The sequence below is a fragment of the Anomaloglossus baeobatrachus genome, chromosome 1, assembly GCF_048569485.1.
Source record: "Anomaloglossus baeobatrachus isolate aAnoBae1 chromosome 1, aAnoBae1.hap1, whole genome shotgun sequence".
Lineage (NCBI taxonomy): Eukaryota > Metazoa > Chordata > Amphibia > Anura > Aromobatidae > Anomaloglossus > Anomaloglossus baeobatrachus.
In genome coordinates, this window is record NC_134353.1 from 311990499 (window position 1) to 312062587 (window position 72089).

The window sequence follows — 72089 nt, forward strand, 5'->3', positions numbered from 1 at the left end:
GTCTTGCCTTTTGGGTTACATGGCGCTCCGGCCACGTTCCAGAGGTTGATGGACTTAGTGCTGGAACCCCACCAGGCGTATGCATCAGCGTACCTGGATGACATCATTATTTACAGCTCCGATTGGCAGACCCACTTGGAACAGGTACAAGCGGTGGTGGACGCGCTTCGAACAGCCGGATTGACAGCCAATCCCAAGAAATGTGCATTGGGACTCACGGAAGCCCGCTACTTGGGCTACGTGATAGGCCAAGGAGTGATTAAGCCCCAAATTAACAAGGTTGAGGCGATCCAGAAGTGGCCTAGACCCCTGACCACGAAGCAGGTTAGGGCCTTCCTGGGTATCGTGGGGTACTACAGGAGGTTTGTAAAGGATTTTGCGGGACTATCAGCCCCCTTGACTGACCTTTTCAAAGGCAAGAAGTCCGTCATGGTGCGCTGGACTCCGCAGGCCGAGGACTCCTTCCGGGCCCTGAAGGGGGTCCTGTGCGGACAGCCCGTTCTTGTCAACCCTGATTTCCGGAAGGAGTTCATAGTACAGACTGACGCCTCGGAGGTCGGCCTGGGGGCAGTGCTGTCTCAGGTGGTTCAGGGGGAGGAACACCCCGTCACCTTCTTAAGTAGGAAGCTAACCCCTCCCGAGCGGAATTATAGCGTAGTGGAGAAGGAGTGCCTGGCGATCAAGTGGGCCTTGGAGTCCCTACGCTATTACCTGCTGGGACGGCAGTTTCGCTTGGTGACGGATCACTCTCCACTGGTCTGGATGAGGTCCGCCAAGGAACGGAATGCCCGGGTTACCCGGTGGTTCCTTTCTCTGCAGAACTTCCGGTTTACGGTTGAACACCGGGCCGGTAGGTTGCAGGGCAACGCCGATGCCTTGTCCCGCGGCCCGTGTTTGATGGCTGGAGTTCAACCCCACACGCTTGAACTGAGGGGGGGGGGTATGTGAGACTGTGACCGGGGTTATCTATGACGGCCGGTATGTCTCGCCCAGGTTGTGCTCACTCCATGATAGAAAGTGAATCCACTATAGGGTTAATGCTGTTTCCCTACAGACTGAAGGAAGGGTTAAATAGAATCAGGAACGAGGGCAGGTGTGCCGGGTGTGAGGGAGTGAACAGAACTCCCTGAGTTTTCTGCTGGAGAGGACATGTATTGTGTTATGGACTTTTGTTTGGACATTAAAACCGTGTGCTGTGAACCTTAATGCCTGGATCCCGTGTCTTCTGCTGCGCAGCCGACCGTGCTACCTCACAGTGGAGATACAGAAAAAGTTTTTTTGTGGGTCGCGGGGGGGTTGGTTCAAATTTGGGGACACACCAAAATAACAGTAATATGAACTAAAGTCTAATTATGGCTGTGTGTGCTGTGTGTGGCTGTTATAGTTCTCTAGTCATCCAAATGTAGCGAAAAGTCCTGTGCGATCCATGCCTGGTTCATTTTAAGGAAAGTCAATGTTCCCACATTGGCTGTGGACAGACATGTGCGCTTGTCTGTTATGACTCCCTGCCGTGCTGAACACACATTCGGATATAACACTTGCCGGAGGGCAGGCCAGCACCTCAAAGGCATAAAGGGCAAGCTCGGGCCAGGTGTCCAATTTCGAGACCCAAAAGTTAAAAGGGGCAGACCCATTAGATTGTACCTCAAGGTGCGTGGATATGTAGTCTTGCACCATGTTCTGAAAATGTTGCCCCCTGCTGGTTGGCGCTGTACTACATGTTGGTGCCCGATATTTTGGTGTGTTCATGAACTTTTGCCAAAACTCGGTCAGGCCAGCCCTGCCTGGAGACATGGTGCGAGTTCCCAAACTGCTTTGGTGCCTTGCTTCTTTTCCTCATTCTTCTGCTGACTCCTCAGTGTCAGGTGGAAATGCTGTACTTAGTGCCTGCACCAATGCAGCATTGTATTCCTGCATCTTGCTGTCCTGTTCCATGGATGGAATTAATGATGCTATGTTGTCCTTGTAGCGGGGACCCAGCAGGGTGGCCAACCAGTACTCATGATTGTTTACAATCCTGGCAACTCGGCTGTCGCCTTCAGGCACAGCAGCATGAATTGGCTCATGTGTGCTAGGCTGCCAATAGTCAACAAGCTGTCCTCAGTGGGAGGTGTAATGTAATGATGCCCGTGACTTGCTTAGCGTACCACCCTGCTGGGAACACGGTTCATCTTAGTTCTCCTCATCATAATCATCCTCATCCTCCAAAACTGTACCACCTTCAGGGCCTGATGTTGGAGTTAATGTTATATGTTCCTTCGTCTTCTCCCTCTCCTGCATCATGGACTCAATAGTTGCTTGCAGCAGGCATAAGGTTGGTATAGTGACGCTGATTGTGGCTTCATCTGCGCTGACCATGTTGGTGCTCGCACAGTCTCTCCTGCATATGCAAGGTAGAGTTCCACTTTGTTAGTACATCACATATCAGACGGTGAACAGTGTAGCTCCCAGGGAATGGGGTACTTGGTCACAGGCAGAATATACCGTTAGGGATGTCACTTTGGTGGCCGTTGCCCGGTTCCGTGCCCTGGGCCCCTTTTGTAAGGGGGGAATTATTTACAGGGGAGATAATAGTTAATGTCATGTGACCCCACCTGTGGGTTGTGGTTAAGGATGAAGAACCGCCTCTGCTAAATGTGGGTACTCCCAGAGCTGGTGGTGATTGCAGCAATGCTGTTAGGTCCTCCGCAGGTAGGGCCGTGCCTGGGAGATAATAAGGGGCAATAACGGAGACCACACCAGGTTGTCTTTAACAGTCTCTACTCACTCATGCCTTTGAATTACTGGTTCAGGTCCCTTGGAGTATCAGTGCTAATGTAGTGACCCAGGTTGCTCTGTCCCCAGCACTCTCTGTTGGTTGGGTCCCTGTAGCATGGAGCGTTTGGGGCCCTTCTCCGTACTGCAGGCAGTGCGGACCCTGTGGGGAGGTAAGTGTCCGAACCTCGATCCTAGTTTACTGCTGATGCCCCTAGATTATTTGGTTCGGTGAAGTCCGTGAAGGTGTCCTCACCGGGCAGATATTTATCAAGTCGTGTAGAACTGGCGCCTGATCTAGGGCCCTGTGCCACGTGCGAGTGTGGTGCCCCTGAGGCTCCCGTCGCCACAGGACATTGCACCCCATCCAGCGGTGTGATGCCCCATTCTGGGTAAGGAAAGGAGTGAACGCCGGTCCCCTGGTAAATCTACACTACACCCATTGTTAGGTACACACTGGGACCAGGGATAGTGGCAGCAACCCTCCCATGCTGCATGCTGGGAGGGGCCGTAAGACCCATCCCTGCTCCTATCGGGTACAGCTTAGCAACTGGGGAGGTGGGAGGAGCCACCAGAGTGCAGTCGGAGAAAGGAAGGTCAAGTTTGAGTAGTCTGAGAGAGAGGGAAGGAGGAGGAGGAGGTCTGCAGGAGGCAGACGAGAAGGGGAGAAGGAAAGACAGCTCTAGTCAGTCAGGAGCTAAGGAAGGAAAGAGACGCTTCCTGGTGAAGATTCTGGGACTCAGAGGGTCCAGGTGACACCAAGCAGAGAGAAGAAGGGATTCCAGGGCCACGGATAGCTGTTGAGCTGTGGTGGCCTGTTCCACAGGAACATCGGTGGAGGGATCAAGCTGCAACAGGGGACGGTCCCTAGAAAAATCATCTCCAAACAGTAAAAACCGAGGCCCAGGGAAAGTTGTAAACTCCCCGGGCCACAGCCCACCGCAGAACCTCTAGAAAGGGGATAATCATCCGACAGGTGACCCCCCAGCCTGGACGCTGTTGTGGAGGCCGAGCCAGGTTCATCCTACAAAGGCAAGGTTTAAGGAGACAGCTGCAGACAGAGACACTTGAGAGAAGGGTACCGGCTTTTACTCCAGAAATTACCCAGGATCGGCGGAGGTCCCTGACAGTGGGTCTCAGCAGTCCAGAGGCCCCAGTGTACACCTACCAGCGAAACCCCGCTCGGCCAAGCAAGATCCCGCCACAGCAGTGATGTTAATCCACACCGCAGGAGTGACGCTGAGCCAGGCCGCAGCCACGCCAGGCTCGGCCCGCCAAGCCCAGGCCGCAGCCACGCCAGGTGCGGCCCATCAAGAACCGGTCACAGCAGCGACTCCAACCCAGGCCGCCGCCATGCCAGGCGCAGCCCGCCAAGACAAGGAGGCAGCCCCAGAAGAACCGGAGTGGCGCCGCACTATGCCAGCGTGCAGTATCGCCCCCACCAGCAGCACTACCTCAGAGCAGGCCCAGGCCGCAGAACTTTGCAGCAGGCCTGCTACAGCCACTCAGGAGATGCAGACCAGGATCTCCATGGCCTACATGCTGCCTAGGGCCCTGCCAAAGCGGGACCCCAAGGACCCCAGCAATGAAGAGTGAAAGTGAAGAGAAGATGCTGAACTGTATATAGCCCCGTCTGCCCCTCATCCTTTGTGAAGATGTCCCTTTTGTTCTGCCCTAATGTTCTTTTTGAAGACGACACCCTTTCCTGCCTTATTGCCCCGTGTACATTTTGAAGATGTCACCCCCCATGTGTATGTGTTACCGGGCCACTGGACTGGAATGTGGTCCCCGGTGAATGTGAATGTAATGTGTCCTGTGTAACCAGGCCACTGGACTTAGTGGCTGGTTTGGTCTTTGCCCTTTTTAGCCTAAGAGGTTGAATGAACTGCCAGGCTACTGGACTTGTTGTAGCCAAGATGTAAATAGTTGCACCTGTTGTGCCCCCTACCAGAATTATGGGGGATGTGCCCAAACCGTGCAATGGACTGGAAGTGCACATTTAGAGTTTCTTTATAAGAAAGTTTGCAACGTTTAAGTACCTGTGCCTCCCATAAAGGGAAGAAAAGTTTTATTGTTTTATGTATGCATACCAAAAATGTTTTTGCAGTTTCTTTCCACATTTTCTGTTGTTTTTCAGCCCGAGGGCGTGCTGGGATTCACTGTGGGGGAGTGTGGCGCCCCTGAGGCTTCCGTCGCCACAGGACATTGCACTCCATCCAATGGTGTGATGCCCCATTCTGGGTGAGGAAAGGAGTCAACGCCGGTCCCCTGGTAAATCTACACTACACCCATTGTTAGGTACACACTGGGACCAGGGATAGTGGCAGCAACCCTCCCATGCTGCATGCTGGGAGGGGCCGTAAGACCCATCCCTGCTCCTATAGGGTACAGCTTAGCAACTGGGGAGGTGGGAGGAGCCACCAGAGTGCAGTCAGAGAAAGGAAGGTCAAGTTTGAGTAGTCTGAGAGAGAGGGAAGGAGGAGGAGGAGGTCTGCAGGAGGCAGATGAGAAGAGGAGAAGGAAAGACAGCTCTAGTCAGTCATTAGCTAAGGAAGGAAAGAGACGCTTCCTGATGAAGATCCTGGGACTCAGAGGGTCCAGGTGACACCAAGCAGAGAGAAGAAGGGATTCCAGGGCCACGGATAGCTGTTGAGCTATGGTGGCCTGTTCCACAGGAACATCGGTGGAGGGATCAAGCTGCAACAGGGGACGGTCCCTAGAAACCGGAGGAGTGCAAAATCATCTCCAAACAGTAAAAACCGAGGCCCAGGGAAAGTTGTAAACTCCCCGGGCCACAGCCCACCGCAGAACCTCTGGAAAGGGGATAATCATCCGACAGGTGACCCCCCAGCCTGGACGCTGTTGTGGAGGCCGAGCCAGGTTCATCCTACAAAGGCAAGGTTTAAGGAGACAGCTGCAGACAGAAACACTTGAGAGAAGGGTACCGGCTTTTACTCCAGAAATTACCCAGGATCGGCGGAGGTCCCTGACAGTGGGTCTCAGCAGTCCAGAGGCCCCAGTGTACACCTACCAGGAACTGTGAGTAAACAACTTGAACTGCACCCTTGGTTTGCCTCTGTTATTTCATCTGCACCTGTGGGGAGCCGTACCACCATTGCTGCCACTTCATCACCCCGGAGGCCTTACACAGCAGCGGCAGCTTAATAGCCGTAAACCACAGGTGGCGTCACGAACACAAACTTTATTCAAACCCTAATTCACCAGCCATATTTAACTGACACCCACCAGGGCCACGGAGTCGGGCCCCGCCACCACTGATGACCCCCGGACTAGTCCGGCCCGGCACCGGGTGTCCCATGGCCCTGGGGTGGGCGAGTCACGAGTCCCAGCGGTATCTCCGGTACCCGACCTAGCAACCTCTCTCCTGTGCCCCCGGGTTACGGCTACACGGACCCAGCTCAGGCACATCCACACACCTTTCCTGTGTGTCACACTTTCTAGACTCTCCCCTCACTGACTGCTGACCCCTCCCACCAGATTGGCTAATCCCAGGGACTTGTTCCTTTCCATGGTGACCATCCCCTTACATGGTTAACCCTCTATGCCTGGTGTGGTGTGGAGAACTGGGATTTTGGTTGTGCTTTGGTGGTATCGGCACCGGTACTCCAGGTCCCAGGGGGTAGGTTCTGCATCCCCAAGACGATGCAGTTTTTTGTAGTGCCCTGAGTGTCTTAGAGGCACTATACTCCCCCTTGGTTAAACACAGCACGTCCTCAGGCTGTAAGCAAAATAGAGTTTTATTGTAACCGGAATAGAAAAAGTTAAATAGTTTACATAACATTCTTCCCACGAAGGGGAGGCAATTCAATTAAAGGTTGCAAACTTTGAGCATCCCCCCATCAATCCACCACCCAAAAAGGTCCTGGTTTCCCAAAACCCTTTGAGGAGGCAGGTCACCGGTCCTTGTGGTGACCAGGTCTGGGCCTTCTTTATCCCAGACCTTTCCTCCAACCTTCCTACCTTACTCTGGGAGGCATACATACTGGGAGCCGTGGTCCATATTTAAACTAACTTTTCAAACAGGTTAATCAGGTTACTGTTCCAAGATTATTCAACATATTTCAAACATTTTTCAGATTATGCAGATTTTTCATTTAAAGGAAAATAGCAAATGCACACTTAAAACAACAACATTTTAACTGCTAAGATAGCCTGGTTCCGCTTCCACCATTCAATAAGGGGGCCATCTTGACCATCTGGCCTCATAAGATCAGCACACGAGGTCTGGGTGCACTGGGTACGCACACCCCCACTGCCTCCAGGTGGCAGCTGGGATGCAGGTGCTGACGCAGATGTGGGGGCTGGGAAGGGAACCACAGCAGGTTGGCACACAGGCTGCTCCGGCTTTGGTGCCCCGATGCTGGACACCGTATATTGCGTTAGGACAATGCGGACGAACTCACCCCCTGCATGCGGTACTCATTCTGATTTTGGAATCAGAACTGCAATTCCCTTTTCAGTGTCTGGGCACAGTACCTGCGGGTAGCCGTCAGCACTGGTGGCGGCCTCCTCTGCGGCTTCTGATGATGTTGGAGACTGGACTGCCATCACTGGAGCAGGGGCTGATGATTGTTCCTTCTCCAGTGGAAGGTGTAGCGACTGTCTCGAGAGACCAGGCAGAGTTCCAAGATGTAGGGGAGCACAGCTGCTGGGAGATCACAGGGAGCAATAATGTGGAATCTGATGTGTGTGTGTGTGTGTCTGTCTCAGTATGAGTGAGTGTGATGTGATCTATGCGAGTGTCAGCCAGACGCAGGGGAGGCATGTAGCACAACTGCTGGGAGATCACAGGGAGATCTAGGAGCCATACAGATGTCCGGGGCATGTAAGTATGACGATCCTGAGAAGGGGGATGTGCTTTTTGTACCCCCAACCATGTCTCCTCAAGAATAAGGCACCCCCTGAAAATAAGATCTAGTGCTTTATTCAGGGCACAAAAAAAAATATAAGACAGTGTCTTATTTTTGGGGAAACAGGGTAAAAGGGCCACTAGTTTGCATTTGTAGAGGGGAAGTTGTCCTTTTTCTCTGATAGATCTGTGAACATGTACCATGTGTTGCAGCTCACCATGTGGGTTTCTTGTGTATATGTTTGCTGTTCCATGACATATGGATATGAAGTAAACAAAAGAAACATGCAAATGTGGCTTCTTATGCAGTCCCTTTCTTAATTTTTTTAACGTGGTTGTACAAAAAGAGTAAATTTTAACATTTAAAAAAAATGTTCAAAAAGTAGTTGTTGTTCACCTTAGTTTTAGGACAAATTTGTAAAAATGATCAACTATTAACGCCAAATTAACAAAAAAGATGAGTTGAAAAAAGCAAGTGTTAAACACTAAAAATGTCAACTTCAAGTTGAAACTGAAAATTTAACCTTCGCAAGCGTAACAAACAATTGAACATATCATTTTCAGTGAGCAAAGCCGAGGTTATCTTGCAAGTAGTCTATATATTTTTCAGATTTTTCAATTACAACATGTGGTGATTGCTGTTATTTGCAAAAGTTCATCAGTATACTGTGTACTTATTTTGTCATACCTCTACCGCTGGATCTACTGCTGGAATTGCCTACCGCATCGATTGCTCTACTGCGGACCAAGCAGCTACTACTACCCCCGAGACCTGACATTTACCTATATGGGATAATTAACCTGTCTGGCACATAATCTCGCTGCAGCTCATTGGTCTGTGCTTCAGCAGTCAATGTGGTAAGCACAGAAAGTAGTTTTCTATTGCTCTGTAATTTGGCAGTTTTTTCATAAGTTTCAGCAACAAATGTGAGTGATTTACTATTAATCAAACCTTAAGCAATGTATTGCTGTGTATGTTTTTGGCTCCCTGTGACTCATTTTTGATTTAGTCAGTTGTTTTGTGAGTACATTTAGTTATTAGAGAAGGTATTGGCACAGTAAATCCCCTCTTTTTTATCTATTGTCTTATTTTATACTATTGACAGGAGTGCATCTGCTATTTTACTTGCTGCTATCACCTTTTCTTTAAAAATAGTTTAATTAGGGGTGCAGGTGCCAGTGTGTGTGTGTGTGTGTGTGTGTGTGTGTGTGTGTGTGTGTGTGTATGTGTGTATGTATGTATGTATGTATGTACATACATACACGCGTGATTGATAACATTTTAACGCTTCTAACTTCCTAATAAAATTATGATTCAAAAATCGTGCTGATGTAAAGAAGATATAGTCATTGCCTTTTATTAACTATTTTGTGTGACACAACTCTCAGAAATAAGGGCATCAAAATTCAAAATTTGAAGATTGCAAAATTTTCAACATTTTCTCCAAACTTCCAATATTTTTACAAAGTTACGCAAAACAATTGTTGTCTTAAATTTACCAATATCATGAACTACAATATGTTATGAAAAAACTGTCTCAGAATCACTTGAATATGTTGAAGCGTTCCAGAGTTCTAACATGATAAAGTGACACTGGTCAGAATTGCCTTGGTGAGGAAGGTGAAAACAGGCTGGAAGATGAAGGGGTTAAGGGCTTGTATTGGTGGGAAGTGGATTCCCATTGATTGGGATTTCATTGGCTTTTTCAGTCACATGACCACTTACTTTAGGATATTTAAGGACCAGTGTGATAGGAAGCTGAACATTTCCCCTGAGGAAACCAATAAATATTGGATGCAAAATGTGAGTTGTGAAAAAATATGACAAATATTATAATCATCAGTACTTATATTTATGTAAAAACAAAAACAGAAAAAGTAAAGATATTTGGTATCCTCATGTCTGGAATATCCTAACCTATAAAACTATCACACCATTTAGCCCATTCAGTGAATACCATAAAAAAATAAAACCAAAAAAATACAGCAAAAATTGTCTTTTCATCATACATCTAACAAAAAAAGAAGGAATAAATGAGATAAAAAAAGTAATATATAAATAAAAATAGTACCGCTATACACCTCTGTCAGCCACTTCACAGACAGAACCCAAGAGAAAAAAAAAGAATGAGCCTATAACCTGTCAGTAAATCACTAAATAGTAAATGTACATATAATTAACATAGATGTCACATGGTGTTTGGCTCTAAACTCTCTGAGCTGCTTCTGATGCTGTTCACATTGCAGGGTCTGATACTTCTCGCTATGCCTCCTTGGATGCTTCTGAGTTACACAGATAGGCTCGGGCATCGACCAGTGTGTTCTCATTAGTGATTGGGCATGCAGGAGTTAATTTCTGTTAGTCCTTTGGTTACTTCATAAATCACATGTTGTGGGAGACCTATCAAAGTCACTCCCTGCTTTTTTATGATGAAGGAGCCTGTGTTCCCATGCCGACTATAGCTTTAGCTACACCAGTCCGTATGCTGTTGTATCCCAGTCCTGCTGGTAATTATATTGCTTTGTGAGTGGTCTTGTTGTGGAGTTCTCTTGTCATTTTGTTATTTCCTTCTTGTTGTTATTGTCCTCGTTATCACTTGTTGTCTAATACCTCTGTTTGATCATGCTGTTTGATTAGATTTTGGTTTCCTGTGTTTGTCCTAATCTGTGGGTTTTACCACTCCTGTCCCAGCCCTCCCCTGGGGTGAGAAAGAGGGGGGAATTACATCAGGGCTGTTCAGGAGCAGGGTAAGGAAGGCGGCCTATACATTACCATTAGACGTATCTCTGGGATCAGGGTCAGCTAGGGTCCCCTAGTCTGAGGGCAAGTTTAGGAGCTCCGGCCCCGGTTATCCCATCACACACCATGATATCAGGGTACTATTTACTTATTTACTTACTACATTGTATATGCTCACTTTGTTGTGTTTTTTTTTTTTTCTTGAGTTTTGCCTGTGATATGGCCACAGTGCTCTTACACACTGCAAGTATACCAGCATGTGCTCCTGCTCCTTTCTTTGTTTTCACTTGGAATTTGTTTTTAACTTTCAGCAATATGGTTGATTTGCTTCTGCATGAAGAATGAAAAAATAAAATAAATGAAAACATGTAGCTGAAATGGAGCAGCAAATGCCATCTACACTATAATCACTGTGTCACTAGCTCTGAAGGCCCAGTCACACACAACGACTTACCAGCAATCCCGACAATGATACAACCTGATAAGGATCGCTGGTAAGTCGCTGGGAGGTCGCTGTTGAGATGTCACACAGTTAGACCTTACATACGCCGCAGTAACGATGAGCGACCTGTATAATGATCTCGACGGCGGTGGGACCCTGTTAGGAGGTTGTTGGTAGGTGTCAAACACAGCGATGCGTCTTGTCCAGCAGGACATCGCCTTTGAAGAAAATGGTCCGGACCATTCGGCAACAACTAGCGATCTGACAGCATGGGCCTGATCGCTGGTAGGTGTCACACATAACGAGATTGCTGGCGAGATCGTTGCTACGTTACAGAAACTGTGACTCAGCAACGATCTCGTTAGCGATCTCATTGTGTGTGATGGGGCCTTTACATTACTCTCTCTCCTATCAACTAAATTTCTGTATAGTTCTCCTTTCTTCACACATTATACACATCTACGTCACTGCTGTTTTACAATATCTGTAAATCAAATGTCACTTTTTATAGCTTTCTCTCCTTATCTCTATTAGTAAGCAGTGCACTGTGATGTTCTCTCACTATCCATATTCCCCTCAAATGCATTCTGCAAAATGATGATTGCCGTTTTTGGTGATTAATGTAAAGCAAATTGCAAATTCCTTGAATTCCCAAAAAATCTGCACATATCCTATTCACCTAGATTCGATCTGCTCGTCTGTATTGCCGGTATCTCATAGCGGCCTGTTTTGCCTTCATTTGGCTCATTAGTAAAAGATTAAAGTTTTAAATGAACTTACAGAATGTATAATTATACATTTGAAGCTAAGATCTGCTACAGCTCTATGACAGGGTAACCTCCTAATAGTGTAGATTAACACTGTAGAGGTCTTTGCTTTCATGAAAACAATTTACTCTTCATACAATACTTTGTATTATTTTTATGCTGCTTGAACATCAGGTGTTTCTACACCTACGATTAGAAGTCCGTTCCATTAGCGTGGGTAGCAAAGAACACCAATTACAAAGCATGTCCCACAGGAACTTATTGTGCTCAACTTTTTCACAAGTACTTCCTTGCAAATGGCATGACGTCTGATGACCAGAGGCTTACTGCTTTTAAATGTAATTCTCTTATAATCTGTATTGTTTATTCCCCACATATGAAGAAACCATTATTTACAGCTTTTTTTTCTAACAGCAAGTTTTACAGAGAATATGTTGTATAAAAAAACTAGATAATTTCTCTCTGTGGATAATACTGAGAAATAATATATGCAATAAGGTAAAAGGTTGATTGTAATTTGCGCTAGTCACGCATGGCATTTTAGTAATTGCTGTCACTTTGCCTGAGGAATCTAGACATGAAAATATGTTTGTCACATTGTTTATGTTCCTGTCCATTACTGTACTTTGCTGCACTTAAGGTTTACAGATACGAAAGGTAAAATGTAATTTTTGCTTTTATATCACATTATTATTCCATGTCTAAATTGTTTGGAAAACAGTTGCAATAGATCTAAAACACTAAAACTATAAAAAAGTATATTTTTTCAAAAAGTTTTGGAAAAGCTAAAGTAGTAACTGTAAGTATAATGTTCCCTGTTTTGGTTCCCTTACACATACAAGTGCATCTCAATAAATTAGAATATCATCAAAAAGTTAATTTATTTCAGTAATTTAATACAAAAAGTGAAACATATTTTATATAGTTTCATTACAAACAGAGTGATCTATTTCAAGTGTTTATTTCTGTTAATGTTGATGAATATGGCTTGCAGCCAATGAAAACCCAAAAGTCATTATCTCAGAAAATTAAAATAATTACCACAAAACACCTGCAAAGGCTTCCTAAGCATTTAAAATAGTCCCTTAGTTTGGTTCAATAGGCTGCACAATCATGGGGAAGACTGCTGACTTGACAGATGTCCAGAAGGCAGCCATTGACACACTCCACAAGGAGGGTAAGCCACAAAAGGTCATTGCTAAAAAAGCTGGTTGTTCACAGAGTGCTATAGCCAAACATATTAATGGAAAGTTGAGTGGAAGGAAAATGTGTGTCACGCTGTACAAAGGCTAGTAAGACGCAGTACAGCGTAATCCCCACTAGGTGGCCGCAGAGTAGTGAAGGAGAGATAAAGAAACACTGTAACGGAAAGGCAGCTGAAGTATAGCATAGTAACTTCAGCAATGTTAACAGCCGAATCACCAGGGAGCAAAAGAGTAGTCAAATAGTCAGGGTCTAGCCAGGAAAGTCAAGTCACTGCAAAGGGAGGATCAATATCAAAGTCAGAAAGCAGAACCGAGTCAGAAGCCTGGAGATCAGTATGCAGAGGGAAACACAAACAACAGACAGGAGAGGGAAGTCAGGGGCTGGGACAGGCAGACAAACAGGGAAGGGTCAAAGTCAGGACACAGTATCAGGGAGGTAGAACAGATCAGGAACACTCACCAGAGCCAGTATACAAGCTGCAAGGCAGAAATATCACTGGCACTGAGCCATAGGTAGAGATGCAATATATAGCATCCTGGGATCCAGAATGAGGCAAGGGAAGTTAACCCCTGACATGACCAGGTCAGAGCTGGATGTAATCAGCAGCAGGGAAAAGCCGGCCTGGATCATGACAGTGTGGTAGAAAAAGGAGGACAAGAACACGGGATAACTGCAGCCTTGACAGGATTGCTAAGAAAAAGCCATTCAAACATTTGGGGGAGATTCACAAGGAATGAACTGCTGCTGGAGTCAGTGCTTCAAGAGACACCACACACAGACATATCCAGGACATGGGCTACAACTGTTGCATTCATTGTGTCAAGCCACTCATGACCAATAGACAATTCCACAAGCGTCTTACGTGGGCCAAGGTGTTGTTTTCAGATAAAAGTAAATTTTGCATTTCATTTGGAAATCAAGGTCCCACAGTCTGGAGGAAGAGTAGAGAGGCCATCAAATTTAACAAGTACAATGCATACGGGATTGCATAAACAAGGTTAACAAATAATTTTTTATCATTTAAAATACCCAAGAGAAAAAACACCATAGTGAACAATAACTCATCCAATAGGGTAAATAAGTACAGGGACTACAAACAGGACTGAATATGTAAGTCAGTGAGAGGTAGATGAAACATAATATACAGAACACAAACCCCTATTTGGGGCTGTGATCTAAATAGCCTTAGTGATAGCCTAGGGCTCGCTCCAACCTTGCAACGGAGGGTATGACACCCTCCTCCTTCAAACATGCCAGCATACACCCATTACTTAAAAAAACATCCCTGGACTAAAATTGTGCCGCTAACTACAGACCTGTCTCTAATCTCCCATTCATCTCAAAACTCTTGGAACGCCTGGTCCACTCCCGTCTAATTCGCTATCTGTCAGAAAATTCTCTCCTCGACCCTCTACAATCCGGTTTCTGCTGCTTACATTCTACTGAAACTGCTCTTACTAAAGTCTCTAATGATTTACTAACAGCTAAATCTAATGGTCACTACTCCCTACTGATCCTTCTGGATCTCTCTGCTGCATTCGATACTGTGGATCACCAGCTCCTCCTCACTATGCTCCGCTTTATTGGGCTCAAGGACACCATTCTTTCTTGGTTCTCCTCTTACCTCTCTGACCGCTCATTCACTGTATCCTTTGCCGGATCCTCTTCCTCTCCTCTTCCCCTTACGGTCGAGGTTCCTCAGGGTTCAGTCCTCGGCCCCCTCCTTTTCTCTCTATACACAGCCCTATTGGACAAACAATCAGCAGATTTGGTTTCCAGTACCATCTCTATGCTGATGACACCTAACTGTACACATCTTCTCCTGACATCACCCCTGCACTATTACAAAATACTACCGATTGTGTGTCCGCTGTCTCCAACATCATGTCCTCCCTCTATCTAATACTGAGCCTATCAAAAACTGAACGTCTTCTGTTTCCTCCCTCTCCTAACCTTCCGAAACCCAATATTACCATTTCTGTGTGTGGCTCTACCATTACGCGCCAGCAGCACGCTCGCTGTCTTGGGGGTATGTTTGACTCCGATCTCGCCTTCACTCCCCACATTCCTTCACTTGTTCGTTCTTGTCAATTCCACCTCAAAAACATCTCTAGAATTTGACCTTTTCTTACCGTTGACTCTGCAAAAATTCTTACTGTCGCTCTTATTCATTCTCGCCTGAATTATTGTAATTCTTTATTAATTGGTCTCCCTGTTACTAAACTCTCCCCTCTCCAATCCATTCTGAATGCTGCAGCCAGGATCATTTTCCTCTGCAACCGCTTCACTGATGCCTCTGCTCTTTGCCAGTCATTGCACTGGTTGCCTATCTGCTACAGAATCCAACATAAACTTATCACTCTCACTCACAAAGCTCTCCACGGTTCTGCACCACCCTACATCTCCTCCCTCATCTCTGCCTATCACCCCACCCGTGCCCTCCGCTCTGCTAATGAACTAAGACTGACATCCTCAACAATTCGAACCTCCCACTCCCGTCTTCAAGATTTCTCATGAGCTGCGCCTTTGCAATCTGAATAATTCACAGCATCCACACCTTTAATTGGGCTCTAAAAACGCATTTCTTTAGACTAGCCTATCACCTCACTGCCCTGATCTAATCTAGTCCCTTTCTGCCCTTCAATAAAATGTATTTCCAATTATTGTCCCCTGTACCTGTATAAATTCTGGTCGATGACGGGTTCATGGAGCTGGTTTTGAATACCCTATTAAATTGATGGCTGGACCATATATAACAAGCTTTTCTTCCACCATTCACCTTTTGTGTCTCCCCTATCTCCTCATAGACTGTAAGATTACGAGCAGGGCTCTCACTCCTCCTGGTATCTTAATTTTGTTATTTTGTATTGTCTCATATGTCCCCTTTGAATTGTAAAGCGCTGCGGAATATGTTAGCGCTATAGAAATAAAACTTATTATTATTATATATTCAGAAACGATGTAGTGGTAATATACAGTCATGGTGGGGTGGCATTATTTTTTCCTCGGTACATACTGTATAAAATATATTATATTTAATATGTTCAGTAGGGAAAATAAGTAGTTGATACACTGTCAATTTTGCATGTTTTCCCACCTACAAAGAAAGGAGAGGTCTGTAATTATTATCGTAGGTACACTTAAAATTTCAGAAAATCACATTGTATGATTTTTAAATAATTAATTTGCATTTTATTGCATGAAATAAGTATTTGATACAATAGAAAACTGAACTTATTATTTGCTACAGGAACAATTGCAATTATAAAGGTCAGATGTTTCCTGTAGGTCTTGACCAAGTTTGCACACACTACAGCAGGGATTTTGGCTCACTTCTCCATACAGATCTTGTCCAGATCTTTCAGGTTGTCACTGTGCAACATTGAGTTTCAGCTTCTTCCAAAGATTTTCTATTGGGGTCAGGTCTGGAGACTGGCTAGGTCACTCCTAGACCTGGAAACTTTTCCTACGGATGCCACTCCTTAGTTGCCCTGTCTGTGTATTTCGGGTTATTTAAATGCTGGAAGACCCAGCGATGACCCATGTTTAATGTTCTTACTGATGGAAGAAGATTGCTGACCAAAATCTTGTTATCTTCATTTCAATACAAGGCAGTCATACTGTTCGTTTGGCGAAAAGCACCCTCAAAGTATGATGTTTCCACCCCCATGCTTCATGGTTGGGACGGTGCTCTTTGGGTTGTACTCCTGTTTCTTTTTCCTCCAAACATGGCAGGTGGCATTAATACCAAAAAGTTCTATTTTGGTCTTACCTGACCACATACCTTCTCCCATGCTACCTCTTGATCATCCAGATGGTCATTGGCGAACTTCAAACGGGACCTGGACATTTGCTGGCATGAGTATGAAAACCTTGAGTGTCCTGCAGGATTTAAATCCATGATGGCGTAGTGTGTTACTAACAGTAATCTTTGTGACTGTGGTCCCAGCTCTCTTCAGATCATTGACCAGGTCATCTTGTGTAGTTTTAAGCTGCTTCTTGACCTTTCTCCAAATCACCATTACCTCATGAGGCAAGATCTTACATGGAGCCCCAGACCTAGTAAGATTGACAGTCGATTTGTGTTTCTTTAATTTTCTAATAATTTCATCAACAGTTGTGGTCTTCTCACCCAGCTAATTGCCTATTATCCTGTAGCTCATGCCAGCCTTGTGGAGGTCTACTATTTGGTCCATGGTGTCCCTAGACAGCTCTTTGGTCTTGGACATGGTGGTGTGGTTGGAGTGTGATTGATTGAGTGTGTGAGCAGGTGTCTTTTATACAATTAATGAATTCAAACAGGTGCAATTAATACAGGTAATGAGTGCAGAGTAGGAGGGCTTCTTAAAGAAAAAATAACAGGTGTATGTGAACCAGAATTCTTGTTGGTTGGTAGGTGATCAAATACTTATTTCATGCAATAAAATGCAAATTAATTATTTAAAAATCATGATTTTCTGGATTTTTTGGTGGAACTTTGTCTGTCACAGTTAAAGTGTACCTATGATAAAAATTACAGTCTCCATTCTTTGTACATGGGGAAATGTGCAAAATCGGCAGTGTATCAAATACTTATTTTCCCCACTGTATATACTGTAAGTCTTAGTTTAGTGAAGTTTGATCAGTAACATAATTGCGATCATAATATTTGTTATTTGGTAACTGTATGACTATTATTTAGTAGTGTTAGCTAAAAAAATGATCTTATTGCTGCATTTTCTGTAAGACATATATCTATATTACTAGAAGGTGGCCCGATTCTACGCATCGGGTATTCTAGAATTTACGTATTGTGTAGTTCATGTATGATTTTTGTTATATATATATATATATATATATATAGATGTTGTTGTGTGTAGTTACCAAGTGTTTGTGTAGGGCGCTGTACATGTTCTGGGTGTTGTCTGGGTGTGATGGGGGGTGAGAGCGGTGTTGTTTGTGTGTTGCGTTGTTTGTGGAGCGCTGTGTGTCTGTAGCGTTGTGTGTGTGTTGCGCAGTTTGTGTGTGTGTGGTGTGTTTTGGGGGAGGTATGTTTTGTGCAATGTGCGTGTTGTGCGGTATGTGCGTATATTTGTGTGTGCAGCGTTGTCTGTGTGTGTGGGTGTCTGTGTAGGGCAGTTGTTTGTGGTTCCCAGTGTGTGTGTGTGGTGTGGTGTGTTGTGCAGTGCGCGCGTGTGTGTGTGTGTGTTGGGGGGAGGTGTGCACTTCCCATCGTGCTCCATCCCCCATGCAGCGCACTCCCCATCGTGCTCCATCCCATATGCTGCGCACCCCCCATCGTGCTCCATCTCCCATCCTGCGCACTCCCAAACGTGCTCCATCCGCCATGCTGCGCACTCCCAAACGTGCTCCATCCCCCATGCTGCGCACTCCCCATCGTGCTCCATCCCCCATGCTGCGCACTCCCAAACGTGCTCCATCCGCCATGCTGCGCACTCCCCATCGTGCTCCATCTCCCATGCTGCGCACTCCCAAACGTGCTCCATCCGCCATGCTGCGCACTCCCAAACGTGGTCCATCCGCCATGCTGCGCACTCCCAAACGTGCTCCATCCACCATACTCCGCACTCCCCATCGTGCTGCATCCTCCATGCTGCGCACTCCCAAACGTGCTCCATCCGCCATACTCCGCACTCCCCATCGTGCTGCATCCCCCATGCTGCGCACTCCCAAACGTGCTCCATCCGCCATGCTGCGCATTTCCAAACGTGCTCCATCCGCCATGCTGCGCACTCCCAAACGTGCTCCATCCGCCATGCTGCGCACTCCCAAACGTGCTCCATCCGCCATGCTGCGCACTCCCAAACGTGCTCCATCCGCCATGCTGCGCACTCCCAAACGTGCTCCATCCGCCATGCTGCGCACTCCCAAAGGTGCTCCATCCGCCATGCTGCGCCAGCATCAGCCTCTCTACCTGCAGCATCAGCCTCTCTCCTCCCAGCATCAGCCTCTCTGTCCCCAGCATCAGCCTCTCTGTCTCCAGCATCAGCCTCTCTGTCCCCAGCATCAGCCTCTCTGTCTCCAGCATCAGCCTCTCTGTCCCCAGCATCAGCCTCTCTGTCCCCAGCATCAGCCTCTCTGTCGCCAGCATCAGCCTCTCTGTCCCCAGCATCAGCCTCTCTGTCCCCAGCATCAGCCTCTCTGTCCCTAGCATCAGCCTCTGTCCCCAGCATCAGCCTCTCTGTCCCCAGCATCAGCCTCTCTGTCCCCAGCATCAGCCTCTGTCCCCAGCATCAGCCTCTCTGTCCCCAGCATCAGCCTCTCTGTCCCCAGCATCAGCCTCTCTGTCCCCAGCATCAGCCTCTCTGTCCCCAGCATCAGCCTCTCTGTCTCCAGCATCAGCCTCTCTGTCCCCAGCATCAGCCTCTCTGTCCCCAGCATCAGCCTCTCTGTCCCCAGCATCAGCTTCTCTGTCCCCAGCATCAGCCTCTCTGTCCTCAGCATCAGCTTCTCTGTCCCCAGCATCAGCCTCTCCGTGTCCAGCATCAGCCTCCCCATCCCAGCCTTCCCCAGGATCAGCCTCTGTCCTCTCAGCCTCCTCCAGCACGCCGTGCTCCTCTGCCGACACTCACAGATCCGATCGCATACACTCACACACACCCACACACACCCACCCGATCGCATACACTCACACACAACCGATCGCATACACTCACACACACCCGATCGCATACACTCACACACACCCACACACCCCCACCCGATCGCATACACTCACACACACCCGATCGCATACACTCACACACACCCGATCGCATACACTCACACACAAAGACACACACACTGACGATATTGCACATACGCGCTGATACTCACAACATCCGGGGATATCACATGCTTCTGGCCATGTGATCCCCCGGCAGGTCCTGGAAGCTCACAACAGCACAGTATCGCCGCCGAGAAGCAAGCGATATCCCAGGATGTTGTGAGTATGTGGATGCGATGTGATGTGTGAGGTGTGTGTGAGTGTGATCTGATTTGTGTGTGTATGTGTGTGTGTGTGCTGTTATGTGTGTGTATGTTCCGCAGCTGCAGGACCTTGATGTGTGGATGCGATGTGATGTGTGTGTGAGGTGTGTGTGAGAGTGAGTGTGAGCCGGTGTACACTGGTAACTATGATACACATCGGGTAACTAAGGGACCTTAGTTACCCGATGTTTATAATGGTTACCAGCTTTCACGGCCTCCGTCAAGATCCCAGCATCGCAAGGTTATGTCTGGCGCTGCTGGGATCCTGACGGAGCCGGTGTAGAAGCAAGCGATATCCCAGGATGTTGTGAGTGTGTGGATGTGATGTGTGAGGTGTGTGTGAGAGTGAGTGTGATCTGATGTTTGTGTGTGTACTCACCTGGGAATCGGAGCTCCGTGTCAGTTGGGCCAGAGCGAGCGTGCATTGCGTGAGGGGGGCGGGGCCTGCAGAGAGCCGGGGCGAGAGGCCAATCCGTGTGGGGGGGCGGGGCCATGGCGAGCCCAGCGGCCAATCAGCTTTGTGTCACCGTAAGGACACAATTTCGGAGCATGACAGACAGACAGACAGACAGACAGACAGACAGACAGAATAAGGCAATTATATATATAGATATGACTTTGGCTCTGTCATTGGGGCCCATGTATCTTAGCAACATGATTGTGGGGAAGGAACAGCTCACCTGGGCCCATAGGATTCCAGCTACACTGATAACTTCTATTATAGAGATACATAGTTACATAGGTTAGCAATAACCAAGGGAGAAAAAATGGGTATAGATGCTACACTGCCATGGTGAAGAAAACATACAGGAGAAGGTCAATAGTGATTTATTTCTCTACGCATTTCGGAGAGATCCCTCTCCTTCTCCAGGATGTTTTCTTCACCATGACAGAGCGGCATCTATATGGATTCTTTTTCCCTTTCTGCCTTGGTCATTGCTGGCATACATATGGGACTGCTGTAGCTGGTACGATAAGCTTTTTCAGTTGTTTGTGACTCACACAACCTGCTAAGGTGAGCCTTTCCAATATTCATCCCTAATTATTAATCTTGGATAAGACCCTATTTTGCGCTTTTTCCTCCAGCAAACTACATAGTTACATAGATTGAAAGAAGGCATAGGTCCATTAAGTTCAACCTTTCCTCACCAATTATACATTTTTGTCACTAAATTATCTACAGGGGATAAAATGTATTTAGTCAGCCACCAATCGTGCAAGGTACTCCAGTCAAAAAGATAAGGGAGGCCTGTAACTGACATCATAGGTAGACCACAACTATGAGAGACAATTATGGTGCAAATTATGGTGTAATATAAGTATTTAGTCATATAAAAACAGGCAAGATTTCTGGCTCTCACAGACCTGTAACTTCTTCTTTAAGAGGCTCCTCTGTCCTCCATTTATTACCTGTAGTAATGGCACCTGTTTAAAAGACACCTGTCCACAACTTCAAACAGTCACACTCTGAACTCTACTATGGTGAAACCAAAGAGCTGTCAAAGGACACCACAAACAAAATTGTAGCCCTGCACCAGGCTGGGAAGACTGAATATGCAATAGGCAAGCAGCTTGGTGTGATGAAATCAACTGTGAAAGCAATAATAAGAAAATGGAAGACATACAAGACCACTGATAATCTCTCTCAATCTGGGGCTACACACAAGATCTCACCTTGTGTGATCAAAATGATCACAAGAATAGTGAGCAAAAATTCCAGAACCACACGGGGGGACCTAGTGAATGACCTGCATAGAGCTGGGACCACCGAAACAAAGGCTACCGTCAGTAACACACTACGCCGCCAGGAACTCAAATCCTGCAGTGCCAGATGTGTCCCCCTACTTATGCCAGTACATTTCCGGGCCCTTCTGATGTTTGCTAGAGAGCATTTGGATTATCCAGAAGAGTATTGGGAGAATGTCATATGATCTGATGAAACCAAAGTAGAACAGTTTGGTAGAAACACAACTCATGTTTGGAGGAGACAGAATGCTGAGTTGCATCCAAAGAGCAACATACCTACTGTGAAGCATGGGGGTGGCAACATCATGCTTTGGAGCTGTTTCTCTGCAAAGGGACCAGGATGACTGAGCCGTCCGTGTACATGAAAGAATGAATGGGGTCATGTATTGTGAGATGTTGAGTGCAAACCTTCTTCCATCAGCAAGGGCATTGAAGATGAAACATGGCTGGGTCTTTCAGCATGATACTGATTCAGGGCAGGGCAATGAAGGAGTGGCTTCGTAAGAAGCATATGAAGGTCTTGGAGTGGCCTATGCAGTCTCCAGATCTCAACCCCGTAGAAAACCTTTGGATGGAGTTGAAAGTCCGTGTTGCCCAGCGACGGGCCCAAAACATCACTGCTCTAGAGGAGATCTGCTTGGAGGAATGGGCCAACATACCACCAACGGTGTGTGCCAACCTTGTGAAGACTTACAGAAAATATTTGACCTGTGTCATTACCAACAAATGATATATAACAAAATAACAAACTTGTGTTATTGACCAAATAATTATTTTCCACCATAATGTGCAAATAAAATCTTGCAAAATCAGAGAAGGTGATTTTCTGGATTTGTTTTCTCATTTTGTCTCTCATAGTTGTGGTCTACCTATGATGTCAATTATTTACACTTCAATGAGTCTGAATAAAATAGATTAAGAAAACTCTGTCTTGTGCTGGAGAAGTTGCAATGAACCTTGATCCATATTTTATAGGAGTGTCCAAAGTTAGAGCACTCTGGAAGGAGGTGTCAGATTTGATATTCCGTATCACAAAAACAAAAATTGAAATCAAGCTACAAATGGCTCTCCTTTCACTTGAATTAGAAGACATAGATCATTTACATAAACCAATTATAATACATATTTCCCTAACTACAAAACAAATAATTCTTGCAAATTGGAGATCAGAAAACGTACCACAAATCTCTGATGTTATTCACCGGATATCAACATACCATGATTACGAAAAACAACATGCCATTTATAATAACCTTTTCCATTCTTATTATAAAAGATGGAGCACTTGGAGATCTTTCGTCAACCATAATTCATGAGACTCGTAATCCCACCCTATATTTCTCATTATTACTAAGCCTCCTCTGACAAGTCTTCCAATTATGGTATTAAAATGTTGGAGCAACTTCTGCATCATCCCTTCCCTCTTCTCTTCTTTCTTCTTTTTTCTCTTCCTTCCTTTAATATTAGTTTGTTGATTTCTGGTAATTATAGTTTTTGTTCTCAAATACCTTTAGATATAAACACACTACAATTGAATTACTTAATAATTGTTAAATCAAGTTGTTTAAAATGTGATTGCAAATGCATTGCTGGCCATTTTTGTACTCTCCAGTGCTTTGTTTTAATCCATTTCTGGGGGCTTTTTGAAGTTTGTTTGGGGTCCTTGTCCTACTTGAGAACCATGACATAGAAAGCAAATCCAGCTTTCTGAGGCATCGGCACTACATTGCAACACAAAATCCTTTGGTAAAATTTAGTTTTCATGATGTCTTACACATAGTCAATGATAGACTGCAAGTGACAGAGGCAGCAAAACAACCCCAAAACATCTTTAAACATCCCCCGTATTTGACTGTAGGTACAGTGTTCTTTTCTTTGTAGGCTTCATTTAATTTTTGGTAAACAGTAGAATGATCTGCTTTACCAAAAACCTCTATTTTGCAATGTAGCTTTTTTATGTCTCCGTGTCAGCAGTAGGATTCTCCTTAGTCTCCTGCCATAGAATTTCATTTCATTTAAATGTTGATGAATAGTTTGCACTGACACTGATGCACACTGAGCCTGCAGGAGAGCTTGAATTTCTTTGGAACTTGATTGGGGTTGCTAATCCACTATCTGGACTATCCTGCGTTGCAACTTTTCATCAATTTTACTCTGCCATTCATATCCAAGCAGATTAGCTCCAGTGCCATAGGTTGTAAACTTCTTGATTACGTTACACCACTTCAATAAAAGGATCATCAAGGTCTCTAGAGAGGGACTTGTAACTTTTAGATTGTTGATATTGAAGTCCTCAGACAGTTCTATTCTCCTCTTTCTGTTCTCAATGCTTAGTGTGGTACACACACACAATGCAAAGATTGAGTCAACTTTTCCCGTTTTTATCTGGTTTCAGGTATGATTTTCATATTGCCTACACTTACCATAGGTGACCACTAAGATGCTGAATGCAGGCATATTTGTTATTGAAAGATGTGATGTTTGGTTGATGAAGTATCTTTAATCTAAGTTGCGAAAAAGCACTGCAGTTTGACTAGTGCAGCATGGGCAGGTCTTTGTGGGTCGGGTCCTTGAGTTTATTCCTCTTCCTCAAGTGTCCTTCTGGTTTTTCTCTTTTGTTTATTTGAATATGGCACCACGCCACCATTGCTGTTGTTGGCGGCGCGTAATCACTGCCACAGTACTAGGGTCTTCATTGAAATGGAGCTGGAGTCCGCGCATTCACGTACTGTGATCTCTAGTGCCATTTCATTGAACACATTGGGTGAAGACTATGAGAAGCTTCTGTGTGTGAGCACACACCTAATTCTGTGGCAGTACTGTGGAAATGCCCACGATCCGCCAATAACAGCAATGGCGGCGTGGTGCGATGTTCAAATAAAGAAAAGGGGGCATGTCAGAGTACGCTGGAGGAGGAATAAACGCGAGAAACCGACCCACAAAGACCCGCCCATATTGTACACATCAATCCAAGTGCAGTGCTTTTCTGCAACTTTGATTAAAGATATTTTAACAACCAAGCATCACATCTTTCTACAACAGGTATGCCTGCATTCAGCATCTTCGTGCCTGTATGGCACTGCCTTTACCTCATATAGCAAAATAATGCTGGTTGGTCCTCTTTAAGTCACTCATAATCTGTACAATTCAATTAAAAGACAAACTACATTTTTTTCAATGGAAAAAGTAGAATGAAGAACTAAAATAATGTGGTGACATGAAAAAATTGGGCTGATTACTAGAGATGAGCGAACCGGTCGTTGTTCGGCTCGAGTTCGGTTCGTCGAACGGAGGTCTCGTTCGAGTTCAGTTCGTCGAACGTTCGACGAACCGAACTCGAACCGCATAGGAAACAATGGCAGGCAATCACAAACACATAAAAACACCTAGAAAACACCCTCAAAGGTGTCCAAAAGGTGACAAACAACTCACAACACAACACAAACACATGGGAAAGTGACAAGGACATATACTCATCTGAAAACAAAAGAGCTGGACAAGGAAAAAGAGGAGGAGACACATATATATGCATGGCACGCCCTTCTAAAATCATGTAAAACACCGCAAGGTGACTCCAAGCGGAGTCTCCCTTTTTTCCAAAAATTGGGCCACACACACACCCACCCCTTCAGTGGCAGCACTTGTGCCCCAGTTGTACACTTCACAGCTAGATTTGCATCAAGCACATTCAAAAATACGCCATCCTTAACCGTCCCCAGGATGACACCGGGGTGGGTAGCAAAGTCTTTTCTGAACCATGACTTGTTCATCTTGGCTCCTTTTAAAAAACACAGCAAGCAAGGGTTACTCCAAGCGGAGTCTCCCTTTTTTCCAAAAATTGGGCCCCACACACACCCACCCCTTCAGTGGCAGCAGTTGTGCCCCAGTTGTACACTTCACAGCTAGATTTGCATCAAGCACATTCAAAAATATGCCATCCTTAACCGTCCCCAGGATGACACCGGGGTAGGTAGCTAAGTCTTTCCTGATCCCAGCTCTGTTCATCTTGGATCATTTTTAAAAACAATGTAAGCAAGGGTTACTCCAAGCGGAGTCTCTCTTTTTTTTCCAAAAATTGGGCCCCACACACACCCACCCCTTCAGTGGCAGCAGTTGTGCCCCAGTTGTACACTTCATAGCTAGATTTGCATCAAGCACATTCAAAAATACGCCATCCTTAACCGTCCCCAGGATGACACCGGGGTAGGTAGCTAAGCCTTTCCTGATCCCAGCTCTGTTCATCTTGGATCATTTTTAAAAACACTGTAAGCAAGGGTTACTCCAAGCGGAGTCTGCCTTTTTTTCCAAAAATTGGGCCCCACAGACACCCCATCAGTGGCAGCACTTGTGCCCTAGTTGCAAACAGGATGTTTTGATTTGCATCAAGCACATTCAAAAATACGCCATCCTTAACCGTCCCCAGGATGACATCGGGGTAGGTAGCAAAGTCTTTACTGAACCATGACTTGTTCATCTTGGCTCCTTTTAAAAAACACAGCAAGCAAGGGTTACTCCAAGTGGAGTCTCCCTTTTTTCCAAAAATTGGGCCCCACACACACCCACCCCTTCAGTGGCAGCAGTTGTGCCCCAGTTGTACACTTCACAGCTAGATTTGCATCAAGCACATTCAAAAATACGCCATTCTTAACCGTCCTCAGGATGACACCGCGATAGGTAGCTAAGTCTTTCCTGATCCCAGCTCTGTTCATCTTGGATCATTTTTAAAAACAATGTAAGGGTTACTCCAAGTGGAGTCTCCCTTTTTTCCAAAAATTGGGCCCCACACACACCCACCCCTTCAGTGGCAGCAGTTGTGCCCCAGTTGTACACTTCACATCTAGATTTGCATCAAGCACATTCAAAAATACGCCATAATTAACCGTCCCCAGGATGACACCGGGGTAGGTAGCTAAGTCTTTCCTGATCCCAGCGCTGTGCATCTTGGATCATTTTTAAAAACAATGTAAGCAAGGGTTACTCCAAGCGGAGTCTCCCTTTTTTCCAAAAATTGGGCCACACAGACACCCCATCAGTGGCAGCACTTGTGCCCTAGTTGCAAACAGGATGTTTTGATTTGCATCAAGCACATTCCAAATCCACAAGCATTTACTCTCCCCAGGATGACACAGGGGTAGCAAATTCCTTGTGGATCCATGACTTGTTCATTTTGATGAACGTTAGTCTGTCCACATTGTCACTGGACAGACGCGTGCGCTTATCTGTCAGCACACACCCAGCAGCACTGAAGACACGTTCAGAGACAACGCTGGCAGCTGGACAAGACAAAATCTCCAAGGCGTAAGTTGAGAGCTCTGGCCATTTTTCAAGATTTGAAGCCCAAAATGAGCAAGGATCCATTTGCAAAGTCATGGCATCAATGTTCATTTGGAGATACTCCTGTATCATCCTCTCCAGCCGTTGACTATGTGTCAGACTTGTTGTCTCTGGTGGCCTTGCAAAGGACGGTCTAAAAAAATTATGAAAAGATTCCATAAAATTGCTGTTACCAGCACCAGATACGGTGCTACTGGTACGGATAGACTGTTGAAGATGACGAGACCGTCCCATGTTTGTCAAGTTACAACTGGGAGATTCACTCCCTGCACCTGCACGGTTGTTTGGTGGAAAAGCTGAGCTAAGATCGAGTAACAGCTTCTGCTGATACTCCTGCATACGTGCGTCCCTTTCTATGGCTGGAATTATGTCACAAAATTTGGACTTGTACCGGGGATCTAATAGTGTGGCAAGCCAGTAGTCATCATCACTTCTAATTTTGACAATACGAGGGTCATGTTGGAAGTAGTGCAGCAAGAAGGCGCTCATGTGTCTTGCGCAGCCATGTGGACCAAGTCCACGCTGTGTTTGTGGCACAGAGGTGCTAACCGTTCTTTCTTCCTCTGACATCTCCCCCCAACCTCTTTCAACAGAAATTTGACCAAGGTCTCCCTCATCCGCTGAGTCTTCCATGTCCATGGACAGTTCGTCCTCCATTTCTTCATGTTCTCTTGCACCTTCCTCAACATTTCGCCTGCTACCATGCGCCCTTGTTGATCCCTGTCCCCCATGGTCCCATGCCTGCCGCGTTGGTGATGATGAACGTCTGGACCTTAGTGATGTTGTTGTGTCTTGCGCATATGAATCCTCCTGTAGTTCCTCCCCTTCCTGTTGTCCCACCCCCTGACTCCGAATAGTGTTTAGCGTGTGCTCCAGCATGTAAATGACTGGAATTGTCATGCTGATAATGGCATTGTCAGCGCTAAACATATTCCTCGCCATGTCAAAACTGTGCAGAAGAGTGCATAGGTCCTTGATCTGAGACCACTCCATCAGGGTGATCTGCCCCACCTCTGCATCTCGTTGGCCCAGGCTATACGTCATGACGTATTGCACCAGGGCTCGGCGGTGCTGCCACAGTTGCTGTAACATGTGGAGAGTCGAATTCCAGCGTGTCGGCACATCGCATTTCAGGCGATGAACCGGCAGGCCGAAAGACTTCTGGACCGATGCAAGTCGCTCAGCTGCGGCGGTTGAACGGCGGAAGTGAGCAGTTTTTGTGCCCTGGTCAGAAGGCCATCTAGGCTGGGATAGTGTGTTAAAAATTGCTGGACAACAAGGTTCAACACGTGAGCCATACAAGGCACGTGTGTCACCTTGCCCAGGCGAAGGGCCGCACCCAGGTTTGCAGCATTGTCGCACACGGCCTTACCAGGCTGCAGGTTGAGTGGAGACAACCATTTATTAAACTCAGTCTCCAGAGCTGCGCACAACTCAGCCGCTGTGTGACTCCTATTTCCAAGACATGTCAAGCTAAAGACCGCCTGATGCCATTGCACTCTGCTGCCAGCATAGTAATGAGGGGTGCATGATTCCTTCTGCGCAGTGCGAACGCTGGTGGCCTGACCAGGCAGGCTTGGGACGGAGGTGGAGGACACAGATGAGGTGGAGGAGGCAGAAGCAGTGGCGGAACGTGGACAGACAGAGGATTGACACACAAGTCGTGGGGACGGCAAGACTTGTGCAGCAGACCCTTCTCCATCTATCACCATAGTTACCCAGTGCCCAGTCAGCGACATGTAACGTTCCTGTCCATGCTTACTGGTCCAAGTATCGGTGGTGAAATGCGCCCATTCACACACAGAGTTTCTCAAGGAAGCGGTGATGTTGTGTGCGACATGCTGGTGTAGCGCGGGCACACCTTTCTTAGAGAAGTAGTGGCGACTGGGCATCTGGTACTGGGGCACAGCGCCAGACATAAGGTCTCTAAAATCCTGTGTGTCCACCAGGCGGAAAGGGAGCATTTTGGTAGCCAAGAGCTTACAGAGGGATAAAGTCAACCTCTTAGCTTTGTAATGGGTCGCAGGAAATGGCCTTTTATTTGTCCACATCTGAGGGACAGAGATCTGGCTGCTGTGTGTAGACAGTGTTGAGTAGGGTGTCCCTGGAAAAATGCAGCTTTGTGAGGAAAGTGCAGGCGTAGACATGATGTTGCCTTCATCCAACGTTGGTGCTATCGATGTCTGAAAGAGCTGTACACACGTACTTGTTTCCCCTTCCAAACCAACTGATGACCTACCAAGCAAACTGCCTGTTGCGGTTACAGTGGTGGAAGTTGTGTGTGGAAAACCAGGTGTGACAGCTGTCCCCACAGTCCTAGAAGATGAAGAGCGCGCGGATGCACTAGAAGGGGCAGGCGGTGGACGGTTCACTCCGCTAGGCCGCATTGCAGCACGGTGAGCTTCCCACTGGGACATATGATATTTATTCATGTGACGATTCATGGAAGAATTTGTCAAACTGCTGAGGTTTTGCCCTCTACTAACAGAATCCCGACAAATTTTACAGATCACATAATTTGGGCGATCTTTTGGTATGTTAAAAAAGGACCAGGCTAGGCAAGGCTTAGAGGGCATGCGACCTGCTGATCCACCCCGACTAGTGCTCAGAGGCACAGTGGTGGCTGAGGATGCAGTTGTAGACGTGCTACCAGTACTCCTACTCTGTCCAGGAAGGCGCAAGGTAACTTCGTCGTCAGTTGAATCCTCCTCCACCGTCTCTGTTGACCTCCTCGAGGGCCTGACTGTGGGTTGACAGTAGGTGGGATCTAGAACTTCCTCATCAATTGTTGTGTTTGCACTCCCCTCACCCTCAGACCGAGCCTCTTCTTGCCCTGACCGAATATTTAAGTTGTCATCCCAATCTGGTATCTGCGTCTCATCGTCATCAGTATGTTCCTCATTGTCTATAACAACAGGTGTTACAGTTTGTGAAAAAGGGTCAACATTATGCTCAGAAACTTGGTCCTCATGGCCTGAATCTGAGTCACAAAGGTTCTGGGCATCACTGCAGACCATTTCCTGATCTGTACTCACTGTAGCTTGGGAGCAGACCTCTGATTCCCAGGCTATAGTGTGACTGAACAGCTCTGCAGACTCAGCCATCTCAGTTCCACCATACTGTGCAGGGCTGATGGAGACTTCAGAGCTGGGAGAAAGCAAGTTTGATTGGGATGACAACTCAGAGGACTGGTGTTTTTTGGATGCGGTAGTTGAGGTGGCGGAGAGGGCACTTGTTGGACCACTTGAGATCCATTCAAGCATTTTCCTTTTTTGGCCATCATCTACCTTTGTTCCAGTTGTTCGTGTCCGTAAAAAAGGGAGCACATCGGATTGTCCACGGTAAGTAGTAGACATCTTAATTTTGCTGGAAGATGGTCTATCTTCAGCAGATGTTAATGGAGCTTTGCCACCTTCCCCACGGACAAACCCTTTATTTCCTTTTCCAACACGCCTCTTCCCCTTTCCACCAGCATCTGTCATTTTGCCACTCATTTTGATAGCGACAAGATTGTGCACTTAAAATGTGGTAGTAAAAATTGAGAGGTGGTATAGATTTCAGCGGTGGTCTAGCTTTATTAACAGCAGAATAAACAACAATAATTATCCCTGACAATGCAACTACGGCCCTTAAAAAGGCAGCAGTGTTTGCTAGTATAATGACTTAGTAACAATGAGTTTGAGTGTGCAATGCATGCAGACATGCTGCAAATATCTTTGCACTAGTGGGACAATACAGAAGTCCAACAGCCACTTTTATGATGCCACTAAGTTCATTCAGTATTTGCTAGTATAATGGCTTAGTAACAATGAGTTTGAGTGTGCAATGCAGGCAGACGTGCTGCAAATATCTTTGCACTAGTGGGAAAATACAGAAGTCCAACAGCCACTTTTAGGATGCCACTAAGTTCACTCAGTGTTTGCTAGTATAATGGCTTAGTAACAATGAGTTTGAGTGTGCAATGCAGGCAGAGGTGCTGCAAATATCTTTGCACTAGTGGGACAATACAGAAGTCCAACAGCCACTTTTATGATGCCACTAAGTTCACTCAGTGTTTGCTAGTATAATGGCTTAGTAACAATGAGTTTGAGTGTGCAATGCAGGCAGACGTGCTGCAAATATCTTTGCACTAGTGGGACAATACAGAAGTCCAACAGGCACTTTTATGATGCCACTAAGTTCATTCAGTGTTTGCTAGTATAATGGCTTAGTAACAATGAGTTTGAGTGTGCAATGCAGGCAGACGTGCTGCAAATATCTTTGCACTAGTGGGACAATACAGAAGTCCAACAGCCACTTTTATGATACCACTAAGTTCACTCAGTGTTTGCTAGTATAATGGCTTAGTAACAATGAGTTTGAGTGTGCAATGCAGGCAGACGTGCTGCAAATATCTTTGCACTAGTGGGACAATACAGAAGTCCAACAGCCACGTTTAGGATGCCACTAAGTTCACTCAGTGTTTGCTAGTATAATGGCTTAGTTACAATGAGTTTGAGTGTGCAATGCAGGCAGACGTGCTGCAAATATCTTTGCACTAGTGGGACAATACAGAAGTCCAGCAGCCACTTTTATGATGCCACTAAGTTCATTCAGTATTTGCTAGTATAATGGCTTAGTAACAATGAGTTTGAGTGTGCAATGCAGGCAGACGTGCTGCAAATATCTTTGCACTAGTGGGAAAATACAGAAGTCCAACAGCCACTTTTAGGATGCCACTAAGTTCACTCAGTGTTTGCTAGTATAATGGCTTAGTAACAATGAGTTTGAGTGTGCAATGCAGGCAGAGGTGCTGCAAATATCTTTGCACTAGTGGGACAATACAGAAGTCCAACAGCCACTTTTATGATGCCACTAAGTTCACTCAGTGTTTGCTAGTATAATGGCTTAGTAACAATGAGTTTGAGTGTGCAATGCAGGCAGACGTGCTGCAAATATCTTTGCACTAGTGGGACAATACAGAAGTCCAACAGGCACTTTTATGATGCCACTAAGTTCATTCAGTGTTTGCTAGTATAATGGCTTAGTAACAATGAGTTTGAGTGTGCAATGCAGGCAGACGTGCTGCAAATATCTTTGCACTAGTGGGACAATACAGAAGTCCAACAGCCACTTTTATGATACCACTAAGTTCACTCAGTGTTTGCTAGTATAATGGCTTAGTAACAATGAGTTTGAGTGTGCAATGCAGGCAGACGTGCTGCAAATATCTTTGCACTAGTGGGACAATACAGAAGTCCAACAGCCACGTTTAGGATGCCACTAAGTTCACTCAGTGTTTGCTAGTATAATGGCTTAGTTACAATGAGTTTGAGTGTGCAAAGGGCAGGAGGGTACAGTGGCAGGGTTGTGGGTCTCTGGGTAGAGGAAAGGAAGCCTGCCTTTCTATCCCTCCTAAAGGGGAAATGCAGCGAGGAAATCCCTGACCTTAGCTACACAGACGCTGTCATCTTGTGTAGCTGTTAAACTCTGTTTTCACGGACCTGACTGTCACCTATGGCTCTGACCCTGCCGGTATTAGCCCTTAAAAGGACTGATAGAAAGTGCTATCCCTATTCTGTACAGTGCTGTGTATAGAGCGTACACAGCAGTATCGGATATAGGTGCTGCACCAGAAGTCAGATAATGGCGTGCTGGAGGAAAATATCCGTTGACATCCTATCACACATGCCGTTGCTTCTCTGGCTAAAAGTCCACTTAGCTGTGTGTGTGTCTGGGATTGGCTGACATGCTGGCCCGCCCCACTACACGCGCGCGCTTAGGGAAGGAAGACAAGGAAAAAAAAAAATGGCGATCGCCATTATCCATACAGCAGTGATATGAATGCGCTGTTCCCGCACACTATACACTGAAATTTTATAATAGTGTGAGTCACAGAGTGACTTACACTATTACAGCGGAAAACCAGCTAGTAATTAGCTGGTCTTTTTGCTGCTAGAACCGTTCTCGAACATATCTAGAACTATCGAGCTTTAGCAAAAAGCTCGAGTTCTAGTTCGATCTAGAACAGCCCCCAAAATCACTCGAGCCGTGAACTGGAGAACCTCGACCCGCGAACCGCGCTCAACTCTACTGATTACCCACCTGATACTGCAAGCGCCATCCATCAGCAAACAATAACCCTTCACAATCTGCTGGATCCACACCTACCTTCTTTTAGAAGTCACATAAGGTTGTCCTGGTAGACAATATATCCCCCAATGTTTCTATGCTCCTCGGATCTTGCCAAGACATTACCCTCATTTCTTGAACCGCCTATTTGGCCATTCCAGTGCTGTTTTCTTTTCATAGCGGAAGAGCCATAGCAACTTATTATACCTTGAGCTTCAGAGACTCTTTGCCAGTATCTGTAATGATTTTAGGAGATTGTCCTAGTTTATGTGTAGCAGCAGGAAGAGGCAGTCATAGTCATTACAATAGTGATTGATATTTTTGCCCAGTCAAGATTGCTAAGTTTTACTGAACTGTAGATATGGCTGGAGATTCCTCAGGATATATACATCTGATGGAGGCTTGTGATGTCATGCAGCGACATCCATCACCTATAGAAACTCATTGGAAAAAAAGTATACATATATGTTTTTAACAGATATTGTACATAATCAAATTGTCTACTACTATATTCCATATCTTTTTTTAAGTGTCCTTTAGATAGACAAACTTCAAATTTCCACTGTTTTGACAATGGAGCCTTATGAATATGTTTAGTGTAAATGTTAAAAGCGTTACCAGCGTTCTTGATGGATGTTAATAACAAAAATTATGTGATCAGAGCATTGAGCATTAGAATCAGCATTGATTGGGTTTTCTATTACTTGATGAATCGGATGTAAAGAGTGCCCTGAATATATAAAAGTGGATTTTAGCGGTATTTAATAGAAGATCGTCTCCTAGTAGATTTGATTTCTAAAGAAAGTCTTCTGAAAAGAATACAAGTTACACAAAAAGCTGAAGGTGGAGACAGAAAATACTTGAAAGTCTGATATTATATTTAGCCACTGAGTATTTGGTATAATCTGCTTTTTACCTGATGCTAAAGAACTGCATAATGGCTGGTTTGGCAAATTACAGAGCTATTGAATTAAGAAACTGTTAGCATATGCACCTCAGTGTGAGGTAGAGATTTTAATCAAGAATAAAAAAATAAGAGCTCTATGCTCGATATTAATAATTTAATGAACTTGTAGACCGCATACTCCAAAACCTTTTATTTAGGTAAAGTAAAAGAAGACTTAAATTCCAGCAACTATTTCCAGTAATTCCACCCTGTTCAAGAGGTATAGATAAGTAACTAGATATATTTAAATGATAGACATATCACTAAAATAAATTGATATCTTTACCAAATAGGAAATTACAAGCTGTCTGTGTATTGATCGAAGTGTATTTTAATTAAATGGGTTCACTGAATATAAAGCAGAGCCTACAATATTCCTTGGATGGGCATTCAAATATTTTGAAGAAGTGTCAGTCTCTCTCTGCAGTTTAGAAAGGAAAGAATAAGAAGGAAGATGGAGAATTATAATGTGAACTAACTTGCTTTCAGACAAATTGACTGTGACCGGGGGTTGCACTTATGGTACAGTGCATCTAGAATGTGAAAGATAATGGTAGCAATATCCTATAAGTGAAGCAGTAGGAAGGATAGTACTGATTCATAATAAAAAATTGTTTCAGGCTTATTCTTCATAGTGATGCTACAAGCTACCAACACCTTCAATGGAGTCCAAGCTGGTGTTGAGGGCATTGTTAGCATCTAAAACTTATTGTCGAAACCAGCATGTAAGCCAGAGAATTAAGCAGGATTTTGACTTCCTGTTCAAGAATTAGATAAAAAAAGGGTAACAGCAGTTGCAAATCTTATAGTACAGTAATGGCATTACTGCAAAGCTTTGCAACAGGTGGATTTGGGCATAGAACATGCATGCCAGAAATGTAGATGAAGATCCACATCCTGGAATCAGTATGAGTAGAAACATTCCAGATGAGAGATTTCAAGAAGGGGAAAAAAATAAGAGACAGAGCAGAGGACCTAGAGAAGTAATTAATAAAGTCAAAGAAAAGCTATTGACCCATAAACTGTGGATTTTATGTAAAATAAACCTTCTATTAGCCTTCGGAGTTCCAACCCTATGAAAAGTAGAGAGTGCACCCAACTGGGCCACGCCGGAGACTACAGCCTGTGTCCAATACATATCAACCAAATTGTATATTAGTGATTACTAATAAGTCAGCAATCTTGAGAGTGTTTAAGGAATCAGTACAACTGCTTAAATACTTCAATAAACACCAACTATTCATAAGACTGGTATAATAATACAATACAAAGACTTCTTTATATTACCAAAATACCAGTCATCAAAACATTGATTTAACAGTTTGGGTTTGTAGGCTTAAATATATACAGTACAGACCAAACGTCTGGACACACCTTCTCAGTCAAAGAGTTTTCTTTATTTTGATGTCTCTGAAAATTGTAGATTCACATTGAAGGCATCAAAACTATGAATTAACACATTTGTAATGAAATACTTAACAAAAAAGTGTGAAACAACTGAAAATATCTCTTATATTCTAGGTTCTTCAAAGTAGCCACCTTTTGCTTTGATTACTGCTTTGCACACTCTTGGTAGTCTCTTGATGAGCTTCAAGAAGTAGTCACCGGAAATGGTTTTCACTTCACAGGTGGGCCCTGTCAGGTTTAATAAGTGGGATTTCTTGCCTTATAAATGGGGTTGGGACCATCAGTTGTGTTGTGCAGAAGTCTGGTGGATACACAGCTGATAGTCCTACTGAATAGACTGTTAGAATTTGTATTATGGCAAGAAAAATGCAGCTGAGTAAAGAAAGACGAGTGGCTATCATTACTTTAAGAAATGAAGGTCAGTCAGTTCGAAAAATTGGGAAAACTGTGAAAGTGTCCCCAAGTGCAGTGGCAAAAACCATCAAATACTACAAAGAAACTGGCTCACATGAGGACCGCCCCAGGAAAGGAAGACCAAGAGTCACCTCTGCTGCGGAGGATAAGTTTATCTGAGTCACCAGCCTCAGAAATCGCAGGTTAACATCAGCTCAGATTAGAGACCAGGTCAATGCCACACTGAGTGCTAGCAGCAGACACATTTCTAGAACAACTGTTAAGAGGAGACTTGGTGCAGCAGGCCTTCATGGTAAAATAGCTGCTAGGAAACCACTTCTAAGGACAGGCAACAAGCAGAAGAGACTTGTTTGTGCTAAAGAATACAAGGAATGGATATTTGACCAGTGGAAATCTGTGCTTTGGTCTGATGAGTCCAAATTTGAGATCTTTGGATCCAACCACCCTGTCTTTGTGCGACGCAGAAAAGGTGAACGGATGGACTCTCCATGCCTGGTTCCCGCCGTGAAGCATGGAGGAGGAGGTGTGATGGTGTGGGGGTTGGTGACACAGTTGGGGATTTATTTAAAATTGAAGGCATACTGAACCAGCATGGCTACCACAGCATCTTGCTATTCCATTCGGTTTGCGTTTTGTTGGACCATCATTTATTTTTCAACAGGACAATGACCCCAAACACACCACCAGGCTGTGTAAGGAATATTTGACTAAGAAGGAGAGTAATGGGGTGCTTTGACAGATGACCTGGCCTCCACAGTCCCCAGACCTGAACACAATCGAGATAGTTTGGGGTGAGCTGGACCGCAAAGTGAAGGTAAAAGGGCCAACAAGTGCTAATCATATCTGGGAACTCCTTCAAGACTGTTGGAAGACCACTTCCGGTGACTACCTCTTGAAGCTCATGAAGAGAATGCCAAGAATGTGCAAAGCAGTAATCAAAGAAAAAGGTGGCTACTTTAAAGAACCTAGAATATAAGACATATTATCAGTTGTTTCACACTTTTTTGTTAAGTATTTCATTCTTCATAGTATTGATGCATTCAATGTGAATCCACAATTTTCAGAGTCATGAAAATAAAGAAAACTCTTTGAATGAGAAGGTGTGTCCAAACATTTGGTCTGTACTGTATATATATAATACACTACCGTTCAAAAGTTTGGGGTCATCCAGATAATTTTGTCTTCCATGAAAAATCATACTTTTATTTATCAAATGAGTTGCATAATGAATATAAAATATAGTCCAGACATTGGCTAGGATAGAAATAATGATTTTTACTTGAAATAATAATTTTCTCCTTCAAACTTTGCTTTTGTCAAAAAATGCTCCCTTTGCAGCAATTCCAGCTTTGCAGACCTTTGGCATCCTAGCTGATAATTTTCTGCGGTAATCTGGAGATATTTCACTCCATGTTTACATAAGCCCCTCCCACAAGTTGGATTGGCTTTATGAGCACTTTTTGCGTACCATATGGTCAAGCTGCTCCCACAACAGCTCAATAGGGTTGAGATCTGGAGACTGGGCTGGTCACGCCATTACAGATAGAATACCAGCTGCCTGCTTCTTCCCTAAATACTTCATGCATAATTTGGAGGTGTACTTTGGATCATTGTCCTGTTGTAGGATTAAATTGGCTCCAATCAAGCGCTGTTTACAGGGTATGGCATGGCGTTGCAAAATGGAGTGATAGCATTCCTTATTCAAAATCTCTTTTACCTTGTATAAATCTCCAACTTTACCGGCATCAAAGCAACCCCAGACCATCACATTACCTCCACTATGCTTGACAGATGGCGTCAGGCACTCTTCTAGCATCTTGTCAGTTGTTCTGTGTCTCTCAAATGTTCTTCTGTGTAATCCAAACACCTCAAACGTCGATTCGCCTGTCCATAACACTTTTTTCCAATCTTCTTCTGTCCAATGTCTGTATTCTTTTGCCCATATTAATCTTGTCTTTTATTAGCCAGTCTCAGATATGGCTTCTTCTTTGCTCTCTACCCCGAAGGCCAGTATCCTGGAGTCTCCTCTTCAATGTAGACATTGACACTGGTGTTTTGCTGGTACTATTTAAAGAAGCTGCCAGTTGAGGACCTGTGAGACGTCAATTTCTGAAACTAGAGACTCTAATGTAGTTGTCTTGTTGTTCAGTTGTGCAACGGGGCCTCCCAGTTCTCCTTCTACTCTGCTTAGAGCCTGTGTGTGCTCTCTTCGTAAGGGAGTTGTACACACCGTTCTAGGAATTCTTCAGTTTCTTGTCAATTTCTCGCACGGAATATCCTTCATTTATAAGAAGAAGAATAGACTGTCGAGTTTCACATAAAAGTTTTCTTATTCTGGACATTTTGAGAGTTTAATTGAACCAACAAATGTAATGCTCTAGATTCTCAACTAGCTCAAAGAAAGGTCCGTTATATAGCTTCTCTAATCAGCAGAACTGTTTTCAGCTGTGCTAACATACTTGCACAAGAGCTTTGAAGGGATTTGTAACCATCCATTAGCCTTCTAACACAGTTAGCAAATACAATGTACCATTAGAACACTGGAGTGGTGGTTGTTGTTGGAAATGGACCTCTATACACCTATGTAGATATTGCATTAAAAACCAGACGTGTGCAGCTAGAATAGTCATTTATCACACTAACAATGTATAGAGTGTATCTCTGTTTAATTTAATATTAGCTTCATTGATAAAAAAATATGCTTTTCATTTAAAAATAAGGAAATATATATGTCACTTCAAACTTTTGAATTATTTTACATGTGTATATATATATATATATATATATATATATATATATATATATATATATATATATATATATATATATAGCCTCCAACATCTCCTTTTAATACCCACATTGTTTAGGTTAGCATGCACAGGTTATATCAGAGTGAATAGATTGCTGTACGTATACCCTCTCTCACTTGTAAAGCGCCATGGAATAAATGGTGCTATAATAATAAATAATAATAATAATAATAATAGAAGCAGGACATGGACATGACCTTTTCATATGCAAAAAAGTGAAGTCCATATGGAGCTTATCTAGGGGTTGTGGGGTTGATGGGGTTGACGAACTTAATGGTTTACACTCTTAATTGTTCATTTCTTTGAGCTGGTTAATGTTTAATTAATTACTTAATTATTCTGATATTTATTAGAGGCATGTCATTAATACTCTTGGTAAGCTGAAAAAGATATGATAGCAGTTTAAGTGGGGTCAACTTTAAGACATTCTAATATACGTACTATCACTTGGTGCTCTAATTTTTCTGCCTTGCCATATTTGCTGTTCATGCTGCCCTATGCACTTTAAGTCGTCATGTTACCTACTACTGTAACAAGACTAAAAGTGTCCATACCTTTTATCTAGTGTTTAGTGGATTGTCTGACAAAATATGGCTGTATTTTCTTTGTCTTTATGTGCAATGGATAGCACACTGACCGTATAAAAATCTATGTGCTATGCAGCCAGCATTTAGTGTTTTTTATATTGAAGCATGAATGAGACATACATCGATATAAAAATGTCTCGGAAAATGGTGATACAAGCATATTTTATTTTTTATATTTCCAAAAATTTCTCACCATTTAAGTAAAAAATAACATATATACAAGTTTTGCATCACTCTACTTGCATTGACCAAGAGAACCATATTTGATTGTCTTTTTTACAACACAATGAATGCCGTAAATGGACCCCCCCCTAAAAAAAGTATTACAGAGTTGCCTTCTTGTTTTGTTTTTTTTGCAATTTCACAGTACTTGGAGTTTGTTTCCCTTTTTTAATAAAATGTGTGATTCCAAACTATAAATTGACCTGCAAAAATTAAGCTCTCACAAGGTTATGTAGACAGAAAACTAAAAAAGTTAGGGATCTTGGAAATAGGGGAAGAAAGAGTGAAAGATTGAAAGTGAACATTTCTCAGGTAAAAAGAGGTGAAAGAAGAATTGCAATCATGTATGGTGGAAGGGTTTTAGTCATGGGTGGAAAAAATCCAGTAAAGTAAAAAGGCCTTTAATATCTGCAAAGGCCAGGCAGCAGATAGGGTCGGGAATAGATAGCAAAACCTGACTCACATATTCCCTTACTGTTGCACCTGTCAATCAAATAGCACATTTCTGTAACTTTACTTCCACATATTTCTGAAATAAAACATCTAATCTCAGAATAAAAGGTATGCTTACATTCAGCATCCTATATAAAGCACCGGCTTTACTTTATATATGAAAATCCTGCTGTTTGGTTTTCTTTAATTCAGTCTCCATATTAGTTACAACTTATATAAATTGTGAGAATGTTACTAAATACTCACTGCATCTGTAGATTTCCCTTACTATCATGCTATCAGCATGGTCAAGATTGTAATTTACAGTTCATAGATTGTTTTCTCACAATGCTAGACATTTAGATAGAAATATCATTCCATAAAATGACCCTATTACAAATATATGGATTTACCTAATTTCATTATTAAATTTACATTGTTTTAAATATTGCTGACAAAATGTGAAAGAAAATTATTATTATTATTTATTATTATTATCGCGCCATTTATTCCATGGCGCTTTACAAGTGAAAGAGGGTATACGTACAACAATCATTAACAGTACAAAACAGACTGGTATAGGAGGAGAGAGGACCCTGCCCGCGAGGGCTCACAGTCTACAGGGAATGGGTGATGGTATAATAGGTGAGGACAGAGCTGGTTGCGCAGTGGTGTACTGGACTGAGGGCTATTGTAGGTTGTAGGCTTGTTGGAAGAGATGGGTCTTGAGGTTCCTTTTGAAGCTTTCCACGGTAGGGGAGAGTCTGATATGCTGAGGTAGAGCGTTCCAGAGTATGGGGGAGGCACGGGAGAAATAGGCTTAAATGCTGGATGGATACAGAAGCTTGAAAAAAGAATCATAGGATGTGCACAGTTTCATAATAGCAGAAGATGAGAAATTAATTTACATATTATTCGCATTGCCAGGTTATTGCATATTCCTCAAGTGAACTGACACTGAGCATTGACAGCTCTTATGGTGTGTGTGGCATTAATCCCAGTGTGCTCATCTGTATAGAAATTTGCATAAGGAATTATGATATAGGGTTACAAGGTTGTGTATGTTATTTACTCACAGTGATGACATTCTTGATTGCTCTGATCATCCTTGTGTTAAGGGACCACAATGACTCCTATAATGGCTTTCATTTACAGCTTTTAATGAAGATAAATTAGTGCTCGGGCCAATTCCACAGTTCTTATCCAAAGTGTTTAATGTGTTCCATTTAACCAAGCACTATATACCGTACAGATGGTACCATGCCTGGTACTCCAGTATCCTAGACAGATAAGGCAGAAGCTGAAGTCATTTGCAAAGCAGCAGGCTGGCCATCATTCAACACTTCCATCAAGCATAATAAGCTAAATGTTTATCGTGTTCCTGAAAAAAGCGCTGGGAAGAAAGAATGAAATGCAGAATAAAGAGCCTAAGTGTTATTCAAAAGCTGGGTCTTATACACAGTCTGATTAGCTGCTTTTGTCTGTCATCTGCTGCCTCAGGTACAAATGAAATCAGAACATCTTCAGCTAATAGTACAGTCTTTCTTTTCTACTTTTCTAGGCAGAAAGCATTAATACATTTGCTATTTTACATAACTTTTTATAATTCCTTTTCATTTTAGGCCTTGCATATTCCTTGTGGCACTTAATACTTTTACAAGCATTTATAGCTCACAGAAAGCAAAAAGCTGTACTGTATGTCATATATGGAAAAAAATCTCTTTGTGGGTAAACTTCCACTTAGGATTTCTACCCACAATTGGTGGCCCTAGAGTTTAAAGCATAACTGTTGTTTTAATTTTTTATTTAATAATAATAATGTAGAGCAAGCGATTTTAAGAAACTTTAAAATTTACTTTATAAATCAAATCAGGAAGTAAGCCTCTCAAAAACCATCTGGAAGATGTTGCCCTAGGCTGTTTATGAACCAGTGCAAAAAACACACTCCTTCGAACAATGCAAAGCATAGTTGCTAATGATTGCCAAAAGAAGGCTAATCCATAGCATACACAAACTCCGAGTGTTGAGTAAATCACTCGGAGAACTGAAGTTCTATGTACAAAATATGTATAAACCTTATTACCAGCAATAAATCAAAAACAGTGAACACAATAAAACCAATGTTGTAAAGGATGATAAAATCAAGCATGATGGGGAAGTTTGGGTATCAGGGTACAAGGGAACCTGAATATAAGCTCACAGGGCTGCATTTATAGTGTGGCCAAAAGGGGAAACAAAATATAGGTGGAATAGTGGACACAAAGTCCAAGCGGACACATTCTGACATTCTAGCTAATGCATGAGATTCAATCACCTCTCAGTTTTGTTGGGTACATACCCAGGTTTTTAAAGTGCCAGGTGCAGAACAGTGTCCCATTGGATCCCCAGGGGGTCTGAACAAGATCCCACTAATTGGTCGCCGAATGCACGTTTCGCTAGGGATTCTTTAAGCTTCATCAGGGAGGGAAGATCCTAATGGTGCTCCAGCATCAGTGTGCATGTCTTAAATATCCCCTAAATCACTGAACCATGTGTCATAGCAGCGTTTCGGTGCAGTCTTCTTACAGGTGGTACAAATTTGGTGCTGAAATCTGGTGCAGACATTTCAGCACCAAATTTTCACCTCCTGGAAGAAGACTGCACTGAAAAGGCATCAAATCTTTTAACACTATATTCCTGCATCCAATTTACACCTCCAGGCAAAAACCCCACATCATACTGTATGCGGTAGTGATGCTTTTTTTTGCCAAGTGTAGATTCGATACAGGAACATGGTGTAAACATTTCAGCACCAAATCTGCATCTCTAGGCAAAAAAAACCCATAGTTTTCTGCCAAGAGATGCAGGACTGTGAACTCAGTGAGAGTTCATTGAGGTCATCTGAGGTCAGGTTACCTGCGATCACAGGTGGAGGACCATGGGAACCTCCAACTGTGACTGCAAATAACATGAGCGGTGTGAACACTGATTGCGCTGCTCATTCAGTCTCTGCCTAAAGCTCACAGCGGATGGTCATGTTCCATGATCGCCTGCCGTGCCTTCAGTAATGTAGCAAAGCTGGTATCTGTTACGAGGGGGACCCGGGGAAGCGTGCCAAGATGGGAAATGGACTGCTTCCGCCGGTCAAGGTCCACTGTGCGGTGTAAGGGACCGCCGCTATGGTGGGTGAAGAGTGAGCGGGTTGCTGCTAGCGATCGTCTGGAATGTCACAGACGATCTATGTACACCGATCTGCCCTAACCCGTGAGGGTTGTATGGCACAGATCTCACGGCTCGGTGTACCTGTTGCACGGGGAAGCATAGAGGTGCCCACGCACGTGTGCCAGTGGAAGTCACGAGAATATGGCACGGGGGTAGCACAGAGGTGCCCACGCACGTGTGCTTTCAATAACCAGGTGAGTCCAAAGGAGACTTGAGGAGCTCACCTGGGACAGGAACACGGCCTGTTGACGGGGGTACTGCCAGAGCAGCAAGGCAGGAACACGGCCTGCAAACGAGGTACTGCCGGAGCAGCAAGGGCCAAGCCCACAAGAGACAGTAATGCCTGAGCAGTGGCGTGGCAGCACACTGCCAGACATCCAAACATAGAAGGACGGTCGCGCGCCGCCATGATGGCAGGGGGAGCTTTTAAGGAGGTGCAGCTCCACCCGAGGGCGGGCGCGAGGCGGAGATGACGGACTTGACCCAATCAGGGTCCACGACGTCCCAGCCTGGCCAGTCAGGATTCACCACGTCACCAGCCTTGTCATCAAGCCGTGTGACGTCAGTGAGCGAATCAGGACCCACCACGCATTGCACATGCTCACCCTCCTGCCTCTGGGAAATAGAGGCGGGATCCTCGGTCTCACAATGTGCAGAGATAACGGGAATCTCACTGCTTCCCTGAGCAGTAAACCTCTGCACATTGCGCAGCCTCGCAGACCTTCGGGGCCGCTGAGCAGGAGAGTCTGCGGCAGGCCAGGAATGGGAGACCGCTTAACTCCTTGTAACAGGAGAACCACTAGGTGTCACCCTTCTGCTGCCTCTCTGAGAAGGTATCTCCTGCAGTCTGGCAGACCTTCGGCGCTGCTGAGCAGGAATGCTCGTGGCAGGCAAGGAATGGGAGACTACCTCAGTCCTTGCCTCAGGAGAGCCACGAGATGTAACAGGTATCATCGTGGGACCTTGTGTGGATTAATGTCAGACCTGCACACGACTGGGGGCTGCAGCCTGCAGCTGTGGCTTTCTGTGCTGGTATCAATACAGAGGGGACTGCATGTCAATTGTTTTATTTATTTATTTTATACCACAATAGGGACTCACAGACAGCATCTGTGATTCTAACCAATCACAGATGCTGTCTGGGGGACAGGGTCTGACAGCAGCCAATCAGGGATGCTGGTGAATGGGGAAAGCAGTGAATATGCATTACGGATAATTATCAGACCTGAAAGTAGGTCTGTATTATGTAATGATTTAACCCTTTTGCCTGCTTCTTTTTCCCTTTTTTTTTACAGTGGCCAATCACAGCCATGCCAAAACTTGACATGGCTGTGATTGGCAGGGAGAAGATGGTTTTTGCCAACCAACATTTACCAATCCTTGGCAAGATCTCCGACCTTTGCGGTAAATAAACGAATGTCTGATCCTGATCCGATTAGGCCAAGATCGTACGATTTTAACATTTTGCTAATCAGGATTGCTTATCTGTAATTCTGATAGGGTTTTAGATTTCAAGCCTTAATAGGACAGTTATGACAATGTATTTAAAGAAGTTATCCACTACCCTAACTCATTTAATTTTTCATTCATCAATCATGCTTTTATGTGTCACTAAATGCATCCATACTCTTATTATAGCAATATAAACCTCTTCTCATTCAGATAGCATGACTTGGTGTCTCCCAGCAGCAGGTCTGATGTTTACATTGATCTTTTCCCATCCCCAGGTTTATTGTGTGCTATTGCTACAGGTTCCATCATGCAATACAGTAGCCTGTAAGCCAGCACTTAGCATGCTCTCTCCATTTTCCACCCTGTGCTGCTGAAGATATTGGGAGCTACCAAATGTAAGAGCAGCCCAGGGTAGGTACCAGCCCTTCCACTGTGCAAATTTCAGCACTTTTCAGCTGTCCACATCAGTAGAAATGAGTAGAACTTGTAACGTTTGCCAATTTAAAATTGGGTTCAAGCATTTCCCTATTCGGTTCAAGGTCATGTACCAAAGCTTTTTGGGAAAACCCGCTAAGTTCTTTTTCCAAAATGCTTTTCTAATAACATATAATGTTTTTGGATAGGATTGTGGTGCTGTATGATGAACAGGTAGATATGTTTAATGATGGAAGGGGTGAGGAGACACATGATGGTTTTTGGATAGGATTGTGGTGCTGTATGATGAATGGGGGATATGTTTAATGACAGGAGGGGTGGGGAGAGGCTAGAAGAGCGGTGCACTCAATAGGTATTGGTACTTTTTAGTGCCTGCTAAAATTTTGCCATCAAACCATCAGGTATTGGTACTTTAGAGTGAATGCTAAAAAGTTGCCAGTGAACCATCTCAATGAGTATTGTTACTTTTTAGTACCTCCTAAAAATTTGCCAGTGAACCATCTAACTAGGTATTGGTACTTTAGAGTGCCTGTTAAAAATTTTACAGTGAACCATCTCAATAGGTATCGGTACTTTTTAGGGCCTGCTAATAATTTGCTAGTGAGCCATCTAACTAGGTATTGGTAGTTTTGTGGGCCATCATAATACTGCCATCTCAGCAAAGAAATATAGAATTTTATTTTTGTGTCAAGTGTCTGACAGATGTGAGCCTAGGGTTGCAAAACATCTGTTTCAAAGTGAAAGGGTACATCAAACATGAGTTGTAAATCACGAGCTTGTCATCCAAGGGGGATATGTGAGGTGTTCGAGGTGTATGTGGGTGACATTATAATGTTAGTCATTGCTATACTGAGCAAACATAGGCTCGTCCTATCCCAAGAGAACTGCTAACAACATCCATTACTGGATGGGCTACTACATTCCATTTGTTTGGCAACTTCAACTTGTAAATGAGGGCCAGAAACAGTATGTGCTAGAGTGGATGGCAAGCACTGCACCAAGTGACCTTTCCTCCTCTTTCTGCACCTCAACCTCACACACAGTTCATTCCTCAGAGGTGTCACCCCAATTACACAATTTTCCGCCCACATCACATCTCTCCAACAGCCCAACTGACTGTGGGGAACCATACATGGGCGACTCTGGAGCGTTGTTCACACATTCTATCCCATGGGCATCAGAGGTCTGCTCCAAGGATTTACAGACTGAAGAGAAGGAAAGCATCTGCACTGATGCCCAAATTATTTGTCAGTTGGATCCAGACCTTGACCAAGTTGGGTCCGAGCAGGATCCAGGCCCTTATCAACAGACATTAACCCCTGGGGATGGAGGTGGTGATGATGAGACTCAGATACCCGAGGAGCATGCATATGGACTGTGATGTCAGCTCAGGAAAAGGAAGAGGGTGACTGTCAGGGCGCAGAGTGGGACAACAGAGAGGATGACAATGGAGTTGGTGATCCTACTTGGTGTGAACGCAAAGACACGCATCTGAGTAGCTAAGCAGAGCAGGTGGAGGAGGAAGACAAGTTGCTTCCCAGACAGATAATGAGTGATGAAACCAGGACAACCACTGCATCCTCAGCCACAAGTCTGGCTGTGTCTAGCAGTGGTCACAGGTCTAAATTTTACATGGGTGGCAAGGGTTGTCTATCCTGGGCCTTTTTTGAGACCGGAATGGATGACACGACTCATGTTCTCTGAAAACTTTGTAAAAAACAACTCAGTAGAAGCAGAAATTTAGAAACATTGCCTAATACATGCATGAACTGTCACATGATCAACCAACATGCATTAGTTTGGGAATCTTACTGACCTAAAATGTGGCCTAGCAGGCATCCCCAACCACCTCCGATGCCTCATCAACCGCACCCGATGCTTCTTCCTCCTCCGTCATCCTCCAAACTGTTCTCACCCAGGTCTCCGCCTGCTGAACCTCCACTTGTTTACCAACTACAATTAGGGTGAGGAAAACTTGTCAGTTGTTATGAAGTAAGGTGATTCCCTGCAGGGTATATAATCAAAAACGAACACGCGGCGCCAATCTCAGTGCGTTATCAAAGCGACTCTCTGGTGCCCTTTAAATGAAGTTTTATGCACTCACCTTTTGCCACAAAATTTCAAGCATATATGATTTTTCCAAAGCCTCTTCACGCTTCTAATGTTTATCGGGTCTGCTGCTTGACTTTAATTGATCCTGTGTTTCATCCAGTCATGGATTCCCACAGGTGAAAAGGTTAAAAATGGAGTGAATCAATTCTATAGTGGCTGCGCTCCTCGTAGTGATGATTTTGAAACCTCTTGTCCACAACTGGAATTTATTGTTAAAAAAAGCATTAAACATACAGAAATAAAAACAGATACGAGTTTCAGCAGAAACAACTGCCTTCCTCAGGTATCTAAGTAAAAATACATCTAACTTTCTAGTTTATAGATAAAAAATGCAATTTGCTGGGTATTCAAATAAGGATATAACCACACCTGTGAAATGAGTCTCTTTGTTCACTTCAGCTATAGTGGTTCATTTAAAGCAAAAATCCCCAAGCAACAAATCACTTAAAAAAATCACTTAAAAAATGACTTAAAAAATCCTAATTTAAAAGCAGTGTGAGCATTTATCAATAAAATTACTATCCCTAAGCGTTCTCAAATAAAAGATAGTACAAAGAATTTTTTTTGTTATATATATTTAGACAGGGATATATACTATATTCTTTCCACAATATCATTAAGGCCATTGGGATGCAATGTTTGAAGGTGGTAAATCCAATATGTCTCTTTGCGATTAAGCAAAGAGTTTCTATTGATAGTCTCCACAGGTACCTGTTCTAGAGGTGTCACGATTATATTACAATTCTTATCATGCTTGATTAATATATGTCTCGATAAACTATGTTTTGAAAACCCATTTTTTGCTCTATTGTCCGTTCATATGAGCACGTAGAGTCTGTGTCGGGCGTCCCATATACTGTAGCCCACAGCTACAATCGATAATATGAACAATATAATTGCTATCGCAACTCAGATTTTGTTTTATTTTAATTAATTTGCCTGTACTTTTACTTGAAATCTGTTTTGCTCCATGGTTTATAATTCCACACGTATGACATTTCCTAGAATTACATCTGAAAGCTCCACTCACATGATCTTTATTCTTTTCTGTCATTACAGATTTTTTTTTATTTTCTCTTAACCTACTTGGGGCTATTAGGCGTTTTATTGTTTTCCCCCTCCTAAATATTATATTTGGTTCCTCAGACAGATATTTTCTCAAAATCAGATCCCGTTTCAGAATATATCAATATTTTTTCAGAATCATACGCATTACCTTTTCAACCCTATTATAGGTCGTGATAAAATTAAATTTCCACCTGCCTCCTTCTCTATCATTTATTCTTTTACATATCACCTCATTTCCCTTCTTTTTTACTCAAAAAATCCTCATGTTTTTTAAACCTGTTTTTTTCATATGAGGCATGAACCAATTTTTTGGGATATTTCTTTTCCTTAAATCTTTTCTTTAAAATGTCAGCCCGGGTTTCAAAGTCTTTCTTTTCAGTACAGTTTTCATGATACGAAAGAACTGACTGTATGGAATGTTTTCTTTCCATTTTTTATAATTGGTACTTCTGAAATTCAAAAATCTGTTGGAATCAACTTTTTTAACCTTCCTCTTGTATTAGCTTTCTGTTACTCTTTCTTATGTTAACGGGTTGGTTTTGACCCGTGTCTTAAATCACCCCTAGGATACCCTAAAAACAGTTATTTATGATCCAATTTGTTTCTTACCTCTTAGTTACCTTGTTAGGGTTTCTCATCCATGGAAGGATTGATTTTAATATTTTTGTTGTGGCCCCCTGGGCCTTTCATTTGAGGGCATACCCTTCATTTTCAATATAAAAATATTGTCAAATAAACCTCAAGAGAATAATATAAACTTAAAAAAGTTTGTTATATTATCTGACTATTACTGAAGGGTTTTAGAACACATTTCTTAAATGTAAAAAAAATATACATATATATATTTTATATTAATAAGGCTAGGTTCACACACTGCATCTTTTTGACGCTGGGGTTTTTGTGCGTTTTTGGCCGCTAAAAACGCACAGAAACGCACCTGCGTCGAAAAAACGCATCAAAAAACGCATGCGTTTTTGCCGCGATTTGGTGCGTTTTTGGCTGCGTTTTTGATCTCTGCGTTTTGCTGCGTTTTTCCAATGCATTGCATGGAGGGAAAACGCAGAAAAACGCAGGAAAGAACTGACATGTCCATTTTTTTTTAACTCAAAAACGCAGGTAATAAAAACATATGTGTGCGGACAGCAAAAATGAAAACTCATAGACTTTGCTGGGGAAGCAAAGTCCTGCAGTTTTGAGGCCAAAAACGCACCCAAAAAACGCGCAAAAACGCCACGAAAAATGCACTGTGCGCACATAGCCTAAAGGCTACTTTACCCACTGCGATATCGGTCCCGATATCGCTAGTGTGGGTACCCGCCCCCATCTGTTGCGCGACACAGGCATATCGCTGCCCGTGCCACACAACATCGCCCAGACCCGTCACACATACTTACCTGTCCGTCGTCGTCGCTGTGACCGGCGAACCGCCTCCTTTCTAAGGGGGCGGTCCGTGTGGCGTCACAGCGACGTCACTGAAACGTCACTGAACCGCCACCCAATAGCAGCGGAGGGGCGGAGATGAGTGGGACGTAACATCCCGCCCACCTCCTTCCTTCCTCATAGCGGCCGGGAGGCAGGTAGGGAGAGCTTCCTCGCTCCTGCGGCGTCACACGCAGCGATGTGTGCTGCCGCAGGAACGAGGAACAACTTCGTTACTGCTGCAGTAACGATAATTGAGAATGGACCCCCGTGTCGCCGATTAGCGATTTTGCACGGTGTTGCAACGATGCAAAATCGCTTATCGGTGTCACACGCAACGGCATCGCTAATGCGGCCGGATGTGCGTCACAAAATCCGTGACCCCAACGACTCCGCATTAGCGATGTCGCAGCGTGTAAAGCCCGCTTTACTCTAGTAACATCTATGGTGTTACGGGTCAATTTTGACCCATATCTAACCACTTTATGAAAAAGGCAAAAAACAATTTTTTTTTTTATAGAACTTTAATACAAATAAAAGATGAAAATTATATTAACATTAATAGCAATAATAATAAAAATTAGCTTTTCTAGGTCAAACAAACAAACAACAATCAATCAAGCAAATCAAATCAACAGAAATCAAGTACTAGTTTTTAGATGCATTAGTATTTATTTAGATGCATGTGTGGCAAAAAGTGACACTTTTTGTGTGTTCTTTGCAGAGGTATGTTTTGCAGGCGAAGCACGATGTGTTTGTCTTTCTGTCCTTATTGCAAGGGCAGACCTGATACCTCTTTCTTTTAGAATCAGGTGGTTTCACTGGGGTTGTGGCTGTTGTGGTTGATGTTGAGGCAGGGCTGGTTGAGGAGGATGCTGGTGATGATGCTCTTTGTGTTGCTGTGGGTGTGGGTGAAGCACTGGAGCTCTGGAGTTGTCGTACCAAGGCTGCAGCGGCTGGGTCTCGGGGCACTCGTTCCCTTTGGTCAATGTGCGCCTTGACAAGGGATCTTCCTAGTTCCTCAAGAAACATCCTCCGCTTGTTTTTTTTCTTTGAATTCCATCCTTGGTGAATGTGGGTCCACAGCACAAATGCATTGTATGCTGACACATCAAGGATGTTTGAAAATACAACCATTGGCCATCTCCTAGTCATTCACTGCCAAGTGTAGGTGGCAGTCAGCTTGTCCAGGTTGTCCACTCCTCCTTTGTTTTTGTTATAGAACAGGATGATTATGGGCTTTTTGTCATTTCCTGATGACACAGCTGCATCTTTGTGAAGTGTGGACATCAGTACCACATTCCGTCGTTTTTTGGGGCAGTATGAAACAGCAGTGGTGGTGTCTGTAAAAACAAACTTTGAGAAAAGTGGAGCCCTGTCCTTCATCTGCAACAATTCAGCGGGCAGATCAGGTTTGGTTTTTTTCACTGTGTCCACCATGGTGATTTTCCTCCTGAGAAGTTCTTGTCCAAGGTCATAGCTGGTAAAAAAAAATTGTCACAAGTAATGTTGTGACCTTGCAGTCCAGTAGTCATATCGAAGACTACACGTTTTCCTTGTTTTTTTTCAGGGATGCCGCTTGCAGACTTGCCTGTGCAAATCTGTAGATTCCATGCATAGCTAGTTTTTGCATCACAGGCTACCCAGATTTTTATGCCGTATTTGCCTGGCTTACTTGGCATGTATTGCCGGAAGGGGCATTTTCCGCGGAAAGGGAGAAAACATTCATCTACTGTCACCTCTGGCCCGGGGTTGAACATCAGTGGAAGGAGCTGCACCCATTTCTCCCAAACATCCCTGATGGGAGCAAGTTTGTCAGATTTTGTTCTGGTGTCTCTGTTGTCAAATCTGAGGATTCTTGATATCATTTGAAACTTTTGAAGTGACATTGTTGCCCGGAAAATATTCCTGCCTGTCGATGCATCCCAGAGACTATCAGTGGCCTCATTGCAGGATTTGTACACTCCAGCAAGGAGAAGAACACCAATGTAGGCATCCAGGTCATCATCATGAAGGTCATTCCACATGTTGCCGTGGACTTTTTTTTCCTTCAAGGTTTATCATAGCAATAATGACTTTTTTTTATTGACAATGGCATAAACAGATCAGAACATGTCTTGATGTCACTTACTCTTGTCACAGCAAACCTTGTGATCCCAGGGGTCAATTTTATGACATTTGCAGCATCTGCCCTGCCATGTACATCTGGAGGTACTGAGCTCCAACTGATCTTGCCACTTTTGGATTTGAATCTTTCAGCGGGAGCAGCTTCAGCACCGGTGACCTCCTCATCAGACTGATCAGAACTGTCTGTGTCTTCCGTTTGATACTCCACACCGTCTTCCTCCTCAGAAACCTGTTCATCTGTACCAGTCTGCTGCTGTGTGTCCTCTGATTCATTATCATCCAAGATATAATCCAGAATTTGGCTTACATCTAATCTTCTCCACATTGTTGCATGGTGTAAACTGAAGATGTATACTCTGCAAAGTACCAACTGTAAGCTGATTTGGCCATACATGCCTGGACATGTCCCTAACTCAAGTTGTTGGAGGTAGAGCTGGCTGTGGGCTGTTGGTTTATATTGTGTTTATGAGTTCAGTTTTGGGACTTAGGCTGCTTTCACACTACGTTTTCTTACCATCCGTCATGAACATTTTTTTAATGCAAAAATGGATGCAGTGCAAATGCGTTTTCATTTCAATGCATTCGCAATGGACTCACGTCAACATGCGTTCACCTGCGTTTGCGTGCGTTATAGTGAGGATCCAGCAAGTTGCAGTTTTTAAACATTTTTCAAAAACGCTACTTGTAGCGTTTTTGAGCTGCGTCCAAATACTGCAAATTGCTGGATCCTGACTATACTGCACGCAAACGCATGTAAACGCTGGCATGCTGATAGACAGGATCCTGCTTGGTCTACTGAGCATGCCCAGAAACCAGCCTCGGGTGATCAGTCCCTCTCTCCCCCTCCCTCTCTGTCTCTCTCTGCCTCCCTCTCGCCCCCTCCCTCTCGCTCCCTCCCTCTCTGTCTCTCTCCCCCTCTTTCTCTGTCTCTTTCCCCCTCCCTCTCTGCCTCTCTCACCCTCTCCCTCTCCCCCGCCTGAGAGCTGCGGACACTCCTAACCAAGATAAATATTGGGTAACCAAGCAAAGCGCTTCTCTTAGTTACCCGATATTTATCTTGGTTACGTGTGCAGGGAGCAGGGAGCCCGGCTCCTAGCACCTGCGGATGCTCGTAACCAACGTAAATATCTGGTATCCAAGCAAGTTACCCGATGTTTACCTTGGTTACGAGCCTCTGCAGCTGTCAGAAGCCGGCACCCAATCTATCACGTTCAGTTCCACTGACTACCGATCACATGACTCCAATGCCCGCCCATAAACTTAAAGTGACAGGATCCTGCAAAATATCACGTGTTTGCATGCATTTTTTTGCTGTAAAAGCAGGATACGCTTTTACAGCAAAAAAACGTTCATGACGCATGTTAAAAAAAACATAGTGTGAAAGCAGCCTTATTATTGTTTTTTTACTCTTATATTAGACCTGGGTCGAAATTGATCCCAACAACACAAATGTTATAATTTTAAGAAGAGCGTTTTACAATTTAGTAAAATAGTTTTATTTTATTGTATTTTGTTTAAAAATAAGTTCCAGAAAAAGTCAAAAAGTCTTGATGCAATAAATAAATGTATGAAGAATTTGTATGCATTTAAAACCTAAAACGGGTCGGTCACGACCCTAACACTAGAAGAAGGTTAAAATGCGCTTTTGTAAGGATACCTGTCCCCTTGTGGCTAATTTCCAAATATAACAACGCTAGTTTTTCATTATTTATTTCTGAAGTAAATGAAATACCCCAATCGTTTTCATTCTAAGTATTACCGTATTTTTCGGACTATAAGACGCACCCTTGTTTTAGAGGAGGAAAAAATAGAAAAAAAATAAAATTAAAGTAAAAGAATGTGGTCATGACACACTGTTATTTTACGGCTGACAGTGTTACTGAGGTAATAATATCCCCAAATTCTGTCCTCATATCCTCCATTCTGGGTACCTTCCAGGTATATATGGCCCCCATCGTGGAATATGTATGTTCCCCATCATTATGTGTGTGATCCTCCAATCTGGATTGTGTGCGTGTATATAGTTATAGTGTGTGTGTATATAATGTGTGTGTGTCTGTGTGTATATAGTTATATAGTGTGTGTGCGTGTGTGTATGTGTGTGTAAAGATATATATATATATATATATATATATATATATGTATATGATCCAACCCCATCCAGGTGTACAGTAATGCCTATACTATATTATTTATTGCCTTACTTTTACTGATGTGCTGCTCACCATGCTTCAGTTTGGTCCTGGCATTACAAACAAAGTCTCACATATCTCAAGGACCTGCAGTGATGTAATGAAGAGGCGGGGCACTGTGCTGTTCTGTGCTGCTCTGGCCCACCTCTCTGCATTACATCACTGCAGGTCCTTGTCAGCTACGTGAGACTGTTTCTAGTGTAAAGGCAGAAGGAGCAAAGTGAAAGTAATTTGAGCCCTCAGCACAGAGACTGTGGCTGTGCTGTGAAGGTATGCCGTGCTCTGGCCCGGACACTGCTGTGATCTGCACTTCCCCCCGGGCCATACATGACTGCAGCGTCCCCCTGCTCCTGCCTCCTACACAGCGGACACACAGTCTCCCCAGCCGCTGCAGGAAGCCGGGGGCTGGAGAACCCACGTGTGACCGCTGTTTACATTAAACAAGTATTCATTAGCTGCTCCTCACACCCGCTGACTGCAGAGAGAGGTGTGCGGGTGAATATTCACTGACTTTAAGTAGCGGGCACACGTGGTTTCTCCAGCAGCCGGCATCCTGCAGCAGCAACCCTCCCTGCCTCCTGTGATCCCACTGCATAGCGCTGACTCCCCACAGCTCCCTACCTCGCAGCTTCAGACCATAAGACGCACCCCACACTTTCCTCCCAAATTTGGAGGAAAAAAAGTGCGTCTTATGGTCCGAAAAATACGGTAATCATTTGTATTGCTTCTCCTTTTGTTCCATTCCATATAATTATCAAATCGTCTATAAAATGCCTATAGTGGGGTGGAGGTGATGATGATGAGACTCAGACACCTGATGAGCACGCATACTGGACTGTGTTGAAGTGGTGTTCCCACTTGGTGTGAACCCAGAGGCACACATCTGAGTAGCTCAGCAGAGCAGGTGAAGGAGGAAGACAAGTTGCTTACCGCACAGATACAGAATGATGAAACCAGAACAACCACTGCATCCTCAGCCACAACTCTGGCTGTGTCCAGCAGCGGTCACAGGTCTACATTTTACATGGGTGGCAAGGGTTGCCTATCCTGGGCCTTTTTTGAGACCGGAATGGATGACATGACTCATGTTCTCTGAAAACTTTGTAAAAGAACAACTCAGTAAAAGCAGAAATTTAAAAACATTGACTACTACATGCATGAACTGTCACATGACCAACCAACATGCATTAGTTTGGGAATCTTACTGAGCTGAAATATGGCCTAGCGGGCATCCCCAACCACCTGATGCCTCATCAACCGCACCTGATGCTTCTTCCTCCTCCGTCATCCTCTAAACTGTTCTCACCCAGGTCTCCACCTGCTGAACCTCCACTTGTTTACCAACTACAGTTGGGGTGAGTGAGAACCTGTCAGTTGTTATGGAAGTGAACATGCCTGTGGATTTTGACCAATCTCACAGACCAAGCACACCACATGTTTTTCAATCAGCCATAACATCTCTGCCTTCATCTCCCTCGCAGACCACCAGTTTGTTGTGTACAACTTATTCCACTCTCTCTCTGCACACCAGCTAGCCCTTGGTGCCACAGTTCTCATCACATCCTCCTACAGATGCCAAAGCTAATAGCTTGAACTTCACCATATACAATCTGTCTGCCACGGAAATGCTACCGTACTGCCTGGTAGATAAAGGGTTTCCGAAAGCTGATGGCCATTGCAGTTTGCCAGTACCCATTGCCCAGTTGCCATAGCTTCTCTAATAAAGCTGTGCCTGCGCTACACCATCATGTCGCTGACAACATTACCTTTTCCTTGAAAAACTGTGTATCCTAGGGTGCATTTCACCACTGACTCCTGGATAAGCAAGCATGGATATGGGCATTACATCTCGCTGACTGGGCACTGGGATACTCTGGTGGCTGGGGGCAGGCTTGGAAGGGAATGCTTGTCAAGTCTTGAAATCCCCAAGGCTTGCAGGACAAACCTCTGGATCTACTGCTTTCTCCACTGCTTCTGCTTCCTCTACCTCCTTTAGGGCCTCCACCTAGGCCCTCACCCTCCCCCTTAATGTAACATGCATTCAGAGAGTGCAGAGAGAATCCTCCCACCTCTGTACAACTAGGGCCCAACACAATCAGGCAATTCTAAAATTAATGTGCATTGGAGAATGCAGTCACACAGCTGCAGAGTTGTGGAACACTATCCAGGCCGAGTTTGATCAATGGCTGTCTCCACTTAACCTAGAGCCAGGGAAGGCCATGTGCGATAACAGTGCGAATGTGGTGGCAGCCCTACTCCTGGGAGAGGCATCCCTACTCCTGGGAGACATCACACATGTGCTTTGCATAACAGAAATTCTCAATCTGGTTGTCCAGAAATTTCTGGTCTGGATGTGATCCTGCTCAAGGCACAGTTGGTGTATGCTCACTTCCACTGTTCACACCCCGCGGCTAATCGACTTGCATCGCTACTAAGGTATTTCGTCCTACCAGTTAACCGCTTGATATATGATGGCTGACATGGTGGAATTCCACTCTGCACAAATTGCAGCAACTCTGGCAGCAGCAGCGAGCTCTGGTGCACTATGTCATGATGCATAGCCTGGGACACTGCAGTCCAGATGTGGGGCAAATCTGATCCGATTCTGAAATGGGAACAGATGAAGGACCTCTGCACCCTTCTGCACAGTATCTAAATGGCTAAAAGATGGTTAGCGCTGATGATGCCATCATCAGTATCACTATGCCGGTCATCTACACGTTGGAACCCACTTTGCATAGTCTGTGGTAGGAGGTCGTGGTCCCAGTGGAATACGATACATATGCACCAGCTCTTATATGGTGTATGTATTCTCCTGCGTCTGTGGGTTGCTGTACGTGAGTGAGACAATTATGGAGGTTAGGGCAAGAATTAGTAAGCATCAAAGCACCATCTGGATGGGATTGATTGAACTCCCCTTACCTAAATATTTTAGGAACAGAAGACATTCAGTTTTAGAGTATTTTGTTTTTCTCTTTTCTGTCTTCCGAGAGCTGTAACTTTTTTATTTTTCCATCAATTTTGCCATATAAGGGCTTGTTTTTCATTTTACCATATAGGAAAAGAGCAAAAAAATTTCAAGTGTGGAAAAACTGCAAAAAAAAGTGTGATCGCACAAAGTTTTTTGGATATTTTATTTAACATGCTCACTATATGGTAAAACTGATGTGTTGCTGTGATGCCTCAGGTCGGATCGAGTTTGTAGACACAAAACATGAATAGGTTCACTTTTATCTAAGGAGCTAAAAAAAAATCAGAAGTTTGTCCAAAAAAAGTGGTGCACATTTTCCGAAACCCGTAGTGTTCTCAATTTTCTGGATCTTTAGCACAGTGATAGCTTAATATTTTGCGTTTCAAGCTGACGTTTTTAACTATACTATTTTTGCACAGATGCTATGTTTTGATCGCCTGTTATTGCATTTTGAGCAAAATTTTCGGCAACTAAAAAACTTAATTTTGGCGTTTGGATGGTTTTTGCTGCTTCGCCATTTGCCGATCAGATAAATTGATTTTATATTTTGATAGATCGGACATTACTTAAAGGGAACCTGTCATCAGAAATTTTTCTTTAAGCCTAAAAGTTTCCCCCTCTGCAGCTCCTGGGCTGCATTCTAGCAAGGTTCCTGTACTTTTTGTGGCCCCTTTTAAACCAAATTAAATACTTTATAAACTTGTACCTTTTGCTATGTAAATTTTGTAAATCGTCCATGGGGGCGGGCTCTCTGCTGACCGTTGCTGTTCCTCCAGCACATTGACGCCGCCCCCCCACGCTCCATTTCATCCATCAGGACTCCGCCCACTGTGCCTGAGGTGCCACCCACGCCAGGATCGCTGGTGACGTGTGTCACAAGCATGAGATTATGGGCGGTGCTGTGATTGCATTGCAATTGCCCGCCCATAATCTCGTGGACGCGCTTTCCCCCACTGCTTCCAGCGTTCTGCGCAAGCGCTCGCCGGCCAAATGACCCGATGTCACCTCCTTCCCATCTTACCCTGCCGCAGGGCAAGATGGGAAAGAGGTGACGTCGGGTCATCTGGCCAGCAAGCGCTTGCGCAGAACGCTGGAGGAAGAGGGGAAAGTGCGGTCACGAGGTTATGGGCGGCACTTGCTGATGACACTCACAGCGCCGCCCATAACCTCGTGCCTGCGCAAAACATCACCAGCAGTCACACGTGCACACAGTGCACAGTCCCACTACAGTCGCACAGCGCATGCGCGGGACCACGGGCGCCCAGGGGTGGCGTCCTGAGATATGAAATTCAGCGTTGGGGGACGGCGTAAATCTGCAGGAGGAACAGCAACGGTCAGCAGAGAGCCCGCCCCCATGGACGATTTACAAAATTTACATAGCAAAAGGTACAAGTTTATAAAGTATTTAATTCGGTTTAAAAGGGGCCACAAAAAAAACCTTGCTAAAATGCAGCCCAGGAGCTGCAGAGGGGGAAACTTTTAGGTTTAAAGCAAAATTTCTGATGACAGGTTCCCTTTAACACGGCGATACCAAATATGTGTATATTTTTAATTTTTTTTAACCCTTTAATTTTCAATGGGGCAAAAGAGGGGTGATTTGAACTTTTAGGGTTTTTTTATTTTTTTTTGATTCTTTAAAAGTTTTTTTTAACTTTTTTTTTTATTTTACTAGGTCCCTTAGGGGACTATAAGGATCAGCAATCTGATTGCTCTGCCATATCTCGAGATCACGGCTACACAGCTGAGATCTGCAGATATGCTGCTTTACTTTCAATGCCGGCACTATTCCGGCATTGAGAGCAAGTGACTCATGTTAGCTACAGGCGTCAATCCATGACCCTGTGCTACCATGGCAACCACCGGAAGTGATCACGTCACTTTTGATGGCGGCGAGGTAAGTCATAATAATGGCTGCGTGCATATACATCTAGCTGCCAGATTTTAGCAGCGAGATAAAAGGGGTTAATAGTCGTGGGTGTAAGCGATTCCACTCGCGACTAGAAGGCACACATCAGCTGTGGAAATCAGCTGATATGTGCTCGGATCGCAGTGGGCAAGCCACGGGGATTAACCTCACACAATCCATGACGCACCCAGTTCGTCATAAGTCGCTAAGAGGTTAAAGAAATGAAATGGGCTTAAAACTTTGGTTTAGCCAATGAGAGTTCTCTTTAAAAACAATTGACTTATGCCTCTCAAAATATTGGAATCATACTTTCAGTAGCAAACTATAAATTAAGAATCTGGTTTTAGTTGCACAATTAGCAATGACGGGTTTAACCCTTTAAGGAGTGAGACACTTTGTATGTTAACCCCTTCCCAGCATATGACATAAACCATACGTCATGGATGGGAAGGGGTTTCTGACCGATGATGTACAATGTACGTCATGGAAATTGCTTGGTGACAGGAGCTTTGGCCATGTGTTCACTGCCGGGCTTCGGCTTATGTGACAGCCGAGACCTGGCTCCCACAGTCAAGAGTGCTGCCTGCACTGCCCCTGGCTGTTCAACCCCCTAACTGCTGCCATGAATAGTGATTGCAGCATTTAGGGGCTGGTAAAAGGAATGCACTTCCTCTCCCAAGTGATTGGGACCGATATGATCAAAGTTAAGTTACATGTAAATAAAAATGGTATAGCTGAAAATGTAATCATGTCACTCAAAAAATAAGCCAACAAAAACCTCCATCAGCAGAGAAAAAAAAAATTACAGCTTTCAGAATACACATATTTTGTATGATGTAAAAGCAGCAAAACATAAAAAACATACAGTATAAATGTGGTTTAGCAGTAATCGTATTGAATCAAAGAATAAAGCTGTTTTATCACTTTTATGACCAGGTGAACGGTGTAAAAAATCCCAACAAAAAAAATAAATAAATCAAAAATGGATCTTTTTCCTTGATTCTGCCTCACTTATAGTGGAACAGAAAGCAATCAAAAAAGACTATGTGGCTCAGAATGGTACCAATAAATCTTCAACTCATCTTGTAAAAAAACAAGCCCTCACATGACTCTGTTGGCAGAAAAATAAAAATCTATAGCCTTCAAAATTTGGTGATGTAAGAAACCGTTCTTTTGTAAAAAAGCGTTTTTTATTGTCATCGTAGCCAAACCTAAAAAACCTATATAAATATGATATCACTGTAATTGTAAAGACTTAATCACTTATACCTCAAGGTGAACACTGTAAAAAAACAAACAAAACTAAGCTTATGTGCACACGTTGTAGATTTCATGCAGAACTTTTCTGCAACAAGTCTGCACCTGTTGGCAGAAAAATGCACAAAAAAATTATTTGGATTTTGGTGCATTTTTTGCTATGCATTTTTCTTAATTTAGCCAAAGGGTAGAAGAGCTAGAAAATGTAGGCAAAAAACGAATAAATAAATTTCATACTGCAGATTATTTTCTGCACGAAATCTGCAAAAAAAAAAAAAAGCAGCGTATATGCCCCCATCCATCCTGCTCATGAAATGCCCCCATCCATCCTGCTCAAGATATTCCCCCATCCATCCTGCTCATGAAATGCCCCCATCCATCGTGCTCATGAAATGCCCCCATCCATCGTGCTCATGAAATGCCCCCATCCATCCTGCTCATGAAATGCCCCCATCCATCCTGCTCATGAAATGCCCCCATCCATCCTGCTCATGAAATGCCCCCATCCATCCTGCTCATGAAATGCCCCCATTCATCCTGCTCATGAAATGTCCCCATCCTGGTAAATGGCGTGTATCCTGTGGCACAGGAAAAAAAAAATAAACGTTTATACTTACCCTTCCTCACTCCCTAAAGCACCGATCTCTGTCTCAGCTGCAGCTCTGCTGTGTGGAGCCATCACCGGTGTCTGCAGCATCGCGTCTTCCTGTCTGTGCCGGCGGTAAGCTGATCGATTCTGGTAGATACTAGCGGCGCGCACAGCGATGACGTCATCGCGGTGCGCGCCGTTAGTGTCCAGATCAGCTGACCGCCGGCACAGACAGGAAGACGCGATGCTGCAGGGGGGCGGCTCCACACACGGTGACGGGTGAGTACACTGATTCACTGCACCCCGCGCTGATAATGATGCACGGGGGGCAGTGAATACAGCCGCACATGATCACTCCAGGCTGTAGTTGCCAGGGGTGATCATGGCCGGCTACTAATTATGCACGCACCCCCCCGCCCATCACCCCGCCCACCTGTCAGCGCCGGTTTCGCTGAGAGATAATGGGCGGGAGGATGGGCGTGCATATGTAATGAGCGGGCCCATGTGGTAACGGCAGGCTGTTACAGCCTGCTCGTGCCGCCGATGACCCACTGCACCGCGGCACCCTCATTCCCCGCAGCCTTATAGTCAGACCATAAGACGCACCCCCCACTTTCCCCCAACATTTGGGGGGAAAAAAGTGCGTCTTATGGTCCGAAAAATACGGTAAATAATTATATTTTTTTCCTTTTTTTTTCCTTTTTTCATAGTGTTTGTATGTCAAAACTTTGTTTAGTAGTGTCTTTGTAATCAAAACGCATCTGACTTTAAGCAATGGAAACGCAGGTAAAAAGCGGTAAAAACGCGGCTTAAACGCGGTAAAAACGCACGCGTATTTATCGCGATTTGTGGTCAAAAGCAACTTTGGCAAACACCATTTCTGCCAGAGGGTGCGTTTAGAACTGCAACTACCTCGACGCAAAGTGCGGACATAGCCTAAAAGTATGAAGTGGTCAAAAGTGGTCAAAAATGATGTTAGGAAAGGTGAGCTTTTACGGGAACACGTAGCTAATTTAAATTAATTTAAATCACCTGGTCCAGATGAATTACATCCTAGGATACTGAAAGAGATAGCAGAGGAAATTGCAGAAGTACTACTCATAATCTCTAAAAATTCCTGGAGAACAGGAGAAATCCCAGAAGATTGGAGACGAGCAAATGTTGTTCCCGTTCTTCCAAGAAGGAAAGAAGATTCAAGAAAGCCAAGAAATTACCGGGCAGTGAGGCTTACTTCTATACCAAATAAGATCTTTGAGCAAATTATTAAACAGCATGATTGTAAATACTTATATAACAGTATAGTGATTAAGCTGACCGACTATGGGTTTGTAGCAAACAAGTCATGCCAAACTAATCTAATTTCCTTCTATGATGGAATCACTGACTTGGTGGATCAGGGAAATGTGGTAGATATACTATATTTTGACTTCGGTAAAGCATTTGACAAAGTATCCCATCTTATCCTTATTGAAAAAAATTAACAAATATGGGATTTGCAAGGCGAAGGTCAGGCGGACTCATAACTGGCTCAGTAATTGTATTATTAGGCCTGTTTCACACGTCAGTGATTCTGGTACGTTTGTGCTTTTTTTAAATGTACCAGAATCACTGACATACGCAGACCCATTATAATGAATGGATCTGCTCACACATCAGTGATTTTTCACTGCTTGTGTCTCCATGCGGCATACCCGCGTGTCCGTGATTGCCGCATGGAGACATGTCCATTTTTTTCTGGCATCACGGATGTCTCACGGACCACGCAGTGGTGTGGTCCATGAAACACGTGCCAGAAAAAAACGTGCTTTTAAAATAGAAATCATTTTTACTCATCCGGCTTCAGCGATGTCCTCTGCAGCCCGTGCAGCTTGCTGCTTCTGAGCCGGCTCATTACTGTCGCGCATATTCATGATGCACGACACAGCCGACCCGGAAGCAACTGCTGCGGGGGTCAGCGCCGGCCGGATGCTGCACCGCGGGAGCGATCAGCACCATGGAGAGCGGAAGCGCGCACAGGTGAGTTAATCTCTAAGTGCAATCACGGGCCACGGAGAACGGATCCCGGATTGCACTTAGACAACCCATGTGTGCCATGATTCATGGCACACGGAGGGACATGTGCGTGTTTTACACGCCAGTGAAAAACGTCAGTGTTTTTCACTGACGTGTGAAACGGGCCTAAGGGCGGCTTTGCACGTTGCGACATCGCAAGCCGATGCTGCGATGTCGCACGCGATAGTCCCCGCCCCCATCGCAGGTACGATATTGTGTGATAGCTGGCGTAGCGAACATTATCGCTACGCCAGCTTCACATGCACTCACCTGCCCTGCGACCATCACTCTGGCCGGCGACCTGCCTCCTTCATAAGGGGGCGGGTCGTGCGGCATCATAGCAACGTCACACGGCAGGTGGCCAATAGCAGCGGAGGGGCGGAGATGAGCAGGATGTAAACATCCCGCCCACCTCCTTCCTTCCGCTTATCCTAAGGAAGCCGCGGTGACACCGGTAGGAGATGTTCCTCGCTCCTGCGACTTCACACACAGCAATGTGTGCTGCCGCAGGAGCGAGGAACAACATCGGACCGTCGCATCAGCGTAATTATGGATTACGCCGAAGCTGCACCGATGAAACGATTACGACGATTTTGCGCTCATTAATCGTATCATCTAGGCTTTACACACTACGATGTCGCATGCAATGCCAGATGTGCGTCACTTTCAATTTGACCCCACCGACATCGCACCTCTGCGATGTCGTAGTGTGCAAAGCCCGCCTAAGAGTGGTAAAAAATGGTTACACATCGAATTGCAAGAATGGGGTAACACAAGGCTTGGCCCCAGTGTCTGTCTTGGCCCCAGTGTTGTTCAACATTTTTCTAATAAATCTAAATAAAAGAACTGTAGGTAATCTAATCACATTTTCAGATCATGCAAAGCTAGGAGGAATATCCAGCACTAGAGAAGACAGAGGAAGGATTCAGAAGGCTCTAGCTAAGCAGGAACACTGTTCAGCAACTAATATAATGATATTTAACAAGGAGAAATGCAAAATTCTACATCTGGGTAAAAAACATGTAGATAACATCTTCAGAATGGGAGGTAAAGAACTAAGCAGCAGCACATGTGAAAATGACTTGGGCATACTGATAGATTACAGACTGCACATGAGTCAATAATGTGATGCAGCAGTAAAAAAAGGCAAGCACAGTTCTGGGGTGTATTAAGACAAGTAAAGAGTCTAGATCACATGAAGTAATTTTACCTCATCTTTGTTCAAACCTCAATCTGGAATACTGTTTTCAGTTCTGGGCACCCCATTTTAAAGTGTACAGAAAATATATAAATATACTCACTGTGCAAATATAATTCCAGCCCACTAATCAGTTTAGATGCATATAACTCCAAGAAAAAAAAACTGTACGACTGAAATTTTTTTTGATAAAAATTCCTTTTTTCTTAATTTGTCCATTTTAAAATGACATATCAGGGAGCAGAATAGCACAGTAACGCATTTCGGCGTAAAGCCTAGAGGGTCAGACAGACTGGTGGAAGGGGCAGAGTTAGTGTAGTGGTAGCCCTCAGAGAGTGAGGAGCTTGTGGGAGTTGGAGCTCCCTGGGAGACGTTGGCTAGGTCGCAGACGGTGGTCTAGGACTGAAGGAGTCGGAGACCCAGACGCAGGGTATTGGAAAAAGGTGCTAGCCTAAATTTTGGGGAACGGTCGGCACTGGAGTACCTAGTAACTGAACCGGTACCGAACATGGCGGGGTACTGGACCCTAGGTCAGGGAGTAGCTTCACGCAACCTGATAATTAACCTGTGGATGATAGTTTCTTTATGGATTTTCCCCATGAGCTCAGAGATTGAAGGCATCAATACAACAAGAGGGATAGGGCTTTCCAGCGTATACGGCACACTAAAATCCCAAGTGTTAGCCATCGAGAGCACAGCTTCCCTACTTAACAGTGGGGAGCGGACCCCGACAGCTTCAAGCATATGGGTCACTCAGAACATCTAAAATACAGTGCATGGAGGCAAGGTACAGATCACTAGCAATACCAAAGGGAGCGGACTCCCGGATAGGCTTCCCTGAAGTGTCAGCGGCACCCAGAGACTTGGTTTACCTCTGTGTCAGAGTCTGATTTGTGGTCACATCACTACCAACACTGCCTGAGTGAGTATGCTGTCCTCCCCTTCTTTCAATCTGCACGACGCTTCCTCCTGAACTCCACCATCCAGAGTCCCAGGGCCTCCCCTACCTATGGAGGGAACGTCATCTGGCTGCCCCACTCCATCTCCCCCGGGTACACCCATCGGCAGCGGCGGTACTCCCCTTACCGCGAACCACGGGTGGCTTCACAAACTCTTATCCCCTGTAAATACCCCTTTTGCATTTGAAGTGGCAGCGAGCCCCCGCATCTGGGGACCCTCGAGCCACAGCAGACCCTGGATCCGAGCGGTTCGACCGCTGCAGGGGCAGCACATGGGCATAGGATAGGGTCATATATACCAGGATGGGCACAGGATAGGGCCATACATATACCAGTATGGGCACAGGATGGAGCCATACATATACCAGGATGGGTACAGGATGGGACCATACATATACCAGGATGCACACAGGATGGGGCCATGTATACCAGGATGGGCACAGCATGTGGTCAGATAACACAAAAAATTGAACTTTTTGCCATCAAATCCACTCGCTGTATTTGGAGGAAGAAGTTGTATGAGTACAACCCCAAGAACACCTTCCCAACTGTGAAGTATGGGGGTGGCAACATCATACTTTGGAGGTGCTTTTCTGCAAAGGGAACAGGATGACTGCACCGTATTGAAGGGAAGATGGATGGTGTCATAAATAACAAGATTTTGACCAACACCCTCCTTCCCTCAATAAGAGCATTAAAGATCAATCATGGCTGGGTCTTTTTCTTATTCAAAAATACCCCAAAATTATTAAAATAACTTTTTATTAAAATAATATTGCTAAAATTCACCCATAGACAAACAAACTAAATCAAGTACGCATCAAAATTATTCATTGATATACATACCAACACTGATATAATGATCAGACATATAGTTAAACACTCAGATCCCCAGAAATTGATATCACTGCTCCCACGTACTCCAATCGCACCAAATTTTTCAAACAACTCAATCCCCTTTAGACCACCATTGGCTACACAAAGTAGTGCAATAAGGAGATATAGATGGAAAAAAGAAGGGGGAAAGAAGAGAAGAATGTAGGTAAGAGATGATTAGGTTAGTAACAACATCTGGCATAAATTACCCTGTTGTACAAGTATATGTTTTTTGAAACAATATTAAAAGGCAAAAGATTGTTCGCCTCTTAGAGCTGTCTCAATAGATATATTTATAATACCTAATTATTGATACCTCAAATACAATAAAAAGATAAATGACTAGAGGGTCACCTTCCCCAAGCTATATTAATTCTGCCAGTATCCATTAATTCCGCATTGGCATTATCATCATGTAGTCTAGACAATGGAATTAGCCCCTCCATTATACTCCATGATGGAATTCATAAAATTTCCCAAAAGGTCAAAGGCATAGTACAGACAACTGCCCTTCACCTGACCTATTAGTATAGATTATTTTAAACCAGCCAGAACAACAGTGTAACATGAGTCCAGTTAGACAGACATTTATTAATTTGGGTTAGTAATGCCTAAATTCTTGATAGATGGATCAAATACACATTACATGTCCACTTAGAACTCCTTCTATGATTGAAGGAGAAACTCTACCGGTCTTCATGGGGTTAGTAGAATTAAGATTTAGAATATCCAACTTCCATCTTCCTTATTCTGACCAAAAGTATACTGTGCTCGGCTGACAGCATTGAATACTAAAATGACCTTCACCTCGACGCGTTTCTCCCCTTGTCTGTTCAAAACAAAGGGTTCATCAGGAGGATTTATCACTAGGATCCATGGGCATGCCAAACTTCATTAATTCATTAAGAATCTAGAAGAGAAACATGGCACCTCTCAATACACATCATTTATATTCACTTTCCATAACTGTACATAGAGATCCCATTTCTAATCTCGTTCTGGGCTTCAACAACCATAAATAATGGGATAATGGCTGGGTCTTCCAGCACAAAATGACCAAAAACACACAGCCAGGCTAACTAAGGACTGGTTCCGTAAAAAGCATTTCAAGGTAGTGGAGTGGCCTAGCAGGTCTTCAAACCTGAACCCAATAAAAAAAATCTTTGTAGGAAGCTGAAACTCAATGTTGAACAGTGACAGCCCCGAAACCTGAAAGATCTGCATGGGGGAGTGGGCCAAAATCCCAGCTGCTGTGTGTGCAAACTTAGTCAAGAACTACAGGAAACGTCTGACCTCTGTAATTGCAAACAAGGGTTTCTGTACCAAATATTAAGATCTGTTTTTATATTATATCAAATACTTACTTTATGCAATAGAATGCAAATTAATTATTTAAATATCATACAAGGTTGAAGTGAAAAGACTAAAATGACAAACCTCTCCATTCTATGTAGGTGTGAAAGCTTGCAAAATCGGCAGTGTATCAAATACTTAATTTCCCTACTGTATACCAGGACGGGCCCATACATATACCAGGATAGACACAGGATAAGGCCATAGAGAACAGCATGGGTCCATATATAATTATGCTAATAAAATTCAACATGTTAAAAACTATACAGGTTATTTAATACCCACTATAATTCAGACAAACATCACGTAAGGTGAGTGCAGAAAAGGGCAAACAACTAGTGAATGGACACTCTCTACTCTCCGGGCGATCAGCACATTTGGGGAGTGTATATCTTTGTGTGTGAGCCATCCTGTTATTATATTACGGACATGCAGACTCTGTCCATGGACGGCACACTGGGCCACTGATACTGCCCTATTGGATATGTGACCATGATTTTTGGGATGGCCTTAATGCTTTTGGACCCATTACCAATCCACTGAACTTCCCCGGATGAACCCCACAAAAAAAGAGGGGAATCGCGTCGGGAATCTTATATAATCCCAGCAGATAGGTTACCCCTTGCTTGAATCTTAGTTCATGTATCTAGGCCTATAGCAAATTGTTGTTGATATCTGAGTTTCTACCTACTAAACGTATTCAGCCCCGAGGTGATTTATCTCTGGGTGGCTGTTTTAGTGTTTGTTTATTGTTTTTTTCATTTTTGGGAACCTTTGAATATGCTATAATATTGACTTGAGATGACTTGGCACATTTATTATCCTGGTGATGGGTGCCTATCTTGGCAATAACAGCTTATAGGGATAAAATAGGGGCAGCTGACGAGGAATGGGGAGCACCTAAAAAAGTATGGTGCACCTTTGCTGGTATGTAGGAAAAAGGAAGGGAAAGCTATTCCCATTCTAGCCTACCCCATGCCACTACTCAGTAGTATTTTGGCTATTTAGCTTATCGGTTGGTAACTAACTGACACCCCACTGTCCATTCACTAGTTGTTTAACCTTTTCTGCACTCACTTTACATTCCATTTGTCTGAATTATAGTGGGTATTAAATAGCCTGCATAGTTTTTAATATATTGTATTTTATTAGCATAATAATAATAATAATAATAATAATAATGTTTTTAGGAGTTTTTTTCTTTGGTCTATTATATAATTATCTCCGTTCTATATTAGAATGGTCTAAGTGGGTCCATATATACCAGGATGGGCACAGGATGGGGCCATATATACAAGGATGGGCACAGGTTGGAGCCAAATGTACAAAGAAGGGCACAGAGTGAGGGCCATATATTCCAGGACGAGGTCATATATACCAGGATGAGGGCCACATTTCCAGGATGCGGTCCATACGTATCAGGATGAGGGAATTATGTACCAGGGTGAGGGCCATTTTTTACTAGGATGAGGGCCATGACTACCAGGATGGGGTCCAAAGTACCAGGATAAGGGAAATATGAACCAAGATGAGGGTCAAATGTATCAGGATTAGGCTATATGTACCAGGATGGGTCCATATATACCAGGATGGGCCAAGGATGAGGAACATATATACCAGGATAGGGGCATATATACCAGGATAGAACAAGCATGGGGAACATATATATCAGATGGAGGTATACATACCTGGATTGGACAAGGATGAGAAACATATGTAACAGGATGGAACATGGATGAGGAACATATATACCAGGTTGGTGGCATAAGAACTAGGATGGGGAAATGATGGGGAACATATATACCAGGATAAGAGCATATGTAATATTGGCAGCCAAAAGGCAATATTAAATAATTGGATGTATTATGGACCCTCTGCATTTAGAGAATTTGTAAAAAATTAATACTTACACAAATCATCGAGGCTTGATCATGTCAGAGGTGTAAAGGGAGGTGGTCTCAGTTAGTGGTTTATATTTTTACGCTAAGTGAACATAGAAAGCTTCCTGACTTTCTATGAGTGGTGATTTCTCTTGATGGTTGAATAAAATGAGGGGGGTGGTGAGAGACGTAAAAGTATGTCATATTTTGTTTTATGTCTTTTGAAGTAATGCATGTATATATTTTTATGATCTTGTCAACTCCTAATGATAAGAAACTGCTTAGCATCCTTGTTTACTTCATTATATTGCAAATATGCAACAGCCCCATTGAGTCATAATTCCCTATTTATTCCAGAATGAGGCCAGTAGAATAATCCTTTTTGATCAAAATTTCAATCAGAAGTTACAATTGCACTATGGTTAAGAATCTGAATAAATGTGAAGCTAATATTAGTACTGCATACAAAATCTCAGTAGGCTAACAGAGCATGAAATTCATAGCACTGAAAGAGCAGATGAATTTCTTCAGTTATGAATTGAAAAATCCCCATAAAACAGAATTTATTCAAATAATGGCAAAGCTGTGACTAAATGTGTACTTTCAATGCACTGGGAATATGACATGGGGATATGTCTTCTTGAAAATCAAGAAAGTCGATGTTCATTTTTTAAGTCTATACTTTACAGAGAATTTTGTGAATCTATCTATATCTATCTATCTATCTATCTATCTATCTATCTATCTATCTCTTGATAAATAGATATATAAAGTAACCTCTGAGGCTTGGGTTATAGTAAAGAGGCAAAGAGATGACGCCAATAGAGATAAAAGCACTGTATTGTGGGTGGCAAGCTGCTTAGTGGCCGATATACAATAATACTTTGACTGGAGTTTAATTTGTTCTTTGACCAAGCTTTTAACTCAATTTGCTCTCATGTCAAATTAAATTTCCCCACTAAAATGAATTAAAATGCTATTAATCTGCTCCAGCCTACTTATGGACCTCCCTCCTGGTATATGGCCACCATTCTGGTACTGTATATATGATCCACCAACCTGGTATATAGCCCCCATGTTAGTATATATGATCTCCATTATGGTAAATTGCCCCATCCTGGTATATATGATCCCCCATCCTGGCACATGTTACCCTATCCTGGTATATGTGACCCCATCCTGGTATATGAACCCCCATCCTGGTCCCCCATCCTGGTATATTATCCCCCATCCTGGTACATGGCTCCCATCCTGGTATATGGCACCCACCATGCCACACACTTAAAAAAAACCTATTACACTCACCCTACCTAAGAGTGGTGTCCTCATCTCATGCAGTCAGCTGATCAGCGTGTGAGAGCTCAGTGCTCACAGGCTGATCAGCTCGTGTGCTTTCACAGTCTAATCAGTTTTCTGTATGAGATAAGGAAGTTGCTCTGCGGGGGACCAAAGGGCATGTGAGTAAAATAGTTTTTTAAGTGTGCAGTGTGATGCAGACAGCTGATCAGCTGCCTGCATAAGATGAGGGTGCCATGCTGTGGGGGATCGGAGTGAGGGTGAGTATAAGCTTCTCATACCTCACATTTCTGCTTCCAATATGAAGCAAAAAAATACAGAGTGACACCTCGTATCCTGAAAAATGTGTAAGTTGGTGCACTCTTAAGTAAAGGTGTTACTGTAGTGAGGTATTAGGATGCATTCATTCGCCAGCCCTGTTGCAACTTACATGCATATCCAGTTTACGAACACAGCGTATGGAGCGCATCAAGTTCATAACCCAAGGACTGCTTGTAATATCTGATGTCAAAACTATCTATGGATACATCTGTGTTTCCGGAATCTAATTGCTTCTCTGGCTGAAAATGCAATGTTTCTCGGGGGGAGGGTGGGGGGTGAAAAATGATATAACACCCTAAATTATTGATATATCATAATCGCGTCTAGGATTGTGAGTGTAGTTAGAAATATGGCTGTCATATTATTCTCCTAGGAGGTTTCTGTGTTTTCACACATGACAAACTAGACTAAAATTATGTCTTTTCACCAATGTTCCTTGTATACAATTAGCCATCTTAATCTCACCTGAGGACTCCATACACAGTATGATGCATTCTCAGTTCCCCACACACATGCACATTGTGATATCACTAAAGCCCTCAACATAGTATAATCCTACCACCACCCGCCCACATAGTATAATGCCACCACAGCAACTTGGTTGTAAGTTAATGCTAGAGTTGAGCGCGGTTCGTGGTTCGTGGTTCTCCAGTTCTAGGCTCGAGTGATTTTGGGGCATGTTCTAGATCGAACTAGAACTCGAGCTTTTTGCAAAAGCTCGATAGTTCTAGAAACGTTCGAGAACGGTTCTAGCAGCAAAAAACCAGCTAAATCCTAGCTTGGTTTCTGCTGTAATAGTGTAAGTCACTCTGTGAATCACACTATTATGACATTTCAGTGTATAGTGTGCGTGAACAGCGCCTTCAGATCACTGCTGTTTCTATAATGGCGATCGCCATTTTTTTTTTTTTTTTTCTTGTCTTCCTTCCCTAAGCGCGCGCGTCTTGTGGGGCGGGCCAGCATGTCAGCCAATCCCAGACACACACACAGCTAAGTGGACTTTTAGCCAGAGAAGCAACGGCATGTGTGATAGGATGTCCATGTCACATGTCCCTGCATTATAAAACCGGACATTTTCCTCCAGGACGCCATTATCTGCCTTCAGCGTCTTTGGTGTCAGACATCACTGTCGCAGCTCCGTCCTCCTGAGTCCTATCGCCGATACAGCTGTATGCGCTGCATACACAGCGTTAGACAGCTTAGGGAGAGCACTTTCTAGCAGTCCTTTTAAGGGCTCAAACCGGCAGGGTCAGAGAGCCATAGGTGACAGGTCCTGAAAACAGCAACAGCGTCTGTGTAGCCAAGGTCAGGGATTTCCTCCCTGCATTTCACCATTAGGAGGGAATAGAAAGGCAGGCTTCCATTCCTCTACCCAGAGCCCCACAATCCTGCCACTGTACCCTCTTGTCCTCTGCACACTCCAACTCATTATAACTAAGCCATTATACTAGCAAACACTCAGTGTACCTAGTGGCATCCTAAACGTGGCTATTGGACTTTGCTGTAGTCCCACTAGTGCAAAGACATTTGCAGAGCACGTCTGCCTGCATTGCAGACTCCAACTCTTTTTAACTAAGCCGTTATACTAGCAAACAGTCAGTGTACCTAGTGGCATCCTAAACGTGGCTATTGGACTTTGCTATAGTCCCACTAGTGCAAAGACATTTG

The 72089-nt window shown here is 44.0% G+C and overlaps 1 pseudogene; it reads right to left on the reverse strand.

Moving 5' to 3' along the window:
- Window positions 1-2172: 2172 nt before the first annotated feature.
- LOC142297848 (uncharacterized) lies at window positions 2173-51896 on the reverse strand (annotated as a pseudogene).
- Between the last annotated feature and the right edge of the window lie 20193 nt (window positions 51897-72089).